At 42.4% G+C, this 72089-nt stretch overlaps 2 protein-coding genes across 2 annotated transcripts; both read left to right on the top strand.

Annotated features, from left to right (window-relative positions):
• The first annotated feature begins 57726 nt into the window (after positions 1–57726).
• LOC149401677 (uncharacterized) lies at positions 57727–58211 on the top strand. Its single transcript, XM_089610838.1, has 2 exons — positions 57727–58134; positions 58191–58211. The coding sequence occupies exons 1-2, from the start codon at positions 57727–57729 to the stop codon at positions 58209–58211; spliced, it is 429 nt and encodes a 142-aa protein (XP_089466964.1).
• A 4229-nt stretch (positions 58212–62440) lies between these two features.
• On the top strand, positions 62441–64601 carry LOC149401676 (uncharacterized). Its single transcript, XM_089610837.1, has 5 exons — positions 62441–62931; positions 63091–63188; positions 63267–63547; positions 64470–64475; positions 64593–64601. The coding sequence occupies exons 1-5, from the start codon at positions 62441–62443 to the stop codon at positions 64599–64601; spliced, it is 885 nt and encodes a 294-aa protein (XP_089466963.1).
• The last annotated feature ends 7488 nt before the right edge of the window (positions 64602–72089 follow it).

Below are 72089 nucleotides of genomic sequence, written 5' to 3'. Positions count from 1 at the left end.
AAAGACAGAGTAGAAGCTTGTGTGTGCGAATGAATACAACAGTCATTATTTATAGGCGAAGAAAGAATCATCTCTTGGACATGTGTTGATGAGCTCGTCCTCGTCACGTCACAGACTGGTCAAGTCTTAGATCCAGTCTTCTCGGCGAGGTTCCGGCTTGACTACGACTTCGTTCCTTGATTGGACCTACGCGGGCGATCTGTTCTCCTTTCCAGTAAGCTGGGCTTGGGCTTTTCGCTTAGAGCCGGACTGAATCACTTATTCGGCTTTGGCCGAACTAAAGCCTAATAAATAATGAAAGTTTATTTTTATACCTCCACATTTAGCCCCTAAATATTTCCAAAATATTCCGAATATTTTGAAAATATTTAGCGCAAAAAATTCAAACTGTCTTGAATTTAAAGAGGGAACTTGAATATTTTTTGAGACGTGGCTTCGCGTGAGGACGCGTTCCTTAACACGTGGCACGATATGATCGTATTTCAGAAGTCGGAGTCGAAGAGTCACTGCGTCTGTTGATATCATCGAAGATATCAAGAGAATATTCTTGATTTGATTTGATTTCATTCGAAATCATTAGATTTTCTCGAAATCGGTTAAATTTAAATGTGTATAAATAAGTGCGCTGAAGATGCACTTCCTTTTATTTATATTCTCGATATTCATAGTGAAAATGTAACTCTTCCTTTTTCTTACTTTCTTCGAACTCGAATTTTCTCTCTAAGTTCTTAAATTTGTTTAGACTTTGGCTTGTTTTCGTTCTCAGTTCGATTAGCGAACTCAAACAAGTTCATACTTTTTAGATACTTCGTTCCCTACAACTCTAGGTTAAGATGTCAAACTCGGGAGTTCGTCCGTCGGCGTCTCAACCTCTAGGAAATGAGGATATTCTTTTACCTTATGCCGTGAACTCTCTCGATTTGAGGGGAATTCGGGAGGAATACCAAATACCTCCAAAAATCCAAACCCTTCTTCCCCCTCCCGGAGCCACTGCCGATACCATTGTAGAGGGTTTCTGTTGTATATATGAAATTTGGTGAAAGAAGTGTGGGCTAAGATTTCCGATTCATCCGCTTCTGTTCGACTTCGTCGAGGCTCTCGGGCTGACCCTGCCTCAGATGTGTCCGAACTTCGTAAGGATGGTACTGGGTCTAATAGTTGTGGCCCAAGAACAAAAGGTCGTGGTAACACTGATGGATTTAGTCCGTCTTTGTGTTGTCAAGGCGAACTCGAAACAGGATCCGAAGTATTTCTATCTTTCGAAGGCCGCGGGCAGGGGAGTGATCTCGGGCATTCCTTCGAAGGATAAGTATTGGGGGAGGCGATACTTTTACTTCGCCGTTAACGAGCATTCTCTCGGAAGCCGAGCTCGATCTTTCTAGTCTAAATGGGCGAGTTCGCCGAGTATGCATAGATTAATCATCATATTTTTAACGTAGTTAGCGAAAACGTGCTAACTTTTCATTTTATTTATTTTTCAGGAAAGATCAGGGCACCCCCTCCAGGAGACGAGTTCGCCGATAAACTTTCTAAACTTTAGGAAGGTTCTGGTGATTGGTCGAGCTTCAAGCCGTACAGGTTTACCTCGGCCAAACTTGGGCCATATCCATCCGTATCCGAAGATTTCGAAGAAGGTTAGTTCGACAAAGATCGAGTTCGTCCTTTCTGTTTCTTATATATATATATATATATTTACTAAGTCCCCTTTTTTAGACGTGGGGGACAACATGAACACCCCAGTAAGTGCTCGTGAGGTGAGGAAGAACAAGAAGGGATGCGCTGTCTCGACTTCGACTAAGGTACCATCGGTGCACATTGCTCACCCTGACGTCGAAGTGACGGGGGTCAGGCTAATGTCCTCGATCCCGGTCATCCTGGTGAATTCGAGCGAAGTGCCCGAGATGGCCGAGACCACGGAGGTGGTCGTTTCGGGGGCCGAAGCCCCCCGAGTCCGCTGCTCCCGTGGTCGAGGGGGAGCGCACCGCTGAGGGCGTCGAGGTCACGACGGCACCTAAAAAAAGGAAGACGCTGGCGGGTCGAATTCCTGAGGGCAGAGCGCCCGAGGAAGGAGAGAAGAGGAAGAAGAAGAAGAAGAAGAAGAAGAAGAAGAAGAGGGACCAGGTCCTGGATCTTGTCAGAGGGGACGATGAAGAGCTCACCACCCCCGTGGCCGTAGTGGGCCTGGGCCGACAAGAAGAGTTTGTTGACAAAGGGAGCAGAGCCTCGTCGAAGTCGAGGAGTGGCGGCCGAGCCGACTCCGCCCCTCTGCATCCCAGAAGAAGAAGCATATCATCAATTTCCACTACGCGTAGGATCACATGTTGTGCGATGATATCTACTCTTCGATGGGATTCCTTCGTCAACTGGCGTGCCCCGATATGGGCCTCCCAAAGGTATCTGAGCTCGCCGAGGTGGACTGGTACATGATGATGACTTCGGCCATCACCGGGGTAAGCATTTTTTCGTATATTATTTTTTTTATAGTCGACCTGTTATACTTCGAGGTCGGACTGGGTATTTAGTTAGCTAAATTTTTTACGTTGTCGAGCTCTTAGAAATTATGGATAAATTTAAATTTTGGGATTATCTAGTAGTCAAGCTTACATGAATTTTATCATGTTTCAGCTTTCGACCCAACTGAACCAGGATGTGTTTCGTTATGAGAAATGCATCCACAATGCTAAGGCCAAGCAGAACCAGCTGGCCGAGGTTCAAAAGGGGATGGAGTCCCTTCAATCCGAGATCAAGGAGATGAACAACAAGTTCATCGTCCTTCAAGATGACCTCCTCGCGAAGGACACACTCTTGGAGAGGGCGAAGGATAAGATTGACCACTTCGCCGGTAAGGTTCAATTCCTATCTGTCGACCTCGATGATAAGAAGGAGAATATTAAGAGGTATGGGGTTCATGCTGATAGCCTAAGAAGGAAGAAGGAGAAGCTGGAGGACGACCTGGCTGCTCGGGACAAAGAGCTTAAAGATGCTCTCGAGGAGCTCGCCAGGACGAAGAGGGCGGCGAAGGCGGATTGGGACCGAGCTGTTCTCGCGGCAAAGAAGACAACTTCGCTGCGATACAGGGAGCACATTCTCAAGTATCGGGTTCAAAAGGAGAAGATGGACGAGGCCATCCTCGTCCTAAAAAAACTTGAGCAATGTCAGGGGAACAAGGAGCTTATATCGGAGGCCCTTAAGGGCGATATCTCGGATTGGGCCGGCGAGATGAAAGACACCAAGGATGACATCGCCCAGTACGAGGCGGACTATGCAGCCATCGCCATCCCCGAGGTCGAGGACATCCCATTCACTCCCTACTACGATCGATCTCCTGTTGACGCACATGCGATCAAAGTCAAGACCGCCGTCATTTATGAGCCGTCATTTTTAGCTGAATTATGCTTATTATTATTTCATGCTGTTTATTGCCGAATTTCGCTAAGTCTTTTAGCTCGCCAATTTTTTTAATGCATGAATGGTTATGGATTTGACTAAGTTATTCAGGTCGCCAAATCGATCTGATAAGTTTCATTTAGTGTCATTCAATCGGAGTCTTTAACAACTTAGGCTTACAAAATCTGTCATGTCTTTTAGATCACCGAGATCCAAAATGATTCCCTTAAGATAAAATGCCGAAGTCGTGTGACATTTTTTAAAGAATTCGCTAAGTCTTTTAGATAATCGGAAATCTAAAATGTTTCCCTTAGGCCGAAGTCTTAGAGATATTTCAGAATGCCCTAAATCTTTTAGGTCGTCGGAGATCTAAAATGTTTCCCTTAGGCAAAAATCATAGAGTGGCTTAAATTTTATTTAAAATCTGTCAAGTCTTTCGGATCGCCTGTGATCCGAAATGTTTCCCTTAAGATTTAAAAGCCGAAGTGAACAAATGAATTTTACCAAGATTTTACTAAGTCTTTTAGATCGTTGGAGGTCTATAAAGTTTTCCTTAACGCTCTTGGGCGAGGTCGAGCTAGTCGAAGTACAACCTATAATTCAAATATTTTACATAGATGACGTTGTGAGATGTCGCGTCTTGCGACAAGCGTCGTGAGGTATTTGCACTTCTGGCCTAGTCCGAGGTCAGGACTGTTGGCCGAGGTGCAAGCTCCGGAGCTCTGATTGTAGTGGTTTTTTAATTTACTTTTGACATTTCTAGTAAAAAATGAGGGTTCGAAATTCTAAGAGGTTGGAGACTGTGCGTTTGTAAAGAAAGGCTGCCTACGTACCCTTGTGTAGGGATCAAGTCAGACGTAGTTCAATTCTCACTAGGTTAGCAGTAGTATTTTTTAAAGTTTATCACGTTCCATGATCTCAAAACGGGGACTCCATTGAGCGTTTCGAGTTCATAGACCCTAGGGTGTGTGACTTTGGTGACCCTGTAAGGGCATTCCCAGTTCGCACCTAGTTTTTCGACGTTTGCCATGGCAATGTTTTGGAAGATTTTTCGGAGAGCTAGGTCTCCTACCACGAACTTTCTTGGATTGCAGTTCTTGTTATAGAATTTGGCGATAGACTGTTTGTATTGGGATAGTCGTGTTAATGCTAGCTCCCCTTTTTTGTCTATAAAGTCTAATGCGTCACATAATGATTGTTTGTTTTTTTGTTCATCTTTATGGGCGTGCATCGTTCTAAGAGTCTGCATCTGGTGTTTGATCGGGATGACTGACTCGACTCCATGTGTTAGGGAGGATGGGGTTTCCCCGGTCGGCCTCCTTCAGCTAGTCCGATAGGCCCAGAGTACACCTGAGAGCTCTTCTGCCCATCGTCCTTTCTTAGCCTTAAGACTTTTCTTGGTGGAGTTCACGATGGTCTTGTTTTCTGCTTCAGCGTGTCCGTTTCCCTGAGGATATCGTGGTGTCGAAATCTTTAGTTCAACGTTGTTGTTGTAGCAAAACATTCTTAGTCTTTTAGATATGAACTGTGAGCCATTGTCTACCACGATTTCGTGAGGTTTCCTGTTCCGACAGATTATATTTCGCCAGATGAAGTCCTCCACGTCGACGTCTTTTATTAAAACGAAGGTGCCTGCTTCAACCCATATTTAAATCTTAATTCGCCTGGGGCGGCTGGCATTGGTCCCATAATGTCCATAGACCCTTCATGAATGGGTATAGAGCCAAAATGGAGGAAAGCTCTTCTGGGGGTCTTTTTATGTTAGAGGTGTGTCGTTGGCACCGGTCGCAGCGACGCGAGTTTGCCTCACAATCGGAGAACATTGTGGGCCAAAAGTAGCCTTGTCGTTTTAATTTTTTATGGCGAGTGCTCTTCCACCTGCATGGCTTCCGCATTCTCCCTCGTGTACGTCTTCGAGGATTTGTTTAGACTCGGCCAATCCGACGCATCTGTTGTATGGTCCTGCAAAGCTTCTTTTGAACAGGCTTCCACTTATTATGCAAAATTTTGCACTTCACAATACGAGTTTGCGTTTGGCCATTTTTTGAGTCGGGGTTGTACCAGTGGTGATGTAGTGTATGATTTTGTCTCTCCAACCCCCCCTTCTATAGTTATTACTGCAGTAACGGTAGTTGTTGTCAATGGTGCCCACAAGAAGAGTTGTAGTCTTTACTTAAGTACATTTGATATAATAAAGTCTCACGAATACTCTTGCTTGTAATTGCTTATTTATTAATAAAAGTTGAAACGTTCATTCATTCTTCCTTGTCTGAAGCTTTATGATAAAACCTTAATCTTTAGTCCATAAACAAACCTAATAACATATGAAGAGACAAATGTAGATTTGCATGAACAAACTCTTCATAGTTTGCTTAAAACAATATATTCGCAATCTAAGGGTCAAATGACTATTGATCTCAGTACGATTGTTAGGAGAATCTATGATGTCTGGTTATGGGACATTGAGAGTTGAAGACTCTATAGTTCTTCTAGGTATCTTCTGAAGGTACTGAATTGACCACTGCACTTCTAGAGACAAGATAAAAACAAACAATTTAACCTTTTATGTCACGAAGTCACTACGTATGAATTGCATCATGGTTACCTCAATCCTGAAATGAGACATGTCATTTCATAGCTTACGTATTCTCATCTGAGAAAGTCAAAGTTCGAATTCACTATGTGATTCTTAACAGGACCTATTGGTGAAGTACTAAGTTATGGAATTCATGTACAAGATTGCTGAAATGCAATGTATATCACCTCATGCTTTGTTCCTTGGAATGTGAATAAATGAACTGGCCAATGTCCAAATTGAGTCATGACTCTTTTGGATGAAACAATGTGACTTGTTAGCTCCTCATCAATTTATTGTTTCTAACTTATTCACAAGCGACAAAGGAGTTGAGGAAATAACAACTAGAATGATAAAATGGTAATTTTGTACACTACTACAAATTTGGTTTTCTGATGCGCATGACTATCAGGTGAGACTAGTCGCACCTAAAAGTCGCATCTAAATGACTTTCGGGTGCGACTAGTCGCACCAGATTGTCAACCCGGAGTCCAAAAAATTTCGCTAAAATTGTTTTTGCTTTTGACTATCTAGTCGCACCTGATACTCAAAAAAACTATCCGGTGCGAAAAAAATTGTACCTGATAGTTTAAAATTTTAAGCGGGCCAATTCTCCCCCTCATTTTTTCATTCAGGATTGATATGGCATTCTGGGTTAACTTTTTTTAGATATTATCCGATGCGACTAGTCGCACCTGATAAATTGTTAGGTGCGACTAGTCGCATCTAATAGAAGTTTCGGGTGCGACAAAGTCGCACCTGAAATTTAGGTTTTCTATAAAATCAAATCCTCTGCACTTCGTCTTCCTCATTTCACTCCGCCGATTTCACAAAAAAAATGCTCTCTCGCGTTCTACAACTGTGCTCCGCCCTATCCACCACCTCCGCCGCGTTCCACGGCCTCCGCCATGCTCCGCCGCTTCTCTCTCTCTCTCTGCCACCAGGAAAAGAGGAAATAAAAACATAGCAAAGGAAACAAAAAGTTCGGCAACCACAACCGCTCAAGAACGTCCCCGGCCGCTTGAACCACCATCGCCTCTCCTTCATCTTCTCTTCTCCTTCTTGCTTGCGCTCGGCCAGCAGCTCCTCCACCAAGCCACGCTCGTTCCACCAGCCACAAGGAGAGGATCGCCGCGCGTCCTAGGACCTCCGCCGCGCTCTTCCGCGGTAGCTCCGCCGTCTTCTCCGCCTCTCCACCGGTATTTCTCTCTCTCACTCACTGAATTCGCTCTCTCTTAATTAAACTCAGTGTTTCTCTCCCTCTCTCTGCCTCGCTCACAGCCTTGTCGTCCCGTGCCTCCGGACCTCGCCGTGCGCTCAGCCCCGACCCCACTGCCGAGTTCCTGTCCTCCGAGTCCTAGACACCGAGTCGTTGTCCCCGAGTCCCAGCCTCCGAGCCGCTGTCCCTGAGTCCCCGACCGGCCGTCCTAGGTTGGTGTATATATTAGTTTTTTTTTTATAAATATATATTAGTTAGTTAGCTAGGTTAGTTAGGTTGATAAATATATATTAGAGTATAAATATATATTAGTGTATAAATATATATTAGTGTATATATTAGTTAGTTAGGTTAATGTATATATAATATGTTAGTTAATATGTTAGGTTAGTTAATATGCAGGTTAGTTAATGTGAAATATGTAAGTTAATATATGTTAATAATTGTAAATGTTAATTAGGTAGTTAGTAATTTAATTTTGATTAGTTTGTTTAATTTAATTTTGATTAGTTTATGTTAATTGTAATTGTAATAAATTGATAACATGTTAATGTTTAGTAATATGTTCAGGTTAGTGTTTTGTTTAAATTTAATTGTTTTGTTTTAATTAGTTTTGATTTATTGTAATTTATCAATTAGGAAGTGTAATTTGTCTAATAATTACATGAATATGTTGTTTAGTTTAAAATTAGTTAATGAAATTAAAATTGTAATTGTAATATGCTACTTTGAAATTGATTAGGAATTGTATTGATAATTTTACATGTTTAATAATTTAATTGGTTTAGGTTAAAATTAAGTTTTAATTGTGTTTTGTGACATGTTTTGATGTTTTGTGACATGTTTAGTATAAAATTAAGTTTAGATTAAAATTAAGTTCATGAATTTGTGATTAGTTTTGTTTGTTTGATTTAACATGAAATGTAATTGAACTTTAAATAAGAAAAATTGTTTGTGACATGTTTTGATAATTTGTGATATTTTGCTTATTTCGGTTTTTCATTTATAAAATGTTGGGACCGAACCACGGAGGTTCGATTTAGAGCTGAGCTAATTTGTAGGATAGTTCTGGATGGTTTGTATATGTTTTTAAATAATTTTCAGGTTTTTGGTTTGTTAGTATAATAGGGGAAACTCTGGTGAAATTTCGGTAGAGTTTCGAATCAATTAGAGGTGTCAGATGCAGGTGGAGATGAGTCTCCGCTACACCGTTCAGGAGCAGGTGGAGATGAGTCTCCGCTAGAGAGACCGGGTTCCCAAGGTCCAAAGAAAACAAGGGACCAACAACCGACTCTACTTCGGCAAAAGCAGCGCATGGGGTACCCGATGCGAAGGTTGTTAGGTGGGACCCAGTCAACCAAACCTTCTACCAAGATGTAAGGAAAACAATAAAAAAAAGGTAAGAGTATTCAACAACCGTGTCGGCGCTTTGGTGAAAGTCCATATCCCGGTCACAGTTCGTGATTGCAATATTCTTAGCGCACTTCATTCCGAGTACACTTTCGTGTACAAAGATGATGAGACCGAGGAGCTGCTTCCGGCGGATTGCTTTCGTCACCAGATTGACCAGACTATCATTCGCGATGCAAAGCGAATGAGGCGCAACCAAAAGTCTAGATTATCAGGGACTTTCTTAGGCAAATGTTGCGGGCAAATAAATGTCGCCAAGAAAGAAATCCCAAAAGGATATAAAAAAGATGATTGAGAGAAGGTGATAGAGGAGTTCGCAACTGGCGATTGGAAGGTAATGTATAATTAAAAAAAATTATGTTATCTTCTATGAAATCAAATTATAACGCAATTTAATATTTGCAGAAAAACTCTGATTGCAACATGGACAATTCAAAGAACAAGAAAACGAAGTCCACACAGGGGTCGATTTCTTTCTTGGCTCAACGACATTTGAACGTAAGTTTATTCTAATTTTGTAATATTTATTTTGCAATAAATACATTACTCATATTTTGATAAAAACTGCAGAGTAGGGAAGATGGGACTTTGGCCTCGGCATTAGACATGTGGGAGAAAAAACATCAAGATGATCAAGGCAACTGGACGACAGATTGGGCGAAACATGCATTTGTAAGTTACTTGTGTTAATTACTTAATAATCAATATTCGATAATCTTAATATTTTTTTAACATATGTTTGAAGGCGCGAATTAGGACTCAAGTCGAGGATATTCAGCGACAAGCAGCGGAGTAAGGCCAAACGTTTGACATAGACCAGGCGGAGCAGTACGCGATGGATACTGTTATCGGGCAACGTCAAGATTGGTATGTCGGGATAGGTCCCTCGATCCCTCGATCCTCGTATCTCTTGGCTCAGGCTCAGGACGAGAGCTCGTCATCAGGTTCGTCATCGAGGCGCGTTCCAGATCCAGTGGTTAGCGGGCTACAAGCAGCGTTGGCCGCACAACAGGTCGCAATGGAAGAGATGACGCGTGAGCAACGAGCTCAGATGGAGGCCTTTCAGCGACAGTTTTTTTCCTACACACAGCAGCATTCGTCTCCCATGCAGACATCCCCCCCGATGCTGCACCCTGGGACGATGCCGCCATCAGCTTCAATGCCGAATGTTCAGACGCCGCCATCCGCTTCAATGCCGAATGCTCAGACGCCGCCACCAGCTTCAATGCCGAATGCTCAGACGCTAGATTCGGTAGAGTTTCAGCGGCATCGTCCGAGCGGCAGCGCACTAGGACGCCAAGGCGCACGAGGAAGATCTGGCGGAAGAGGAGGTCGTGATTGAAGAATTGGAACCCTCCGAGTGAAAAAGGGGAACAAAAGGAATAGGTTGTAATTTTTTTAATTTATTGAACGTAAATTATCAAATTTTATATTGTTAATATTAGAATTTCTATTAAATGATTTATATAATTATTATTCTAATTAATATTATATAATTATTATTATTAAAATTATTTAATTAATTTAAGAAAAAAATATTGATTCTAATAGAATTGATTATATTAGAATCAGCATTTAAAAAAAAGCTAAAGATAATCATATGCGACTAGTCGCATCTGATTCATTCGCGCCAAAGGTTTCTGATGCGACTAGTCGCATCTGATTGTATTGTATCCCGCCAAAATATTAGGCGGGAATGAGTGACAGATGCGAGTAGTCGCATCTGATACTTTTCGCGCGAATGTTTCAGATGCGACTAGTCGCATCTGATACTATATATCCCGCCTTAATATATTATTTTGGAGTAAATTTAGGTGTGACTTTTGGTGTGACAAGTCGCACCTAAAATGTGGCACCTGATAGATGACTTTCAGGTGCGGAAAGTCGCACCTAAAATCATCAAGTGCGGACTTTCAGATGCGACAAAGTCAGGTGCGGAAAGTGTCATCAGGTGCGACTTTTGCACTTTCAGGTGCGAAAAAAGTAGCACTTGATGCTATATTATGTACTAGTGGTAAATCCCGAATAGCTTTTGATATTCATGAAGGGTAAACATAGATAATATTCAGTGGATCCACTCATTACAATTAAGTTGAATTCTTGAGTAAAAAATAAATTCATTTGAACCGAGAGATTCTCAGTGTCAACTCTTTAAATGAGTCAGTTGACATTAAGCTAAACTTGGAAAAGGTTTGTGAACTTTGGAGTCCTAAGTATTTTAGTTCAAGCTTTGTTCATTTGGATCCATGAGGCCACTATCACAAATCATATCGAGTAGGAATAGTTAAACTAGAAGCTAAGTCAAAACAAGAACGAGACAAGTTTTACGAAAATTGTCTAAAGGGTATTATTGTCTTTTTGACATAGGATGAAATGAATGTCAATAAATTTTTTGAAATTATCATCGGATGACAAATGATTTAAACCAGACGGCCATAATAAGTTATTTGGGCCTTGAGGATTAATTTCATTTCATGGAATTTTACTTGAAAATTCTTAATGGGATTTCTTATGTTGTCATGAACAAATGAAGAAAAATCTAGAAGCCCCTTCTAGATGTCTTGGACGTCCAACCCAAAGGAAAGAGAGATTAATTTTGTGCATTGATATATGAAGATACTTGCCAAACGAAAAAGAGGAAACAAATTTCCTCTAGCAGGAAAGTGAGGTGGGCGGCCAATACAAGGCAAGGGAGAAGCAAACAAAAGAGGAAACAAATCCAAGGCTTCTAGAAGCCTAGGTTGGCCGTGTGAATGAGGAAGGAAAGAGCAAAATTTTGCTCATGAATATGTGATATTCTATAGAAGAGGAAACTACCTTATTGAAGGTAATCTCTCCCCTATAAATAGAGGCCTCATTCTCATTGTTTTCTCATCCCACATAAGTTAGAGATTGAGAGCTTCTCTCTCTAGACCTTGTGGTGGCCTCCCCTCTCCCTTTCTCTCTCTAGTTTTCTTTCGTTTTTGTTTTGGAACCTAGGTCCACATTTGACCTAGTGTTTTAGCTCGTCGACTCTTAGACTTGTTCTTGAGTCGTCGTGTTTAAAAGTGCCCACACACTAATTCCTTTATTTCTCGAGTGATTATTGTGATAGAAACTTTCGTGATTGCTCGAGTTCCCGAGGAAAGAAGAGAGACGTGTTGCGAGGGGAGACGAGCGTTTCAACCTTCCAAAGGCTTCTCAACATTCAAGCTTCTCAAAGGTTAGTAAACAAATAATGCTCATTAATAGTTTTAATTTATATGTACTTGCTCTTTGTCTAGGTTAATAAAATCGTTTTACTTGTTTAAAAGAAAATTTTTAAATTCCGCCGCTTGCTCAAAGCGTTAAATATTTTCTTAACCCTAGATCAATTCCAACAAATGGTATCAGAGCTATGGTCAAAGATATGCATATACATGTAATTAAAATTATGAGCTTGAAAATCATTTTCGAAAGTTTACTAATTTTGTGGCAAGTTAGAATTGTTTTCTTAGTCTTTTTTAATTTATTGCTCATGCCTTTAAATTAAAAATCATGTGGATTTTCTATGACCTTGGGATGTTATTAAACACATTAGAATCAGTTATAAAAGTTTTTATATTTATAATGAAAACGTATTTTTAAAGTTTGACAAAATTTCGAGTAGTTTTGTGACTAGTTATGTTGTCTTGCTAGTTTCGTTTATTTACTCGTTTCGTTTTATGTTTGTTGTTATTTTCTTTTATACCTTGTTATTAGCATGTTAATAAAACACATATAAAAGCTTTAACAACTTCCTAAAACGTTTTGTTACACTCGATCCTTTTTCGCACTCAAAGTCCGAACTTTAATTATTTCAGTTTTCTTTGAGCTCGAGAAAAACCCGCAGTAAAAGTGTCATAACTCTCAGCTCAGAATTCTAAATTTAATGATTCTTAAATTAAATTAAAGGTTTGTTTGTCTTCTTTCCAATACAATTAGTTTTAGGTCAAAAGGACATCGGAGCCGGCAGTTATGGTGATCTTACTCCGAGGTGCGCGGCTGTTCCAAATGTCCAGTTTTTAGAATTATTGAATTCCGAATTTAGGACCCCACTACATGAGTTATAGAACTCTAATGAGAAAATTTCCTTGAGAAAAATTGTTTTTTATAAGATAATAAACATAATGTGAAAGATTAAAATGTTTTTATTTTTAAAAGTTTAATTGAAATTGAATTTTTACAAAACTAGTTTGAATTTTGAAAAACCGTTTTCACTTTTAAACTTGAAAAATATTTTGTCATCCAAATCAAATTAGTTTTCAAAACTATATCTATATCACATATGTTCAAAATATATATGCTCTTGAAAATTTGAGTGGGAGGTCTCCTCGTAGACAAGCCGAAAAAATAAAAGATGTGTAATCTCAAACTTTCAAGTGTTCGAGTGAGTTAAAGTTCACACTTCCCTCATGCACTTTCCCGAATAGAAAATAGGAAAATGTCCGAGTATGTACCTTGTGCCTTTATGCACTAACACTGCTCTTCCTTGAACATGAAGACCTAGGATTCCTTTCTAGAAGTCAAATCTATCGCTCTATAAATAGGAAATTTGTTTCCGAACTTATAAAGACGATGTGCCAACTCCAAAAACTAAGTGGGAGGGTTATACTTGTTGTTTGTAATCCACGATCCCCAACACTAATGAAAGAAGCAATTAATGTGAGACTAAGAGTCACTCTTGTGACCCTCTCTTCAATGGGAGTACTCTATGGTATTTTTGCTTCGATCATTGCTCAATGGGCTTCGTCCGAGAGTGAGGCGATGAAGACAAGGCCTCTTCTTGGAGGATTGTTTTTCAAAGTTGACCTTTTGGACTAAGTGGTTGGTTGCACACTTAGACTCAATCCCTAGTAATCCTCCCTTGAGGCTCTACAAAAAGATGTGAGTGATCAAACCAATTTAAAAGGTGGCTAGTCAAAATTGGTGTATCGACATCTTGGCTAAGCATTAATGATGTGTCTATTACTTACAAAAGGAGATTTTTGCGGCCTTCTCTTGAGGGAGTAGATTATCATTTTGTTTGTAACACCTTTGGATTTTATCAAATGTTAAAAACTTAAATCCTAAACCAAAGACTAATCATAAACTTGTTTCAACTCTTATAGGCAAGATGTCTCCCAACCATCTCTCAACCATCCTTTCCTCAAAACAAACTCGAAAACCGAAAACTACGTAACCTCGACATAATTCTTACTGTTGGAAAGCATAAATGGGTACTCACTACCCCGTGTCCTCCTCTAATGAATGATGATTCGACTCAAGAGAACAAAGACGGCTTCGCGGCCTGGCTTCGATCCGATAAGATTGTGAGGTGCTATATATTAGCATCTATGAACAATGTGTTGCAACAATAACATCGTGACATTGAGACTGCCACCGAGATGCTCTATAATCTCCATGAGAATTTTGGAAGGCAAGGGCGTCAAGCAAGGCAACAAGCAGTCCGATAGTTTATGAACTGTCGCATGAAGGCTAGGACTCCTATCAGGGACCATATGATGCTGATCATTAGTTACCTGAATGAGATGGAAATCCTAGGATCTGAGATTGACGACGAGACCAAAATAGATATGATCTTGGAAACTCTCCCCGAATCTTTTGATACCTTCAAGCTGAACTACTCCATGAACAAGCTAGAGTACACTTTTACCGAGCTTATAAAGGAGATTCACACTGCTGAAGGTCTCACTAAGAGAAAGAGGAATCAAGGAAAGGCACATGCTACTGAGCACAAAGCCTCCGCCTTTAGATCTAAAAAGAGACCTCACAAGGCCGAAAAGAAAAACTGTCCTGCCTGTCTCAAAGCATAGGAACATAGTATTGTACTAATTACCAAAGCATGCTTAGTAGTTGATAATGTATCAACGTGGATTCTTGACTCCCCTGCTACTAACCATATTTGTTGTTCCTTGACAGGTTTCAAGAAAACCAAAAGCTTAGAAGAAGGCGACTTCTATTTCAAATGGGGTGATGGGAGCCTGGTGTCTGCGAAGGCTGTGGGATCCGTGATGCTGTATTTCGAAGACCGCACTTTGAACTTGAATAATGTTTATTTTGTTCCTACCTTTGGGAAGAACTTAATATCCGTTGCTCGTCTTCTTGAGCAAGATTATTGTTTAAAGTTCATTAAGAATGGAATTCGTATTTCGTTTCCTGATAATTATTTTGTCACTAATGCATGTATGAAGAATGCTACTTTTTTACATTTATCCCACTCAACCTTCTCTTTAAGACACCGAAATAGATAATGATCTAGTTAGGGAGCCAAAGAGGATCAAACTGTCTGAATCCTCCGATCTAATAAAATCAACATATCTCTGGCACTTAAGACTTGGTCATATCAGTCTAGACAGGATTAAGAGACTTGTGAGGGACAGTCCACTCCAAGCCTCTGCAATAGGTTCACTACCTACTTGCGAATCTTGCATAGAAGGAAAAATGACTAAGCGACCTTTCTCCGATAAGGGTCAAAGAGCCACTGAGTTGCTTGAACTAGTACATTTTAATGTATGTGGTCCTCTCAGTCAACAGGCACGTGGTGGATATGAATACTTCGTTACATTCACCGACGATTACTCAAGATACAGTTTTTTCTACTTGCTCAAACACAAATCCGAGACCTTTAACGTATATAAGGTCTTTAGGGGTTTAGTGGAAAAGCAAACTGGCAAAGTGATCAAAACCATTCGATCTGATCGAGGAGGTGAGTATATGTCTGGAGAGTTCGATTACTTTCTTAAAGAAGAAGGAATCGCTTCTCAGCTTACCGCACCTGGCACATCTCAACAAAACGGAGTGTCAGAGAGAAGAAACCGAACTCTTATGGAGATGGTTAGATCAATGATGAGTTACTAGTCACTCCCTCTTTCCTTTTGGGGATATGCCCTCGAAACAGCCGCTTACATTCTGAACCAGGTTCCGTCTAAAATGGTTATGAACGATGGACTGGCCGTGAAGTAAATCTAGGCCGCATCAAAATTTGGGGTTGCCCTGCACACGTGCTGAGGCAAAAGACTAGAAAGTTGGCTAGTAGGTCAGAATTGTGTCTGTTCGTTGGATATCCAAAGGAAACCAAAGGTTTCACATTCTATAGTCGTGAGGACGATAAGAGTTTCGTTAGCACGAATGCTCGTTTCCTTGAGGAGGACTTTATGAAAGATGTAAAAGCTAGAAGCAAAATTGTGCTTGAAGAAAAGTTGGGTGAGGAAGCTTCTACCTCATCTGTAAGAACTGTTCATACCCCAACTGAAACACAACCCAACTTATCAGAATCTCATCATGTAGTACTTCGACATAGTGGGAGGGCTACTCAAAAGCCTGACATGGATGATCCTGTTTCCTATAGCCAAGCGATGGCTTGTTCTGAATCAAACCTTTAGCTTGACGCCATGAAAGTTGAAATGCACTCGATGTATGTCAACAAAGTCTGGAAACTTGTATACCTTCCTGAAGGGATTAAACCCGTAGGGTGTAAGTGGATATACAAGAAGAAAAAGGGTCCGGATGGGAACGTCGAGACGTTCAAAGCACGACTTGTGGCTAAGGGTTATACCCAACAAGAAGGGATTGACTATGAAGAAACCTTCTCGCTAGTCACGATGCTTAAATCCATCCGCATAATTCTATCCATAGTTGCAGCTCTCGAGTATGAGATCTGGCAAATGGATGTCAAGACTGCCTTCCTGAATGGCAATCTTGACTAGCGCATTTATATGGCTCAACCAGACGGTTTCGTGGAAGAAGGTCAAGAGACCAATGTTTGTGAGTTGCTTAAGTCCATTTATGGATTAAAGCAAGCATCTAGGTCATGGAATATTATATTCAATGAAACTTTGAAGAGCTTCGGCTTTGAGCAGTCAATAGATGAGCCGTGTGTTTACAAGTTAATACACGAATGTAAAGTTATGTTTCTGGTACTCTATGTCGATGATATATTACTCATAGGTAATGATGTGGGTAAGTTATCTGAGGTTAAGGTCTGGCTAGCAAAGCAATTTGATATGAAGGATCTAGGAGAAGCTGCGTACATTCTGGGGATCCAAATCTTTCGAGATCGGAAAAACCGGACTTTGTCGCTCTATCAAGCATCTTATATTGATAAGGTGATGGATCGATTCTCGATGTAGGACTCCAAGTAGGGCCAAACACCCTTTAGGCATAGAGTCTCATCTATGCTATGATTTGCACTAGAACTGATACCTGTTTCGCAGTTGGCGTAGTTAGCCGTTTTCAATCCAACCCTGGACCCGAGCAGTGGATTGATGTTAAGCATGTTTTCAAGTATCTTCGAAGAACTAGGAACTTGATACTTACATATTCAGGTACTGACCTGACTATGATGGGATATACCGACTCCGATTTTTAAGCGGATAAGGATTCTAGGAAATCCACTTCGGGATCTGTGTTCATCCTTAATGGTGGAACTGTTGTGTGGAGGAGTATTAAGCAATCTTGCATTGCTGACTCCACAATGGAAGCAGAATATGTGGCTGCTTGTGAAGCATCCAAGGAGGCTGTATGGCTTAAAAAATCCCTTAAGTATTTGGAAGTTGTTCCAAACGTCGACGAGCCCATGACCCTTTATTGTGATAATAGTGGGGCTGTCGCTAACTCAAAGAAACCTCGAAGCCATAAGCGCTCTAAATATATTGAGAGGAAATACCATTTGATTCGAGAGATCGTGCAGCGCGGAGACGTGGAGGTGAAGAAGATCTCAACGGTGGACAACCTAGCAAATCCATTCACAAAGGCCCTAGCGAACAAGGTCTTCGACCAGCATCGAGAGGGATTTGGCATGAAGGACTACACACATCTTCTTTGAGTCAAGTGGGAGTTTATTGTCAATGGTGGCCACAAAAAGAGTTGTAGTCTTTACTTATGTACATTTGATGTAATAAAGTCTCACAAACACTCTTGCTTGTAATTGCTTATTTATTAATAAAAGTTGAAACGTTCATTCATTCTTCCTTGTCTGAAGCTTTATGATAAAACCTTAGTCTTTAGTCCATAAATAAACCTAACAACACATGAAGAGACAAATGTAGATTTGCATGAACAAACCCTTCATGGTTTTCTTAAAAGAATATATTCGCAATTTAAGGATCAAATGACTATTGATCGCAATACAATTGTTAGGAGAATCTATGATATCTGGTTACGGGACATTGAGAGTTGGAGACTCTATAGTTCTTTTAGGTATCTTCCGAAGGTACTGAATTGACCAGTGCACTTCTAGAGACAAGATATAAACAAAACCATTCAACCTTTTATGTCTCGAAGTCACTACGTATGAATTGCATCATGCTTACCTCAATCCTGAAATGAGACATGTCATTTCATAGCTTACGTATTCTCATCTGAGAAAGTCAGAGTTCGGATTCACTATGTGATTCTTAACAGGACCTACTGGTAAAGTACTAAGTTATGAAGATGTCATGAGTAACTTTGTGAAGATCTCATAGATACGGAATTCATGTACAAGATTGCTGAAATGCAATGTATATCACCTCATGCTTTGTTCCTTGGAATGTGAAGAAATGAACTGGTCAGTGTCCAAATTGAGTCATGATTCTTTTAGATGAAACAATGAGACTTGTTAGCTCCTCGTCAATACATTGTTTCTAACTTATTCACAAGCGACAAATGAGTTAAGGAAATAACAGCTAGAAGGGTAAAATGGTAATTTTGTAAATCCCGACTAGCTAACGATATTCATAAAGGTTAAACATAGATAATATTTAGTGAATCTACTCATCACAATCAAGTTGAATTCTTGAGTAGAAAATAAATTCATTTGAACCGGGAGATTCTCAGTGTCAACTCTTTAGTGGAGTCAGTTGACATTAAGCTAAACTTGGAAAAGGTTTGTGAACTTTTGAGTCCAAGTATTTTAGCTCAAGCTTTGTTCATTTGGATCTATGAGGTCACTGTCACAAATCATATCGAGTAGGAATAGTTAAACTAGAAACTAAGTCAAAACAAGAACGAGACAAGTTTTACGAAAATTGTCTAAAGGGTATTATTGTCTTTTTGACATAGGTTGGCCGTGTGAATGAGGAAGCAAACAAAAGAGGAAACAAATCCAAGGCTTCTAGAAGCCTAGGTTGGCCGTGTGAATGAGGAAGGAAAGAGCGAAATTTTGCTCATGAATATGTGATGTTCTATAGAAGAGAAAACTACCTTATTGAAGGTAATCCCTCCCCTATAAATAGAGGCCTCATTCTCATTGTTTTCTCATCCCACATAAGTTAGAGATTGAGAGCTTCTCTCTCTAGACCTTGCGGTGGCCTCCTCTCTCCCTTTCTCTCTCTAGTTTTCTTTCGTTTTTGTTTTGGCACCTAGGTCCACATTTGACCTAGTGTTTTAGGTCTTCGACTCTTAGACTTGTTCTTGAGTCGTCGTGTTTAAAAGTTCCCACACACTAATTCCTTTCTTTCTCGAGTGATTATTGTGATAGAAACTTTCGTGATTGCTCGAGTTCCCGAGGAAAGAAGAGAGACGTGTTGCGAGGGGAGACGAACGTTTCAACCTTCCAAAGGCTTCTCAACGTTCAAGCTTCTCAAAGGTTAGTAAACAAATAATGCTCATTAATAGTTTTAATTTATATGTACTTGCTCTTTATCTAGGTTAGTAAAATCGTTTTACTTGATTAAAAGAAAATTTTTAAATTATGCCGCTTGCTCGAAGCGTTAAATCTTTTCTTAACCCTAGATCAATTCCAACAGTAGTAACTATAGAAGGTTGTTTGATTGTCTTGACTGGTATAATTATTTTCAGGTCTGGATCCGAAGTGGATGCTAACGCAGCAAGAACGTCTGCGGAGGTATTTTCACCCCAAGTGATTCGTGTCATAGTGAATTTTTTGAACTGCGATGTGAGGTGTTTTACAACCTTCAAATAGGCTTCAATTTGCTCGTCTCGTGTTTCGTATTCATCGGAATATTGACTTTCTATGACTTGCGAAGCGCAGAAAGCTTGGACTTGCTTTGCTCCGATGGCTATAACTAATCATATCCCTGATATTAACGCTTCATACTCGGCTTTGTTGTTAGATGCGACAAAGTCGAGTCTAAATGATTGTTCAATTATTTTGCCTTAGGGGGATGTTAGGTGGATTCCTACCGCTACCCCTGTTTTGATGACGCCACGTCTACTTTCAGTATCCAAGCGCCCTCGACTTCTGTATCAGCGGTATTTTCTCTAGGCAGTTCGACTAGGAAATTTGCCAAAACTTGTGATTTGGCGCATGTCCTAATTCGATACTCGATGTCGTATGCGCTTAGCTCCATACCCCATTTGGTTGGGACTATGCAGAAAGCTTCTAAGCGGCTGGGTTGTCATCACTATTATGGTGTGAGTTTGGAAGTATGGTTGGAGTTTCCGTGCAGTAAAAACGACGACCAATGCCAATTTTTCCATAGTAGGGTATCGTGTTTCTACTTCGACTACCGATTTACTTACGTAAAATATTGGTCGTTGGTCCCCTTGCTTTTCTCTGACGAGCACTCCACTAACTGCCGCTTAGGATTCAGCGACGTATAGGTAGAGTAGTACTTCCTCAATGGGGTTTGCAAGAGTAGGGGGTGTCGACAAGTATGTTTTTAATTCTTTAAATGCTTCTTCGCATTTTTCGTCCCATTCGAGCTTTTTATTTTCTTTAAGGAGTCGATAGAATGGGAGGCATTTGTCTGACTTGCCAATCTTTGCACCTTGCGCCAGTTGCGAGGTGAGGGCATTTCTCTTAGGGCATGCAATTGATCCGGTTTGCCTCGATTCCTCGCTGGGTCACTAAGTATCCGAGGAACTTGCCGGATGAGACTCCTTGGGTTGGGTTAAGCTTCATTTGGTACTTGTTGAGTACTTTGAAACATTCTTCCAGATGTTCAATGTGGTCGTTTTCCCTTAGGTATTTTACGAGCATATCGTCAATATACACTTCCATAGTTTTTCCTATTTTTTTGGCGAACACCTCGTTGAATAGCCTTTGATAAGTGGCGCCGACGTTTTTTAGTCCGAATGGCATGACCTTGTGGCAATATGTGCCTCGATCTGTTATGAATGCTATTTTTTCTTGGTCGTCGGGATGCATTAGGATTTGGTTATATCCTGAGAACGCATCCATGAACAATAGGATCTTGTGTCCCGCTGTTACCGCAGGGGGAAATTGTCTTTTGGGCATTCCTTGTTTAGATCAGTGAAGTCGATGCATACCCTCCATTTTCCGTTTTTCTTTTTGACGACGACGGTGTTAGCCAACCAATCTGGATATTTTACTTCACAGATGGAGCCTGCGCTAAGAGCCTGTCTACCTCGTCATTGACTACTCGCGCCCTATCAGATAAAACGTTTAATTCATAACTTGATAAAATAAATAACTCAAACGTAGCAATCGCATAAACAAGAATTTAAACTAAAAATACGATTGAAAGTAACTGCTGATGTCGATTTTGGGATCGTCAACAATCACAAATAAATATACGATATATTTGTTTTATTTAATAATAGGACTCATAAGACTTCGTATAAGAAACAAAAATAAAATTTCAATCTAATTTAAGAGAAATACTGATAAGAAATGTAAAATGAATAAGCTTTATTAATGATAAGCGTTTACAGGGGGGGCGAAGTGCCGAAGTCAAGAGGGCGAAATAAAAGACTAGAGAATTCGAATAAAAATGAATAATTGAGTCGAACCTTATGTGTGTCAAAATGAATACAAGAGTCGTTATTTATAGGCGAAGAAAGAATCATCTCTTGGACACGTGTTGATCAGCTCGTCCCATCCATGCCGCAGGTTTGCCAAGTCCTAGATCCGGTCTTCTCGGCGAAGTTCCAGCTTGACCACGACATCGCTCCTTGATCGAATCAACGCGGGCGATCTTTTCTCCTCAGTGAGCTGGGCTTTGGGCTTCTCGCTTAGAGCCGGGCTGAACAACTTATTGGGCCTTTACTGAACTAAAGCCCAATAAACAATAAAAATTTATTTATTATTATTTTTTAATACCCCCACGATTAGCCCCCAAATATTTCAGAAATATTTTGAATATTTTGAAAATATTTAGCATGAAGAATTCGAACTGTCTTGAATTTAAAGAAGGGAAAAAAATTGTGACACATGCGTAAAGACGCGCTCCTTAACACGTGGCGCGACGTGATTGTATTTCAGGAGTCAAAGTCAAAGAGTCGCGAGCGTCTTTTGATATCTTCGAAGATATCAAGAGAATATTTTTTATTTGATTTGATTTCATTCGAAATCATTAGATTTTCACGGAATTCAGTTAAACATAAAGGTGTATAAATAAGTGCGCCGAAGAGTTACTTCCTTTCATTTATATTCTCGTCATTTGCAGTAAAAAGGTAATTCTTTCTTTTCCTCTCCTACTTCAAACTCAACTTCTCTCTCTAAGTTCTTTAAATTTATTTAGACTTCGGCTATTTTTCGTTCTCAGTTCGACCAACGAACTCAAACAAGTTCATACCCTAAGACACTTCGTCCTTTAAAACTCTAGGTTTAGATGTCGAACTCAGGAGTTTGTCCGTCGGGGTCTGAACCTTTAGGAAACGAGGACATCCTTTGACCTTTTGTCGTGACTTCTATTGATTTGAGGGGAATAAGTGAGAAATATCAAATATCCCCATAAATCAAAACCCTTCTTCCCTCTTCTCGGATCCACTGCCGACACTATTGTAGAGGGTTTCTGTTGTATATACGAAATTTGGTTAGAAAAGTGCGGGCTGAGGTTTCCGATTCATTCACTTCTGTTCGACTTCGTCGAGGCTCTCGGGTTGACCCTGCCTCAGATGTGTCCAAAATTAGTTAAGGATGGTATTGGGTCTAATAGTTGTGGCCCATTAACAAAAGGTCGAGCTCGCATTGATGGATTTAGTCCATCTTTGTGTTGTCAAGGCGAACTCGAAGCATAATCCGAAGTGTTTCTACCTTTCGAAGGCCGCATGCAAGGTAGTGATCTCAGGCCTTCCTTCGATAGAAAAATATTGGGGGAGGCGATATTTCTACTTCTCCGTCAACAAGCATTCCCTCGGGAACCGAGCTCGTTCTTTCTCGTCAAAGTGGACGAGCTCTCCGAGAATGCTTTGATTCTTTTTTTATTATTATTTATTTTTAGCTAGCAAAGTATGCTAATGCTTCCTTTTCACTTTGCTTTTTAGGAACGATCAGGGCACCCTCTCAAGGAGAAGAGTTCGCTGAAAAACTTTTGAAGTTGCAGGAGGGTAGTGGAGACTGGTCGAGCTTTACATCGTACAGGTTACTTCGGCCAAACTTTGGCCATACCCACCAGCTGTCGTAGAGGAAGATCTTGAAGAAGGTTAGTTCATCATAGATCGAGTTCGTTTTTCTTTCTGTCATATATATGTATTTTCGTTATTTTTTTCTAAGTCCTTTTTTAGACGTAGGGGACAATATGAACACCCCGGTTAGCGCTCGTGAGGCGAGAAAAGAACAAGAAGGGGGTGCTGCCTCCACTTCGACTTCGGCACCGTCGGTGCTCGCTACTGACCTCGAGGTCGAAGTGACCAGGGTCCGACTAACGTCCTCGATCCCAATCATCCCGGTGCCTTCAGACGAGGTGCCCGAAGCCCCCGAGTCCACTGCTCCCGAGTCCGCTACTCCCGAGATCGAGGAGGGGCGCACAGCTGAGGATGCCAAGGTCGTGGCAGCACCTAAAAAAAGGAAAATGCCGGCGGGTCGAGTTCCTGAGGGTGGAGCGCCGGAGGAAGGAGAGAAGAGGAAGATTATGAAGAAGAAGAAGAAGAAGAAGAAGAAGAAGAAGAAGAAGAAGAAGAAGAAGAAGAAGAAGAGGGACCAAGTCCCGGACCTTGCCGGAGGGAGCGAGAAGGAGCCCATCGCCGAAGCACCCACGGCCATAGTGGCCGGGGCCGACAAGGGCAAGGCAGTTGCCGAAGGGAGCAGGGCCTCCTCGAAGTCGAAGAGTGGCGGCCCAGCTGAAACCGCCCCGACTTCATCCCGCAAGAAAAAGCATGTCGTCAATTTTCACTACGCACAAGACCACATGTTCTACGACGATATTTATTCTTCGGCGGGGTTTCTTCGTCAACTGACCTGGTCCGACATGGCGCTCCCAAAGGTGCCCGAGCTCGCCGAATCGGACTGGTACCGGATGATGGCTTCGGCCATTACTAGGGTAAGCACTTCTCCCGCCCCTTTTTTTTAGTGTAGACCTGTTGTACTTGGTAAAATTCTTGTTAGGAAATTTATCAAGTAGTTGAACCGAATATTTAGTTAGTTTTTATGTTGTTGAACTCTTGCACTTGTCGAAACTTTGTCGTGATTTTCTAGTGATCAAGCTAATTAAACGTGTATTTTATTTCAGTTGTCGACCTAACTGAACCGTGGCGTATTTCGTTATGAGAAATGCTTGCATGATGCTAAGGTCGAGCAGGAAAAGCTGGCCGAGGTTCAGAAGGGGACGGAGTCCCTTCAAGCTGAGCTTCTGGAGATGAATGACAAGATCGCCACACTTCAAGACGATCTTCTTACCAAGGACACCCTGCTGGATAGGGCGAAGCAGAGGAGCGATGAAATCTACGACAAGGCCCATTGCCTGTCCGTGGACCTGGACGACAAGAAGGCTAAGATATAAAAGTGGGGCGCCTATGCGGATGGCTTGAAGAGGGAAAATGAGAAGTTGGCGGTCAACCTGACGGATCGGGACAAAGAGCTGAAGGACGCTCTCGAGGAGCTCGCTAGGACGAAGAGGACGACGAAGGCGGACTGAGATCGGGTTGTGTATACAGCGAAGAAGGCGACTTCGCTGCGGTACATGGAGTACATTCTCAAGTATCGAGCTCAGAATGAGAAGACGGACGAGGCCATCCTTGTCCTAAAAAAGCTTGAGCAGTGCCGGGAGAACAGGGAGTTGATCTCGGAGGCCCTGAAGGGCGAGATCTCAGACTGGGCGGGTGAAATGAAGGACACTGAGGATGACATTGCCCAGTACGAGGCCGACTACGCAGCCATCACCATCCCCGAGGTCGAGGATGTCCCTTTCACTCCTTACTCGGATCGATCTCATGCCGACGCCCCCGCGACCGAAGTCGAGACTACTGTCATTGATGAGAACAGCTCAATGCTTGGTCAGACTGACGAGGTCCTCAACTCGATTCCAGAGGAGAATGAGAATGCAGTGGTGTTCACACCTACTCCCGAGCGAAGTGACGCCGAGGTCGAGCCCCAAGCCTAAGCCTTTCTCCATCATGAAGTCTATTATCATTTTTGTTTTGTTTTAAAATTATTTTTTTTAAGGGCCCGTTTGTTTTAGGCGAAGTTTTTTTAAATATTTTTAAGACAATTATAGGGGGCTTCGGTACCCGTATTTCATTTGAATTCTTGTTATTATTAATTTATGCAATTTATTTCTAAATTTTGGCAAAGTCTTTTAGCTCGCCAAACTCTTTTATGAATGCATGAATATTTATTGATTTGTCTAAGTCATTCAGGTTGTCCAATTGATCTGAGAGTTTTCACTTAGTATTATTTAATCGAAGTCTTTAACAATTTAGACTTGCAAAATCTGTTAAGTCTTTTAGATCGCCGAGATCCAAAATATTTCCCTTAGGATTTTATGCCGAAGTCTTCTAAAACTTTTTAAAGAACTCGCTAAGTCTTTTAGATCATCTGAAATCTAAAATGTTTCCCTTAGGCCGAAGTCTTAGAGAAGTCTTTTCAGATCGCCGGTGATCCGAAACGTTTCCCTTAAGATTTGAAGCCGAAGTAAACAAATGAATTTTACCAAGATTTTGCTAAGTCTTTTAGATCGTCGGAGGTCTAAAAAGTTTCCCTTAAAGTTCTTGGGCGAGGTCGAGCTTGTCGGGGTGCGACCTCTAACTTGGATGTTTTATAGAGATGACGTTGTGAGATGTCAAATCTTGCCACAGGTGTCGTGAGGTATTTGCACTGCTGGCCTAGTCCGAGATCGGGACTGTAAGCCGAGGTGCGAGCTCCGAAGCTCTTATTTTTTTATTTCCTTTCGACGTCTCTTGTCAAAATGAGGGTTAGGAATTCTAAGAGGTTGGAGACTGTGCCTCTATAAAGAAAGGCTGTCTACGTACTCTTGTGTAGGGATCAAGTCAGACGTAGTTCAATTCTCACTAGGTTAGCAGTAGTAAGAGTCTGCACATAGTGTTCGATCAAGATGATTGACTCGACTCCATGTGTTAGGGAAAATGAGGTTTCCCCGGTCGGGCTCCGTGGGCTAGTCCGATAGGACCAGAGCATGCCTGGTAGTTCTTTTGCCCATCGTCCTTTTTTAACCGTCAGCCTTTTCTTGATGGAGTTCACGATGGTCTTGTTTGTTGCTTCAGCATGTCCGTTTCCCTGAGGATATTGTGGTGTCGACATCCTTAGTTCAATGTTGTTGTTGTAGCAAAACTTCCATAGTCATTTAGATATGAATTGTGAGCCATTGTCTTCCACGATTTCGTGAGGTGTCCCATATCGACAGATTATATTTTGTCAGATTAAGGCCTCCACGTCAACATCTTTTACTAAGATGAATGCGCCTGCTTCCACCCATTTGGAAAAGTAATCTGTCAAGATTAAGAGAAATCTTAGTCCGCCTGGGGTGGCTGGCATTGGTCCCACAATGTCCATAGACTACTTCATGAATGGGTACGGAGCCGAAATAGAGGACTACTCTTCTGCAAGTCGTTTTTGTATAGGGGCGTGTCGTTGGCACCAGTCACAGTGACACGAGTGTGCCTCACAATCGGCTAACATTGTGGGCCAAAAGTAGCCTTATCATTTTATTTTTATGGCGAGTGCTATCCCACCTGCATGGTTTCCGCATTCCCCATCGTGTACGTCTTCGAGGATTTGTTTAGACTCAGCCAATCCGACGCATCTGAGGTATGGTCCTGCGAAGCTTCTTTTGAACAGGCTTCCGCTTATAATGCAAAATCTTGCACTTTATAGTACGAGCTTGCGTTTGGCCATTTTTTCAGTCGGGGCTGTACCAGTGGTGATGTAATGTATGATTTCATCTCTCCAATCCCCCATTCTATAGTTATTACTGCCATAACGGTAATAGCTGTAGAAGGTTGCTGGATTGTCTCGACTGGTATAATTCTTTTCAAGTCTGGATCCGAAGTGGATGCCAATGCGGCTAAAGCGTCTGCGGATGTATTTTCACCCCAAGGGATTCGTGTCAGAGTGAATTGTTTGAACTGTGCTGTGAGGTCTTTTACGACCTTCAGATAGGCTTCCATTTGCTCGTTTCGCGTTTCGTATTCACCGAAATATTTATTAGCTACGAGTTGCGAATCGCAGAAAGCTTGGACTTGCTTTGCTCCGAGGCTGTGACTAATCGTATCCCGTCTATTAAAGTTTTGTATTTGGCTTCATTGTTAGACGCGACGAAGTCAAGTCTAAATGATTGTTCAATTATTTTTCCGTGGGGGGATGTTAGGTGGATTCCTACCTCTGCCCCATGTTTTGATGACGCCCCGTCTACCTTCAGTATCCAAACGCCCTCAATTTTCGCATCGGAGGGATTTTCTCTAGGGAGTTCGACTAGGATATCAGCCAAAACTTCTGATTTGGCGCATGTCTTAATCCGATACTCGATGTCGTATTCGCTTAGTTCCACGGCCCATTTGGTTAGTCTCCCCGACTGGTTGGGACTATGTAGAAAGCTTCTAAGCGGTTGTCATCACTATTATGGTGTGATATTGGAAATATGGTCGGAGTTTCCGTGCAGCGGAAACGACGGCCAATGCCAATTTTTTCATAATAGGGTATCGTGTTTCTGCGTCGACTAATAATTTACTTACATAAAATATTGGTCGTTGGTCCCCTTGCTCTTCTCTGACGAGCACTCCGCTAACTGCCGCTTAGGATACAACGACGTATAGGTAGAGTAGTACTTCCTCAATGGGTTTTGCAAGAGTAGGGGGTGTCGACAAGTATGTTTTTAATTCTTTAAATGCTTCTTCGCATTTTTCGTCCCATTCGAGCTTTTTATTTCCTTTAAGGAGTCGATAAAATGAGAGGCATTTATCCGTAGATCAAGAAATGAAACGATTGAGAGCGGCGATCCGGCCTGTCAATCTTTGCACCTCGCGCCTGTTGCGAGGTAAGGGCATTTCTCTTAGGGCATGTAATTGATCCGGATTTGCCTCGATTCCTCGCTGGGTCACTAAGTACCCAAGGAACTTACCGGATGAGACTCCGAATGAACATTTGGTTGAGTTAAGCTTCATTTGATACTTGTTGAGTACTTTGAAACATTCTTCCAGATGTTCAATGTGGTCGTATTCCCTTGGAGATTTTACGAGCATATCGTCGATATACACCTGCATAGTTTTTTTCTATTTTGTTGGCGAATATTTCGTTGACTACCCTTTGATAAGTGGCGCCAGCGTTTTTTAGTCCGAATGGCATGACCTTGTAGCAGTATGTGCATCGGTCTATTATGAATGCCATTTTTTCTTGGTCGTCGCGATGCATCAAAATTTGATTATATCCTGAGAACGCGTCCATGAATGACTGGATTTTATGTCCTGATGTTGCCTCGACTAGTCTGTCGATGTGTGGCATGGGAAAACTGTCTTTTAGGCGTGCCTTGTTTAGATCGGTGAAATCGATACATACCCTCTATTTTCCATTTTTCTTTTTGACTACTTCACGGATGGAGCCTGCAGCTAGGAGCTTGTCTACTTCGTCATTGACTACTCGCGCCCTATCGAAGCCGAGCTTGCGTCTTTTTTGTTTTACGGGCTTGAAACTAGGATGAACGTTTAGCAGGTGAGATGTAACGTCGATGCTAATTCCTGGCATATCTTTCGTCATCCAAGCGAATGTGGATTTGTTTAATTTTAGAAAACAAATCAATTCCCGCCGTATATTCCCTTTGAGCTCGGCTCTGATCCCTACACATTTGGCGGGATCAAGTCCATCGAGCTGCACTTGCACTGTCATTTCGGTACTTGGGGAGTCTGACTCTTCAGTTTTCGGGTCTTCTCCATGAGTCGTCTCAATGTTCATTAATTGCTATTGTTTCTCACCGGATGTCTCAGTTTTTATTTTATGGCTTGTGAGGTAGGAACTACGAGCAGTTGCTTGGTTCCCTCTGATCTCCCTTACCCCTCCAAGTGTAGGAAAATGGATGCACTGATGGAATGTTGAAGGCACTGCTGTCATCATGTGTATCCATGGTCTTTTCAATATAATGTTATAGGGGGAGGGACATTCCAAAACCTGGAACTCTACTATTTTTTTTTATTCCTTCCGTCTTTACGGGTAGCTTAATGGTTCCTATCGAATGAGTGGTTACTCCGTTGAAGCATGTGAGTTGGGTTTATTCCCTTTCGATCTCTGACTCTTCTATCTACATTCTCATTAGGGTGTCCTTGAAGATAAGATCCACAGAACTTCCTCCGTCGATCAAGACTCTGGCGACTTCACGGTTGGACACGTCGATCGTGATAACGAGCGCGTCGTCGTGTGGGTCTGTTGCCCCGGGGGCTTTGCTTTCCGTGAATAAGATTTGGACGTCTTGTTCTACTCCTGGCCGGGTGGTCTTATTCATCAGCCATCACTGATGAGCTTTGATCGAGTTTACCGAGTTGCTACAAAATTTTGAGCCACCCATTATGAAGTCTACTCGATGTTTAATTACGGTTGGCGGGGAGTCGGGTTCCCCTTCTTCTGTTGGCCTTGACCTTTTAGGTAGGGGACCTAAGTCAACATTCTTTAGTTCCCCTTTTGCGTATTTTTCAGCCAAGACTTTACGCGTAGTCTCACAATTTAACGTCGCATGGCCATTAGTTTGATGGAATTCGCAATACGCGTTCGGATCCCTCGTCCATTTTTTTGTTTGGGGTCATCCCTCCTTGCTTTCATCTCTGATGTTAAAAGAAAAACCAGGAGGAATGTGTTGCTTCCTAGCTTGTGGTTCCAGCGTCTTGGGGACTGATCTTTCGAGGGTTATTTCCACCGTTTCCAGGTCGTACCCAGGTGTTCGAGTGTGGTTTCTTTTTAACCATATGTTGTTTGGCCAAAGAGGCCAGTTCCTCCTCTGCTCTAGCATAGTTTGTGGCCCTATGAATGGCGTCTTCTAAGGTGGGTGGTCGGTTGACGGTCGTCCCTAGTCTGAATCTCGATTCGTGCCATAGTCCGTTCTTCAGAGCGGTCATGGCAGATTTAGGGTCGACGTTTGATATTTTTTACAATACCTCCTTGTAACGGACCATGAAGTCCTTCAAAGGTTCACTTTCTTTTTGTTGGACCCCTCACAGGTCTACCATCGTCAGGTCGTCATCGACGAACATCGAATAATGTTTCAGGAATGCTGCAGAAAGTTTCGCGAAATTATCAATGGAGTTGGGATCTAATCTGAAAAACCACTCTAAAGCAGATCTATATAGGCTTTCTGCGAACAATTGGCAGTAACCTGCTTCTCGCTCTCTCTCTCTCTCTCTCTGTTAGCATGACTCGTCCCATAGCTATTCTAAAAGACAGAATATAGGACTTTGGGTTTGAGGTGCCGTTGTAGCGTGGGAGGCGAACTTTCCCGGCATCGCCAATGAACATGTCGGTTATGTTTTTAGCGAACAGAGTCCTTCTTGTTTCGGTGACGAGTCGGTCTATTTCAGGGGCCGAACTGGTCGCACTATGGAACTTTGAATGGACAGCCCTCAGTTAGGCTGCCAAAGACTCTTTAAATTTTTCAAATTCAGTCATGATGGGTTCGTCATTCTGAGAACAACGAAGTCCCGTGCACAGTGTTGTGATGGTTGTGACTTCGACGGAGTAGTTGTAGTCTGATTCAGTTCACCGAGGATTTGGGCGCCGAATGTTTGCGAGGTCACCGAGGAACGAGGTCTGGAGTTCACTAGGAAGGACCCGAAGGACGCTCCTGCCGGCAGGGGCAGGGGCAGCCCGATCGGGTCATTTCGAGCCTCCGAAGTGATCTCATATGAAGTCCCGCCGAGCTGGAAGCTCGGACAAGGGGTCTGGTCTAACCCTCGGGAGACCAGAATCTCGGTAAAGTCCAGTTGGATGCCTGGAGGGAGAGTTCGGCCCGTCTGTACAGCTGACGCCGCGTTCCGGACCGACTAAGAGGCAATCATTTTTCCAGATTCAGATTGCGGATCCGAAGTGTTTAGAGGGGTCGTAAGGTAGTCCAACCTAGCGTTGGAGACCAAAGTAGATATGATCTTGGAAACTCTCCTCGAAACATTTGATACCTTCAAGTTGAATTACTCCATGAACAAGCTAGAGTACACTGTTACCGAGCTCATGAAGGAACTTCAAACCGCTCAGGCACTCACTAAGAAAAAGAGGGCTCTAGGAGAGGTACATGCTACTGCCTCCACCTCTGAATCTAAGAAGAGACCTCGCAAGGCTGAGAAGAAGAACCAACCTAAGGTTCAAACGAAGAAGAAGGCGCCAAAGGCTCCGAAGGTGGATAAGTCTAACGACAAATGCCACCACTGCACTGAGCCTGGTCACTGGCGTAGGAACTGTCCTGCCTACCTCAAAATCAAAGTAAAAGGTATTGTACTTATTACTGAAGCTTGTTTAGTAGTTGATAATGTATCATCGTGGATTATTGACTCCGCTGCTACTAACCATATTTGCTGCTCCTTAACTGGTTTTAGGAAAAGCAAAAGCTTAGAGGATGACGACTTCTGCTTCAAGTGGGGTGATGGGAGCGTGGTGTCTGCGAAGGCTATGGGATACGTGACACTATCTTTTGAAGATCGCACTTTAAATTTGAATAATGTTTATTAAGTTCCTTCCTTTGGGAAAAATTTAATATCTGTTGCTCAACTTTTAGAGCAACATTATTATTTAAAGTTTATAAAGAATGGAATTCGTATTTCTTTTTCTAATTCTTTTGTCACTAATGCATGTATGAAGAATGGTCTTTTTTACATTTATCCCACTCAACCTTCCATCTTAGACACCAAAATAGATAATGATCTAATTAGGGAGCCAAAGAGGATCAAACTTTCTGAATCCTCCGATCTAACAAAATCAACATACCTATGGCACTTAAGACTTGGTCATATCAGTCTAGATAGGATTAAGAGACTTGTGAGGGACGGTCCACTCCAAGCCTCTGCAATAGGTTCACTACCTACTTGTGAATCTTGCATAGAAGGAAAAATGACTAAGCGACCTTTCTCCGATAAAGGTCGAAGAGCCACTGAGTTGCTGGAACTAATACATTCTGATGTATGTGGTCCGCTCAGCCAACAGGCACGTGGGGGATACGAATACTTTGTTACCTTCACCGATGATTACTCGCGATATGGTTTTGTCTATTTGCTCAAGCACAAATCCGAGACTTTTAACGTATTTAAGGTCTTTAGGGCTTTAGTGGAAAAGCAAACTGTCAAAGTGATCAAAACACTTCGATCTGATCGAGGTGGTGAGTATATGTCTGGAGAGTTCGATGACTTTCTTAAAGAAGAAGGTATCGCTTCTCAGCTTACCGCACCTGGCACACCTCAACAAAACGGAGTGTCAGAGAGAAGGAACCGAACTCTTATGGAAATGGTTAGATCAATGATGAGTTACTCATCACTCCCTCTTTCCTTTTGGGGATATGCCCTCAAAACAGCCGCTTACATTCTGAACCAAGTTTCGTCCAAAACGGTTCCTGGTACTCTTTATGAACGATGGACTGGCCGTAAAGTAAATCTGGGTCACATCCGAATTTGGGGTTGCCCTGCACACGTGCTAAGGCAAAAGACTAGCAAGTTGGCTAGTAGGTCAGAATTGTGCTTGTTTGTGGGATATCCAAAGGAAACCAAGGGTTTCATCTTCTATAGTCCCGAGGACGATAAGACTTTCGTTAGCACGAATGCTCGTTTCCTTGAGGAGGACTTTATGAAAGATGCAAAACCTAGAATCAAAATTGTGCTTGAAGAAAAGTTGGGTGAGGAAGCTTCTACCTCATCTGTAAGAACTGTTCTTACCCCAACTGAAACACATTCTAACTCATCAGAATCTCGTCAAGTAGTACTTCGACGTAGTGGGAGGGCTACTCAAAAGCCTGACAGGTACATGTCCTATGGAGACTCTCTTGTAGCCGTCTCTGACATGGATGATCCTGTTTCCTATAGCCAAGCGATGGCTTTTTCTGAATCAAACCTTTGGCTTGACGCCATGAAAGTTGAAATGCACTCGATGTATGTCAACAAAGTCTGGAAACTTGTAGACCTTCCTGAAGGGATTAAACCCGTAGGGTGTAAGTGGATATACAAGAAGAAAATGGGTCCTGATGGGAACGTCGAGACGTTCAAAGCACGACTTATGGCGAAGGGTTATACCCAACAAGAAGGGATTGACTATGAAGAAACCTTCTCGCCAGTCGCGATGCTTAAATCCATCCGCATACTCCTATCCATAGCTGCAGCTCTTTACTATGAGATCTGGCAAATGGATGTCAAGACAGCCTTTCTGAATGGCAATCTTGACGAGCGCATTTACATGGCTCAACCAGACAGTTTCGTGGATAAAGGTCAAGAGACCAAGGTTTGTGAGTTGCTTAAATCCATTTATGGACTACAGCAAGCATCTAGGTCATGGAATATTAGATTCGATGAAACTGTAAAGAGCTTCGGCTTTGAACAGTCAATAGATGAGCCTTGTGTTTACAAGTTAATACACGAAGGCAAAGTTGTGTTTCTGGTACTATATGTCAATGATATACTACTCATTGGTAATGACGTGGGTAAGTTATCTGAGGTTAAGGTCCGGCTATCAAAGCAATTCGACATGAAGGATCTAGGAGAAGCCGCGTACATTCTGGGGATCCAAATCTTTTGAGATAGGAAAAACCGGACCTTGTCGCTCTCTCAAGCATCTTATATTGATAAGGTGATGGATCGCTTCTCGATGCAAGACTCCAAGAAGGGCCAAACACCCTTTAGGCATGGAGTTTCACTCTCTAAGGACCAGTCTCCCAAGACTACACAAGAGATTGAAGACATGAGGAAAATTCCTTACGCCTCTGCCATAGGAAGCCTCATGTATGCTATGCTTTGCACTAGACCTGACATCTGTTTCACCGTTGGCGTAGTTAGCCGTTTCAATCCAACCCTGGACCCGAGCACTGGATTGCTGTTAAGCATGCTCTCAAGTATCTTCGAAGAACTAGGAACTTGATGCTTACATATTCAGGTACTGACCTGACTATGACGGGATATACCGACTCCGATTTTCAAGCGGATAAGGATTCCAGGAAATCCACTTCGGGATCTGTGTTCATCCTTAATGGTGGAGCTGTTGTGTGGAGGAGTATTAAGCAATCTTGCATTGCTGACTCCACAATGGAAGCAGAATATGTGGCTGCTTGTGAAGCATCCAAAGAGGCTGTATGGCTTAGAAAATTCCTTAAGTATTTGGAAGTTGTTTCAAACGTAGACGAGCCCATGACCCTTTATTGTGATAATAGTGGGGCTGTCGCTAACTCAAAGGAACCTCAAAGCCATAAGCGCTCCAAGCATATTGAGAGGAAATACCATTTGATTCGAGAGATCGTGCAGCGCGGAGACGTGGAAGTGAAGAAGATCTCAACGGTGGACAACCTAGCAGATCCATTCACAAAGGCCCTAGCGAACAAGGTCTTCGACCAGCATCGAGAGGGATTAGGCATGAAGGACTACACACATCTTCTTTGAGTCAAGTGGGAGTTTGTTGTCAATGGTGTCCACAAGAAGAGTAGTAACGTTCATTCATTCTTCCGTGTCTGTTTGAAGCTTTATGATAAAACATTAGTCTTTAGTCCATAAACAAACTAAATAACTTACGAAGAGACAAATGTAGATTTGCATGAACAAACTCTACGTAGTTTGCTTAAAACGATATATTCGCAATCTAAGGGTCAAAGGACTATTGACCTCAGTACGATTGTTAGAAGAATCTATGATGTCTGGTTATGAGGCATTGAGAGTTGGAGACTCTATAGTTCTTCTAGGTATCTTCCGAAGGTACTGAATTGACCAGTGCACTTCTAGAGACATGATTAGAACAAATCATTTAACCTCTTATGTCTCGAAGTCACTACGTATGAATTGCATCGTGCTTACCTTAATCCTAAAATGAGACATGTCATTTCACACCTTAGTATTCTCATTTGACATTAAGCTAAACTTGAAAAAATTTTGTGAACTTTTGAGTCCAAGTATTTAGCTCAAGCTTTGTTCATTTGGATCCATGAGGTCACTGTCACGAATCACATCGAATAGGAATAGTTAAACTGTAGCTAAGTCAAAACAAGAACGAAAATTATCAAAATGGTATTTTTGTCTTTTGAGACATAGGATGAAATGAATGTCAATAAATTTTTTGACAAGTTCATTTGATGAGTTAATGTCACTCGGCCATATTAAAATAATTGGGCCTTGTGGATTAATTTCATTTCATAAGAATTTTATTGAAAATTCTTAATGGGCCTTTCTCATGTTGTCATGAACAAATGAAGAAGCTTCTAGAAGCTCCTTCTAGAATGAGTTTGGGCGCCCAACATACCCATAGGTAGAGAGAATATTGTGTGCATAAATGTATCAAGATACTTGCCAAAAGAAAAAGAGGAAACAAATTTCCTCTATGAGGAAACAAGGAGAATCGGCCAAGGCAACCAAGAAGGGAACCAAAAGAGGAAACTAATCCCTTGGGGATTAGCATGAGGTGGGCGCATATTTGGATGGGAATGGGTAATAAAAGATTGCTCATAAAGGCTTGGAAAATAAGAGGAAACTACTTCTTTGCAAGGCCAACCCCTCTCCTATAAATAGGACCCTCATTCCTCTCATTCTTTTCATTCCACATAAGTTAGAGATTGAGAGCCTTTCTCTCTAGACCTTGTGGCCGCCCCTCTCCTCTCTCTCTCTAGTCAATTTCGTTTTATTGTTTTGGCACCTAGGTCCTCATTTGACCTAGAGTTTAGCTCTGCGACTTCAAGACTCGTTCTTAAGTCGTAGTGTTTAAAAGTGCCCACTCATTAATTCATTTTATTTCGAGTGATTTAGTGATAGAAACTTTCGTGGTTGCTCGAGGTGCCGAGGAAAGAAAGAGAGACGTGTTGCGAGGGAGACGAGCGTTGCAACTTTCCAAAAGCTTCTCAAAGTTCAAGCTTCAAGAAAGGTTAGTAAACTTCTATGCTCATAATAGTTTTTATTTACATGTGCTTGCACTTTGTCTAGGTTAGTAAAAAACTGTTTTACTTGAAAAAGAAATTTTTTATAATTCCGCCGCTTAACGAAGCGTTAAACTTTTTCTTAAACCCTAGATCAATTCCAACAGATTTTGGGATCGTCAACAATCACAAATAAATATACGATATATTTGTTTTATTTAATAATAGGTCTAAGAAGACTTCGTATAAGAAACAAAAACAAAATCTCAATCTAATTTAAGAGAAATACTTATAAGAAATGTAAAAGGAATAAGTTTTATTAGTGATAAGCGTTTACAGAGGGGGCGAAGTGCCGAAGTCAAGAGGGCAAAATAAAAGACTTGAGATTTCAAATAAAAATGAATAATTGAGTCGAAGCTTATGTGTGCAAAAATGAATACAACGGTCGTTATTTATAGGCGAAGAAAGAATCATCTCTTTGACACGTGTTGATCAGCTCGTCCAATCCATGTCGCAAGTTTGCCAAGTCTTAGATCCGGTCATCTCGACGAGGTTTTACCACGACTTTGCTCCTTGATCGGATCAACGCAGGCGATCTGTTCTCCTCAGTGAGCTGGGCTTTGGGCTTCTTGCGTAGAGCCTAGCTGAACCACTTATTAGGCCTTTACAAAACTAAAGCCCAATAAACAATAAAAAATTATTTATTATTATTTTTTTATACCCCCCATAAATAAAATCGTAACATTTTTCAAAATTGAAATGATCTTAAAATGTGTAACTTAAAACCATAAAAATAAAACCTTGGGTTTGATTATTTAAAACTGAAAGCTAAGTGGAAGTCTTTTATTTTCGTGAATGGGAGCCATAACTCAATCCTCTCGCTATCGTCGCCGCTGGTCCACCATTCTCATTTGTTCGAAAATTGTTTACCTACAACACGGACGGATATATATAGAATGAGCTAACGCTCAGCGAGAATAACTATAACTCACAAAACATAAGCAGATATACATAGAATGAGCTAGCTTCAGCGAACATAACTATAACTCACAAAGCACAAGCAAATATACATAGAATGAGCTAACTTCAGCGAGCATAACTATAACTCACAAAACATAAATAATAAAATGTATGAACCGGTTTTTAGTGTTTTAAGCTAAACCGTGACATAAGATACCCTATTATAAGTCTATCATATTTTAATTCGGGGGTCCCCTAGAGTAGTCATATCAATTTTCAATGCACACTTTGGATACGAAGATATGGGGTTGTAAGGTCCCATTCTTCGCTCCATCATATAAACTTATAACATATGAGAAATTTCCCCATTTGGGCCAATAAGTCGGTTCGAGAAATTCTCGGTAAGACCTCCATAGCTCAAGGTGGTACGACTCTCTTACTTATCTTTTCACTTGATTATTTTCGTTACATACATGAATGACATATAAAATAAACATACATAATAAGCATATATGATAACATAACTAGAAATAAGAACATGTTATAAATATTCTAATTTACAATGTATCATCACATAACACAGCACATCATATCATATCATCAATTCAACATATCATAACATTTCACATACTAAACTCTCATATCGTATCGTATCATAACATATCACATAACAAGACTAACAGACATGTCCAAAAAAATAGACATACCTAAACAAACATATCCAAACAAATCACACAAATAAAAACACATGCTCTATCTAATTCAGATCATATAGTCAAAGTATCTATTTTCGAACGAATCCGTGTTGCAGTGAGATTATTCTCACATTCGTTTCGGAAAGTACGGCCGTTGGTCGTGGACGGCTTGGAAAAACTAGACGGCTCGGAAAAGCTAAGCGGCTTGGAACCTATCCATGGAAAATATTTTTAGGGATCAGCGTAGAAACGGATTTCAAGACATACTTTAGATACTGGGAATTTTCATAAACGACATTCAATGTGAAATTACTAAAATATCATTGGCTACTAGGGTTCCGGGGGAAAAATAAAACTCTGTAAAAAAAGGGTAACTATAAAACCTAAATTTGAGCACTTTTTGTAAAGGCATACGGCCAAAAACATCTTTTAACTATTTCTTAAAAATAAAACAAGTATAATATCTTACTTTAAAAACTTGTGAAAAACTAGTCTGCAGACCGATCGTAAAATAATCAGAAAATATTACATATAGCATGAAAATATTTTTTGATTACTTTTTTTTTTAAAATAAGACATGTAAAATTGGCGTTGCCAAAGAGAATCAACGCAAAATAATAATTTTTGAATTCACAGTAAACGTTTTAAAGTCTGAAAATCGGAAATAGGCCAGACCAGCGAATCAGGTCTGCGCACTGATTTGAAAATAATCAGAATTCTCTTTGTTTCATAAAAATATTTTTCGATTAAGGATTTAGATAGAAGACATTTAAACCTAACTTTTCCAAAATGAATCGATGCAAAATAATGATTTTTGAAACCACAGAAAGCGTTTTAAGAAATTATTTTTTATTGAATCTGAACCAGATAGAAGAAATACATACAATTTTTTCAATGACTGAGTTGTCTATCTAGGGCTAAGAATTTTTAAAGAAAAAGAGAAAACGGAAGAGAGAGGACTGAGAGAAAGTGTTAAAAAAAAGGATTGGATGTTATATATAGGACTTGATTAAACCCTAAAAGCTCAATCCCTAAAAGTCCAAACCTAATCATACTTCAACTCTTAATATATTATTTATTGCTTTTATTATATACATATCCTATATATAGAATTACGTACATGTTAATAACCTTGATAGTTATATATATATATTCTCACATACATATATAGATAAACGGTTATATATAGATATATATATATATATATAATATTTTATTACGTAAAAAAAAGAAACTTTACAAACATATATAAAAAATACTAATATATCTCTTTTATATATATATATATATATTCATGAAAGTGGAATATAATTCTACGTTTATCATATAATTTATATACAAATATATATATATATATATATGTATATATGTATACTCCTATTTGATTATATATATGACATATATAAAAAAAACACATCAATAAAAAAAAGTCTTAAATCTTAATCTATAAAATTCTTAACGTTCTCTACAATCTACAATGTTAAATTTTTGGGTTTCACAAAAATAGACTCTTTTTTTTTTATCAAGTATTAGAAGAGACTAATAGTAGGATAGTTTTTTTAAAAAAACATTCAATGGAACTTTTACCTCCAATCTCTCCTGCTATTGTGTTAATACTTAATACTTCTATTTAATTTTATGAATAGGAAATAATATGCAGGAAAACTAATAATTAGCAGGCATGGTAGTCTCAACCACAATTAAATATAAATATTGTATATATATGAATGTTTTAGCAGGGATAATAGTACATCACATGACAAACACAATACCATATATTATTAATTACCATGATTTTTTATATAAAAAATGACCATGCTTTTCTTTACCCATGCAATGTGATTTTTGTCTCATCACAGTTATTTGATGGTCAAAGCCTTAGTTTCATTGCATTATGTCCTTATATTTTAGAAATTGTATGCAATAGATTAATATAAAAAATAGAAAACTCAAATAGATAAATACACAAAAAAAATAATAAACATACATAAAAAAAACAGAGATCACTGATCACCGCCATATCTATAACATAGAAAATAAACACCACCTCTACTCCTACTTTCATCCTCAGCCGTCACGTAACGTCGTCATGCGACGACACGTGGCAGCTTTAATTTTTTTTCGGCTTTTAATTTTTTTTCCTCTCTCATCAATATATTGTGTATAATTTTTTTATGCATATCATAATCATAATTACTAATTAATACTATATTATACTATATCAATAACATTTGAGTATATGTTATATATTCTTGGAAAGACTATGTGGTACTAATATTACACGTAGATTTTATATGTTATTGTTTGATATATAATAAACTTTTGCAATTTAACATAACAATATATATTATTAATATAAATATAAGAAACTTTTCTTACTTTCTATTTCTTTATATATTTTTTTTAATTTCTTTTATCAAAATTTAACTTCAACTTTTATTTACCTAAAAATTTTTGTCAACAATACCTCTAAGAAATCTGACAGATAGGAAAAAATGTAATATTTTGAAAAACTTTGAATCATAAAAGAGTTTCTTTCTACCTTTTGTTACTTAAAAAAAAACTAAAAGGCGCCATGTGTCGCCGCGTGGCGAAGCCACGTGGCGGCCTCTGGATAAAAGTGAAAGAAAGGATTTCGTTATTATCTATGTTATAGAAATTTGGATAAATTTATCTAAAAATTAATGTGGATAAATTGCCAAATATAAATATAAATAGGGGGAGTAAGGCTCATTCAGTTTCTTAGGGCTATGCGTGCATTTAAAATTGAAATCGTTAAGAATTTGGTTTAATAACGTTAAATTTTGTAATGGTAAAATATTGAGATATCAACAATTTTCTGTAATATTAATATGGTATTTTGTTCTCCTACATATACCTTCTTAATATAATTGAATTTACAATATTCGAATCCACAAAAAAATTGGTCTCCTATTTATATCTTTATAATATAATTAATTTTACAATATTTGAAATTATAAAAAAGTGATTAAAAGTTCAAGAGAAAAAAAAATACAGAGTGAAGAAAATAAAGTTCTATTTGAAGATGTGCGTCTTGAGCTAACAATTTTTCGGTTTATCTTTCTTTTAATTATTATTTTTATTAATTTTTGTTTTCCATTTGTTTTAAAATTTACTTTATATAAAAATTGTTCGTCCAAATTTGTTTTCTTAATTTTTATCAACATATTAATATTTAGTAAAAAGTTATAGTTAGTCGAAGAAAATACCCATCTGGGAATATGAAAAATAAAAAAAGATTAAAAAAAGAAACTTAAAAAACTAAAAAAAATTATGTTAAAACGCTAAAAAAGAGCAATTAAAGAACGTATTTACCTAATGATAATTTTTTTGTTACTAATTTGATATTATTCTGGAAAAAAAGATCCTGTAAAAAAAAAATTAAAGCCGCCACGTGTACTAATTTTATATTATTCTGATTGTGATTACTAATGTTATAGATTGCAAATAAGGCCGTATCAGAGTATGTGGTTGATATTATGTCAAAGTTGAGCACAAAGGTGAGATTACTTCTAGCATCAACAAACCAAAATTCAAGCTGATTAATATCAGAATATCATAGATATTGTTGGAATGAGTAGATTGAAAGATCATGGATACTAGTAAAAAAAAGTTATCTTACATGATACAGGTGGTCCACGAGATATGCTATATATAGAAGTTATGACATTGGCTCAACAATTTAGAAAGCCGGATGTCTTAACCATGACATACGACCCGAATTGGTGAGAGAAGAGCAAGCAACGATTATGTAATGTAGAATCATAAAAGCATTTTTCTTACCTTTTGTAATTTTGTTACTCATTACTTATCTTTAAATAGTTTTATATATTCTTTCTTTTTCTCTTTGATATTTATTTCCCTTCACCTTATATGTGTCTCCATATTTCATTAAAAGCGAACGCAAGTTTTATTTACCCATGAAAGTCTAAACAATGTACAAAGTAATTTTTTTACATTTTATTACTATTCAGGATTTTTAAGGGTTTTTTCTTAATTGCTGGTTTCTATAGTGCCCATTGTTTAAGAAGCTTGATAACACAAGTTAACATCTACAAATTTTACTTGTTATTATCATTTATAATATCCTAAAATCATTCGTACGTAGCGTATTGCTAAAACTAGTACAAACTAATATTTAGAGAGAGAATGAGAGAGGTATTAAAACGTGGCACTTCCAAAATTTCCACTCTATCAATAAATAGATAAAATAAATACAATTACCACCTAAAATACGTTAAGACGTGGCTTTACCTCATCACTTTGCTTCGCTCTTTTATTTTTAAACTAGTTCTGAGGCCGTGCCCGTGGCATGGCATATATGCAATATGATCATTGAGCATTCTATTTGTTTTCTTTCTTCATGTGTGTTATGTTATGAAATGAGATAGTAGTAGATAATTGGTCCAACAAAAAAAGTAGCAGATAAGTTTATTTACATAAGCAAAGGGAGATAGAGTTTGTAGGAGCATAATAATTTACAATGGTAGATATGTTTATAAAATGGAAATAGATTTTTTTTTATTATTTTTTTGAGCAAAGAGTAAGCTACTTAGTAGTAGTATTGTTTACCAAAAAAAAAAGATAAAAAAACACATATAGGTAGTGCTTTTTTTTAGCAAAGAGTAAGCTACTTAGTGGTGTTGTTACTCTGTTTTTCGTTTCTTGCTCATATGTGCTCATCAAGTGCATTTGTATGTTGGAGAAGTGGCTTGGATTTTTTTCTGTAGTCTGTGCTTCATTCGATAGTATACTTGGTGTCGCTTCAGCGGCTTGAACATTTTTTGGGTTGTTGGAGGTGTAGTTGAAGGCGCAGGCATAGGTGTTGTGAAGATAACCACAAAATTTGGGGAGTTTGAATATGAGCTATCAACTTTTGTGGTTTTCAAGTAAATATAGACTTCTTTTTCAGACGATATGTTGATAAGCGCTTGCAGATGTCTTTGCTCGTGATTCTGCGGATCATAAGAAGTTAGCTAAAATAATCTGTTGATATAAAGGAGATATATTTGAGAGGTAAAGTATTGTACCTTAGAGGTTAAGTTCATGAGATCCGTAGTTGAACATTTGAATAGGTTTTCTGCGTTGTCGCCAAAAACAATTGCATCTAAAGTTCCACTGGTATCGTCAATGTTTACTTGTATTCTTGGCCTGAAATAGGAAAATATGATTGTATTGCGACTATAGAAAATATGAAGTTTAAAAAAATGTGATTAGAGATAAGAAGGTTGAGAAGGCATTACCAAGGTACTGCTTTGACTTCTATGTTGTCGCACGAAAATGAACAACTATTAAAAACCTCGGGCGGTTCGATCCAAGGCCGGACCAAGTGATCGCACCCGGGCCAAGAGTGTGAACTCGATAGTCTCAAGCTAGGGTTTTCTCCGATCAACCCGGCCTCTCGGGAGAGGTAGGGGGTGAGGAGGAGGAGTGACCGTGCCTTGGTTGTCGGCTGCCTACGTACCCGTGCGTGGGATCAGGTCAGAACGTAGTTCAAGCGTGTAGGACGTAGTATGAGGCGCGGAGCCTTGGTGGATAGGCGTGCTCAACGAAGGAGACGAGGCGCGGAGGAGTCCTCGGCGACGTCTCAGAACTTCGGAGATCGCGTATGCGAGAGAGAATGTGTGTTTTCTCTCTTTTGGAGACGTTGAAGACTCTAAGTCCAGAGTTCCTTGTTGTGGCGGAGATTCCGGACGCGTAGGCGATTCCTAGTCGGAAATGCCTGACGCGTAGGCGATTTCTTGTCAGAAATGGCGGACGCGTCTAGGGTGCTAGACGCGTAGGCGATTTTCAGTAGAAAACCATTAGAGCTCTCGTGGGCTCAAGATTAATCGCTCGATCAAGAGAGGCGGCACTCGGGAGTCCCCGGAAAGTGCTTCAGAATCTCCGAGAGCGAGAAATCGTGGAGAATCCGCTTCAGGCCAAGGATGGCATCTAGAGAAGCGGAGAGAAGTCTCAAGTTCCTTGACAAAGAATGGGATGGATTTCCCCTCAATGAGAGGGGGTATTTATAGGTGTTTGGGGGCCTTAGAAGGCTTCTTTTTCGTCCATGTGGGACTAGGAACGCATGTGGCATCAAGCGGAGGCGCACGGCGCGCGCGGCGCACAAAGAGGGGCGCACAACGCGCGGCGCGCAGGTCATCTGGCGCGGCGCGCGGGTGCGCGGCGCATGCAGCGCGCGGCGCGGGCGCGTCGTGGCGCGGCGCGCGCCTGCCTGGCGCGGCGCGCTGTCTTGATGGCGCGGCGCGCTGCTTGTTGCGCGGCTGGCCGGCGCAGCTTGCTGTGCGTGCGGCGAATGGCTCGTCTTGCCGGACTCTTGCGGGCCTTTAGGGGTCTTCGAATACCATTCTTACCATGCGAAATATGAAGGGTTCTACTCGACGAGAGTGGCTCGACTCGAAGAACAACTCAAGGCTCGACTTGAGGAACTACTCGAGGCTCGACTCGAGGAGAACGACTCGAGGCTCGACTCGAGGAACAACTCAAGGCTTGACTCGAGGAACAACTCAAGGCTTGACTCGAGGAGCGACCCGAGGCTCGACTCGAGGAACGTGATGATTTGGCACGAGGACTTGTCAGTCGACTCGTGACAGAAGGCTTGCCGCTCTTCAGGACCTCCGGCCTGACCATCGGCCCTTTGAACGGCGTGTCTTCTTGGCGTCTCGGGTTTTCCGAAAACGACCGACAACATTAGCCCCCCAAGTTTATCGCTCGGGAGGCCCCGGGCGGTGAACTTTTAGTTGTTTCCGCCGGGTGTTTGAGGAAAATTTATCTCCCAGGGCTTCGGGGCTTCGCTGTCGCGAAGCTTTTGTGAACATAGAGAATATTCTTGCGAATGCTAGTGCTCTCTCTCGCTTTTCCGTTTCTCTCGACACGAGTGTGTGATCGACACGTGGAGGAGGATCCAAGCGGATATGAGACGTAGCTCGACGTGGGCGAGGCAGACGCATTTGCGTCCATCGCTCTAGCCCCGGAGCAAAGGGGACATGCGTGGGCAAGCGGGACACGCATTTGCGTAGAGGCGGCCCGGCGTGTCGCGGCTCGTTGATTTTTTGGCGAAGTCATGCCCAAGTCTTTCTTCGATGGCATTTTTCTTGATAATATCATCAATCCGGAGTCCATGGGACTCGACGGTGACTAGCAGGGCGACGATTGTGTAATTGTGACTTATTAGGGGAAGATCATGGCTTCCGTCTCGGCCAGCTTGGAAGGCGACTGCACTTTTGCATTTTGCAAAGGCGTGCTCATTCCGAGGTCTCGAAGACGGAGGTTGATGCTGCGGGCTGATGCTTCGAGAAGACGGAGTGGCACCTGGCGGAAGGCTCTGCCGCACCGGAGGGCTTCGACTGCTCGGGGCTAAACGCTAAAAGTTTTACCACGCATCAAGCATAAGTCGGTCTCACGGGGCATCCGCCATTCCTACCTTGGTGACGCTTCTTCGTCTGCGTTCGCAAGATCGGCCCTTATTCCCCAGGCGCGAGCGCGGGTCTCTTCTTTGGCTAACCTGTTATTCAGGTTGCTCTAGCCGTTTGTTCGAGGAGCGGGACTCGACTCGAGGAGCGAAGCTCGCCTCGAGGAGACTGACTCAAGGCTCGACTCGAGGAGCGAAGCTCGACTCGAGGAGACACAATCAAGTCTCAACTCGAGGAGCAAAGCTCAACTCGGGGAGCCGACTCAAGTCTCAACTCGAGGGGCCAGGCTCGACTCAGGGAGCCGACTCAAGTCTCGACTCGAGGGGCTAGGCTCGACTCAAGGAGATTGGCTGCACTTTAAGGAATATGACTCTACTCGAGGAGCGATGCTCGACTCGAGGAGTATGACTCGATTCGAGGGGCAAGACTCAACTCGGGGAGAATGACTTGATGAGTGATGCTCGACTCGAGGGGGATGACTCAAGGAGAGTGACTCGACTCGAGGAGCATGGCTCGACTCGAGGAGGGTGTGACTGGACTTGAGGAGGATGTCTTGACTTGAGGAGCAGTGCTCGACTCAAGGAGAATGATTTGACTCAAGGAGCAAGACTCGACTCAAGGAGCGTGACTCGACTCGAGGAGCAAAGCTCGACTCGAGGAGAATGGCTCGACTTGAGGAGCAAAGTTCGACTCGAGGAGAATGACTCGACTCGAGCGAGGAGTGAACCTCAACTCGAGGAGACTGACTCGACTCGAGGAGCGAAGCTCGACTCGAGGAGGATGGTTCGATTTGAGGAGCAAGGCTGGACTCGAGGAGAATGACTCAACTCGAGGAGCGAGGCTCGACTCAAGGGGAATGACTCGTCTCGAGGAGCGAAGCTCGACTCGAGGAGAATGGCTCGATTTGAGGAGCAAGGCTCGACTCGAGGAGAATGACTCAACTCGAGGAGCGAGGCTCGACTCAAGGGGAATGACTCGTCTCGAGGAGCGAAGCTCGACTCGAGGAGAATGACTCGACTCGAGGAGCAAAGCTCGACTCGAGGAGAATGGCTCGACTCGAGGAGCAAAGTTTGACTTGAGGAGAATGACTCGACTCGAGCGAGGAGTGGAGCTCAACTCGAGGAGACTGACTTGACTCGAGGAGCGAAGCTCGACTCGAGGAGGATGGTTCGATTTGAGGAGCAAGGCTCGACTCGAGGAGAATGACTCAACTCGAGGAGCGAGGCTCGACTCAAGGGGAATGACTCGTCTCGAGGATCGAAGCTCGACTCGAGGAGAAAGACTCGACTCGAGGAGCAAAGCTCGACTCGAGGAGCAAAGTTCGACTCGAGGAGAATGACTCGACTCGAGCGAGGAGTGAAGCTCAACTCGAGGAGACTGACTCGACTCGAGGAGCGAAGCTCGACTCGAGGATGATGACCTGACTCGAGGAGCGAAGCTTGACTCGAGGAGGATGACTCGACTCAAGGAGCGAAGGTCGACTTCGAGGAGAATGACTCGACTCAAGGAGCAAAGCTCGACTCGAGGAGGATGATTCGACTCGTGGAGCGAAGCTCGACTCGAGGAGAATGACGTGTCTCGAGGAGCAAAGCTCGACTCGAGGAGAATGGCTCGACTCGATGAGCGAAGTTCGACTCGAGGAGAATGGTTCAACTTGAGGAGCGAGGCTCGACTCAAGGGGAATGACTTGACTCGAGGAGCGAAATTCAACTCGATGAGAATGACTCGACTCAAGGAGCGAAGCTCGACTCGAGGAGGATGACTCGACTCGTGGAGCGAAGCTCGACTCGAGGAGAATGACTTGTCTCGAGGAGCAAAGCTCGACTCGAGGATATAGGCTCGACTCGAGGAGCGAAGTTCGACTCGAGGAGAATGGTTCAACTTGAGGAGCGAGGCTCGACTCACGGGGAATGACTTGACTCGAGGAGCGAAGCTCAACTCGATGAGACTGACTCGTCTCGAGAAGCGAAGCTCGACTCGAGGAGGATGACTCGACTCGAGGAGCAAGGCTCGACTCGAGGAGCGAAGTTCGACTCGAGGAGAATGATTCAACTTGAGGAGCGAGGCTCGACTCAAGGGGAATGACTTGACTCGAGGAGCGAAGCTCAACTCGAGGAGACTGACTCGACTCGAGAAGCGAAACTCGACTCGAGGAGGATGACTCGACTCGAGGAGCAAGGCTCGACTCGAGGAGACTCGACTCGAGGAGCGAAGTTCGACTCGAGGAGAATGATTCAACTTGAGGAGCGAGGCTCGACTCAAGGGGAATGACTTGACTCGAGGAGCGAAGCTCAACTCGAGGAGACTGACTCGACTCGAGGAGACTGACTCGACTCGAGGAGCGAAGCTCGACTCGAGGAGGATGACTCGACTCAAGGAGCGAAGCTCGACTCGAGGAGAATGACTTGTCTCGAGGAGCAAAGCTCGACTCGAGGAGAATGGCTCGACTTAAGGAGCGATGCTCGACTCGAGGAGAATGACTCAACTTGAGGAGCAAGGCTCGACTCGAGGAGCGAAGTTCGACTCGAGGAGAGTGGTTCAACTTGAGGAGCGAGGCTCGACTTAAGGGGAATGACTTGACTCGAGGAGCGAAGCTCAACTCGAGGAGACTGACTCGACTCGAGAAGCGAAGCTCGACTCGAGGAGGATGACTCGACTCGAGGAGCGAAGCCTTAGCTAGTTCACGCCGAGCGGGGTTCTTGCTCAGAGGCGGGGTTCGCGAGTTTTTGTGAGCAGCTTCAATTAACTCGCATGGAACAGGGATTCTCCCAAGGTGAGCGTGATCGTGTTTATTTGGCGATGGCGAAGATGGCATGAACTGCGCCTCGTACGGTGATTCAGGTGCGTTGCGATTTAGTCATCATATGCAACGCCTCGTGGCGACTCAGAGCGTGTTGTGAGAGATGGTTTTGTGCGTCGTTTAGGTGTCTTAGGCACATCGCAAGGGATGGCCAAGATGCGCCATGCAGGCTTCTTAGGTGTGCCGTATAGGCGTTTTAGATGAGCCATGTAGGCATTTTGGTTGCGCCATGTAGGCGTTTTAGATGCACTATGTAGGCGTTTTGAGTTACGCCCTGTATGCGTCTTGGGCTGCGCCATGTAGGCGTCTTACGTGCGCCATGTAGGCGTCTTAAGCGCGCCATGTAGGCGTCTTATAGGTTGCGCCTTTACGCGTCTTACGTGCGCCATGTAGGCGTCTTAGGTTGCGCCATGTAGGCGTCTTACGGGTTGTTCCTTTACGCGTCTTACGTGCGCCATGTAGGCGTCTTAGGTTGCGCCATGTAGGCGTCTTACGGGTTGCGCCTTTACGCGTCTTACGTGCGCCATGTAGGCTTCTTAGGTTGCGCCATGTAGGCGTCTTACGGGTTGCGCCTTTACGCGACTTACGTGCGCCATGTAGGCGTCTTAGGTTGCGCCATGTAGGCGTCTTATGGGCTGCGCCTTTACGCGACTTACGTGCGCCATGTAGGCGTCTTACGTGATGCGCCTTTACGCGACTTACGTGCGCCATGTAGGCGTCTTAGGTTGCGCCATGTAGGCGTCTTACGTGCTGCGCCTTTACGCGACTTACGTGCGCCATGTAGGCGTCTTAGGTTGCGCCATGTAGGCGTCTTACGGGCTGCGCCTTTACGCGACTTACGTGCGCCATGTAGGCGTCTTAGGTTGCGCCATGTAGGCGTCTTACGTGTTGCGCCTTTACGCGACTTACGTGCGCCATGTAGGCGTCTTAGGTTGCGCCATGTAGGCGTCTTACGGGCTGCGCCTTTACGCGTCTTACGTGCGCCATGTAGGCGTCTTAGGTGCGCCATGTAGGCGTCTTGGGTTGCGTCGTGTAGGCGTCTTACGGGTTGTGCTTTTACGCGTCTTACGTGCGCCATGTAGGCGTCTTAGGTGCATCGCGAGGGACGGCTTTAGCCTGCATCTCGGGGATGTCTTACAGCGCACCGCGGGGGCGTCTTAGCCTGCATCGCGGGGATGTCTTACGGCGCGCCGCGGAGGCGTCTTAGCCTGCACCGCGGGGATGTCTTACGGCGCGCCGCGGAGGCGTTTTAGCCTGCATCGCGGGGATGTCTTACGGCGCGCCGCGAAGGCGTCTTAGCCTGCATCGCAGGGATGTCTTACAGCGCGCCGCGGAGGCGTCTTAGCCGGCATCTCTGGGATGGCTTATGGCGCGCCGCGGAAGCGTCTTAGCCTGCATCTCTGGGATGGCTTATGGCGCGCCGCGGAGTCGTCTTCAGCCTGCATCTCTTTGATGTCTTATGGCGCGCCGCGGAGGCGTCTTCAGCCTGCATCTCGTGGATGTCTTACGGCGCGCCGCGAAGGCGCCTTGGTTGAACGCTCGTTCCCGTTTGTGTTCGGGTGTTTTGTCTTGGTGGAGCGTGCTTTCTTTTTACGGAGCGTGCTTTCTTGAGGATTTTGAGTGTACTTACCATTGCCTATGTCACTAGCCCCCCGAGTTTTGAGTTTACAAGTGTAATCTTTGATGATTGAAAATCTTTGATAAAGCGGGTTTTGAAAGAAAAACATCGAACTTTAATATTGCAAAAATTTGAAATCCTAAAACATTGGCTCGTAGGCCTTATTGAATGTTGGAAAGCAAAGAAATAAAATGGGGGGAGTGCTGGCTAGTGGTAGTAGTCTCTCAAGTTTTCCGCATTCCACAGGCAACGGATCAGTGTCCGTGTATTTGATGTAGCGTGTCTCGTCATGTATGACTTGGTAGACTTTGTGGGGTCCCTCCCTGTTTGGGATGAAGACGTCGGCGCCTTGCACTTGAGTGTCATGCAGAGGTCTTCGTGGATTTCGCGGAGGACCTTGGTCGACTCAACGCTATCACTGATTCGGGAGATCGTGTTAACCGTCTTTCTAGCGGTTTTTCCATCGATTCCTTGGATGTAGCATGTTCTGGCTTGGGATTGATCTCCAGCCATGGTGCCGATTCCATCCTCGGTGGGGAACTTCACCAGTAGGTGGTATGTTGAAGTGATTGCCCTAATTAGTTGGTTCAACGTGTGTCGCCCAACGATTACGTTGTAGGGGGACTCTTGGTCGACCACTAGGAATGGGACCATGTGAACGACGTCAATGCCTCCGGGAGTTCCGAAGGTGACCGGTAGATCGATGATGCCTTCGGTCATGACTCTCTCCCCAGTGAACCCGAATAAAGGTGTTTGGGTCGGAGTTGGGCGTAGCCCCCCGAGCTTCATGCACTCTAAGGTGGACTTGAATATTATGTCGGCAGCACTGCCGTTGTCGATGAGAACTCTTTTCACCAAGTTGTTAGCCACTTGGGCTTTGAGAACTATCGCGTCATTGTGCGGATGCACAACTCGCTTGGTAAATCGTCTAGTGAGACACGGACGGAGGCTCTTCGTGCGTAAAGTTTAAGGCTCGATTCGAGGAGCGAAGCCCGATTCGAGGAGAGTGACTTGTCTCGAGAAGCATGGCTCGACTCGAGGAGAACGACTCGACTCGAGGAGCGAGGCTCAACTCGAGGAGAATGACTCGACTCGAGGGGCGAAGCTCGACTCGAAGAGAATGACTCGTCTCGAGGAGCAAGGCTCGACTCGAGGAGAATGACTTGACTCGAGGAGCGATGCTCGACTCGAGGAGAATGACTCGACTCGAGGAGCGATGCTCGACTCGAGGAGAATGACTCGACTCGAGGAGCAAGGCTCGACTCGAGGAGGATGACTCGACTCGAGGAGCGATGCTCGACTCGAGGAGAATGACTCGACTCGAGGAGCAAGGCTCGACTCAAGGAGAATGACTTATCTCGAGGAGCGAAGCTCGACTCGAGGAGAATGACTCGACTCGAGGAGCGATGCTCGACTCGAGGAGTGTGACTCGTCTCGAAGAGCAAGGCTTGACTCGAGGAGTGTGACTTGTCTCGAGGAGCGAGGCTCGACACGAGGAGAATGACTCGACTCGAAGAGCAAGGCTCGACTCGAGGAGAATGACTTGTCTCGAGGAGCGAAGCTCGACTCGAGGAGAATGACTCGACCCGAGGAGAATGACCTGTCTCGAGGAGTGTGACCCGACTCGGGGAGCAAGCTCGATTCGAGGAGAATGACTCGTCTCGAGGAGCGATGCTCGACTCGAGGAGAATGACTCGACTCGAGGAGCAAGGCTCGACTCGAGGAGAATGACTTGACCCGAGGAGCGATGCTCGACTTGAGGAGAATGACTCGACTCGAGGAGCGATGCTCGACTCGAGGAGAATGACTCGACTCGAGGAGCAAGGCTCGACTCGAGGAGGATGACTCGACTCGAGGAGCGATGCTCGACTCGAGGAGAATGACTCGACTCGAGGAGCAAGGCTCGACTCGAGGAGGATGACTCGACTCGAGGAGCGATGCTCGACTCGAGGAGAATGACTTATCTCGAGGAGCGAAGCTCGACTCGAGGAGTGTGACTCGTCTCGAAGAGCAAGGCTCGACTCGAGGAGTATGACTCGACTCGAGGAGCGATGCTCGACTTGACCTTGCAGCCAGTCAGTTGCGGTACCACGCGTTCTTCGCCTTTAGTTGGCGAATACTCTCCTCCAGCTCCACGATGCGGTTGTCCCTGCTATCAGGAGATGGAGATGGTGAGCGGGTCGAGCTCTCTTCGTGGAGCGACTCTTCGTCACCATGCGCTCGGGAGCGCAAGAAGTATTTCTTGGTCGCGGTGATGTTTTCGGGGTTGTTCACGCCCTCAGAACGTACGGGTGGTTGAGTACTCATCTTTTCTCAAGTTCGAGAAAGTTGAGTTTGTAGAAGAAAAGAAGAAGATGAACAGAAGGGATTTCGGGCTGAACAGGTCGGGAAGTCCCCTCCTTCTAGCGCCAAAATGTTGTCGCACGAAAATGAACAACTATTAAAAACCTCGGGCGGTTCGATCCAAGGCCGGACCAAGTGATCGCACCCGGGCCAAGAGTGTGAACTCGATAGTCTCGAGCTAGGGTTTTCTCCGATGAACCCGCCTCTCGGGAGAGGTAGGGGGTGAGGAAGAGGAGTGACCGTGCCTTGGTTGTCGGTTGCCTACGTACCCGTGCGTGGGATCAGGTTAGAACGTAGTTCAAGCGTGTAGGACGCAGTATGAGGCGCGGAGCCTTGGTGGATAGGCGTGCTCAACGAAGGAGACGAGGCGCGGAGGAGTCCTCGGCGACGTCTCAGAACTTCGGAGATCGCGTATGCGAGAGAGAATGTGTGTTTTCTCTCTTTTGGAGACGTGGAAGACTCTAAGTCAAGAGTTCCTTGTTGTGGCGGAGATTCCAGACGCGTAGGCGATTCCTAGTCGGAAATGCCGGACGCGTAGGCGATTTCTTGTCAGAAATGGCGGACGCGTCTAGGGTGCTAGACGCGTAGGCGATTTTCAGTAGAAAACCATTAGAGCTCTCGTGGGCTCAAGATTAATCGCTCGATCAAGAGAGGCGGCACTCGGGAGTCCCCGGAAAGTGCTTCAGAATCTCCGAGAGCGAGAAATCGTGGAGAATCCGCTTCAGGCCAAGGATGGCATCTAGAGAAGCGGAGAGAAGTCTCAAGTTCCTTGAGAAAGAATGGGATGGATTTCCCCTCAATGAGAGGGGGTATTTATAGGTGTTTGGGGGCCTTAGAAGGCTTCTTTTTCGTCCATGTGGGACTAGGAACGCATGTGGCATCAAGCGGAGGCGCACGGCGCGCGCGGCGCACAAAGAGCGGTGCACAACGCGCGGCGCGCAGGTCATCTGGCGCGGCGCGCGGGTGCGCGGCGCATGCAGCGCGCGGCGCGGGCGCGTCGTGGCGCGGGCGCGTCGTGGCGCGGCGCGGGCGCGTCGTGGCGCGGCGCGGGCGCGTCGTGGCGCGGCGCGGGCGCGTCGTGGCGCGGTGCGCTGTCTTGATGGCGCGGCGCGCTGCTTGTTGCGCGGCTGGCCGGCGCAGCTTGCTGTGCGTGCGGCGAATGGCTTGTCTTGCCGGACTCTTGCGGGCCTTTAGGGGTCTTCGAATACCATTCTTGCCATGCGAAATATGAAGGTTTCTACTCGACGAGAGTGGCTCGACTCGAGGAACAACTCAAGGCTCGACTTGAGGAACGACTCGAGGCTCGACTCGAGGAGAACGACTCGAGGAACAACTCAAGGCTTGACTCGAGGAACAACTGAAGGCTCGACTCGAGGAGCGACCCGAGGCTCGACTCGAGGAACGTGAGGATTTGGCACGAGGACTTGTCAGTCGACTCGTGACAGAAGGCTTGCCGCTCTTCAGGACCTCCGGTCTGACCATCGGCCCTTTGAACGGCGTGTCTTCTTGGCGTCTCGGGTTTTGCGAAAACGACCGACAACATTCTATACTATCACAGAAAGGGCATTCAAATGTGATGCCTATAGCTATTCCTGTGACTTTGTGACATTTGTTACACGCTGGATACCATAATTTTTTATGAAAGTCGACAACTTTGATTTTTCCTTTCACCCAGAATGTTGTTCGCTGTGTAAGAGTACTTTAGTATCATTTTTTTTATCATATAGTGAATGCATAAGAAATAGAGATTTACTGTAATTGTCATGTCTCTGATGTCCTTGATAAGAACTATTTGATCAGATTTTGGTGGATGTAGAGGTATTGCCGAACATGTATAGTTCTTTGTGTTTATGATGCTATCGATGCTTGATGTATTTTCTGTAGCCATGCTTATTGTTGAATTTAATGATGCAAGTGTATTAGCAGGAAGAGTATAATTATAACTACATATTTTTTTAAAAAAAGGCTATGTTGGTTATGTTTACCATTTCCGCAGTGAATTGGTGCTTTGAAACTATGGGTCAATAATGAAGCAGCTAGAAGGTTTAATTTGTAGATTCACATTGCCTACAAAAAAAATGACATGATATTCGATGAGTAAATAGTAAACAAATGAATTTAGTGTCAGATTTATTATGGAGTATTGATTTCATAAGTAGTTACTGTTATGAGAGACGACCCGCAATTGTAGGCCAACCACGATAGGTTTTCTATGAATTATGCTTGAAATGATCATACAATCGGTATCGACTAACGCATCCCATACCGTCAGTACAAGCGTTTGAAATATGTAAATATTGGTTAATTATGTTTTATTTGATATTTTGGACTGTAGACCATAATATGAGTAGTGAAGAATAGTTTACTTTTCATTCATGAGAACCATCTCTTGGATTTTTCCGCTTTCTGGAGATCTAATGGATTGGATTTTTTTTTTATTGGACGAATATCGATGATGATCGCCAATATATCTGTGGAGAAGAGCTAAAAATTAGTAACGAGAAGTATAATAAACAATTAAAGCTGATAGTGGCAAATTATTATTGAGATCGATGTTTTTGTCCATACGAGTTTGCAGATCAGGAAACGGGGTAAACTTGAGCTTCAATAATGTTGTTGCTCTCCTCGTCGATTTCTTGAATGGTTGTTCGGGCGTTTAAGATCCACTGCAATTCACCATCTTGTGTTCGGTATTCGGGTTTCGCTTCTTTTACGGTTGCATTAGAAATCAAATATGTTTTAGTGATTTGGAGTCCGTTTTGAAAGGCGTTTATGACATCTGAACCAAAGATGATTGCACAAACTTTGTTTCCCTACGTAGTAAGAATTGGGTTACTTAAGTTGATGATGAGATGAAATGATATGAATACTTGAACATACCTCTGGATCAATTAGTATGAGAGTCTGGTATTTTGTCGGAGTGCGAGCTGTGAGAGGTAAAGTTTTTTCTGCGAAAACGATCTTTGCAGTCCAATTGGTTTGGCCTTCACCTATTTCGGGTATTAGTTTGTACCTATATATATATATATATATATATATATATATATATATATATATATGTAGTATGAGTAAGTATTAGTTGATCACCAACAACAAACTCTTAAGATTCAAAAGGGTAATACATGTGTTATGCCGTCGTTTTAACAATGTAAAAACGACACCCCGAGAGCAAAAAATGACATCCCTCAAAATAAAATCCCGAAACTTGACTCGCAAAATAAAAGGGTAAATTTCATATATACATATTTACATACATAAATACAAATATATATATATATATATACACACACACATTAGAAAAGACACATGTATGCATAATATATATATATATATATGTATATATATAATATATATAAAAATGCATACGTAGATAATATTCATGCATGCATAACACATGTATACCCAAAAATGGGTATTCAAGAAATTAAATGCAAAAGTGGACATATACGGAATAAACAACTCAAACAAACACCACTAAAAGAACCTCCGAGAAGCTCTAACCATCGGCATGGTTCAATGTGGGCACCATCGGCGTCCTAAAGCCTTTGGCATAGCAAGACTATCGGCGAATAGAAGAATCATTGAACTATCGACGGCCATACTATCGACGTCCTAAAATCTTCGACAAAGTAAGATTATCGGCGAAGACAAGAATCTTTAAACTATCGGCGAAGACAAGAATCTTTAAACCATCGGCGAACTTCATGACTGAGACTATCGGCATAAAACCATCGGCGTTAGACCATCGACAAAGTTCAAGATCAAACTATCGGCGAGCCTACGAGACCTTCGGCATGAACTCGGACTATCGGCACGCGAGACCTTCAGCGAGATAAACCATCGTCATCGGCATGATACCATCGTCCAAATACTATCGGCATAGCAAGAATGGCCAAGTACAACCATCGGCCATGGACTTGGGCCACGACCAAAAGTGGCTTCTTTGGTCTAAATTGTCCTCTACGCCCATTCACACTCCAAAATGAAAAGCTATAAATACCCATCTACCATTCATTCACAAGTAAGTTTTCCAAACTTAGAAAACCTCTACTTCACTCCCGATCCACTATATTTTTCTCTCTCGACACTCGAGACAAGATAAGCCCCCCACCTCGACTAATGTTGAGCGTCGGAGCGCGCGCCAGGAGAAACCCCTCCGCGTCCCTCTAGTTCACGTTTCTTATCTTTTCAGGCGAAAAACGCGAAGAGTCCGAAGATTGCGAAGAACACGAAGGACTCGACGAACACGAAGAACGTGAAGAACTCAGCGAATCTAAAAATCGCGAAGAACCCGAAAAACACTAGGAACTCGACGGACTCGAAGGACTCGTTGAACCCGAAGAATGCGAAGGCGAACTAATCACAATGTGACGAGAAACCGGAAACCTCTTTCCGACGAGACAAAGACTACGAGATGAGAAGATTTCACCACACCCAACCTACGTGCGGCCATAGGGTCCGGCCCTAGACCGAACCACGGACGGTTCTAAGTGTTGACCCAAAAACGGCGTTAACGACATGCAAGTACGAACTCAATTAAATACTTAATAAAGAATTGTATGAATTATATAAAATTTAATGCATCATATGTATATTGAACCATAATTGACACAGGGCTACGGCTAGATCATATATAATAGTAGGAGATGGTAGAAATAAAGAAGTTTAAAATAAATAAAAAAAAAACCAAAAAATGAAAAAGATAATAGAATCAACTATTTAGCTTAGAAATAGTTACATTAGTTAATTATGTCCTTTAAGTAATCATACGTATATGTTCCTATTATTTTTTAAGCAGGAAATGTGCATGCAACTAAATCTAGGAGTATTAAAGTGATTCACGTTCGACTAAGTATGGTTGCTAATAACACCTAAGCAATAAAGAGAATTTATAACTCAGGGTTTTGTTGTTTTTATTTTTTTCTGTCAATTATTGGTGGAAGTGTAGGGGTTTATCGATCTAACCTTGAAATATCCATTGTTGTTTTTTTTAAGATGAAGAAGATAAATGTGCATAAATGGGAGTATGAAGATGTGGTTATCTATTCAAAATCAAAGGAATTGGAGATAAAGTTAATTTTATTAAGTAAAGAGATAGATAGACATGTGGCATTTTAAAGACATGTGTCAATAGTTTAAATAAATTTGGTGTCTAACAGAGTATTAGTAATGGTGAATGCACTTATAGTAGCTATTGAGATGTTGATCTATTATATAAATAATTAATGGACGTCAACTATATGTACCTATGACTTCTAGTGTTGTAAAACAGTTACATATATATTAAATTTATTTATTTGAAAAGTTAAAGTTATCTATCCACTTACTCACATCAAAGTTAAGGAAACGAATTCGGAATTTTTTCTTATATATATGAAAGTGGCCACGTGAGATCACATGTAATGTGAATGGAGTAGGAAAATAATCAGTGAAAATAAGGACAAAAATTTCTTAGTGGGAAACATGATGCAGATGCTTATGTATACGACATTGTCACTAACTATACCAGTTGGCATTCATTTTAGACCATAAATGTTATAAGTTGTGTTAATGCAAAAGCGACTAAGATGCAAGGGAAAAGTTGTTTTACATTTCCTGAAAGACTACCTATTTGTTCGTTTACTAGGTTTAGCACGCAGTCATAAAGAAGCTCTACCAAGGATTGCCAGGTATTTGGTACTAACTTTCCTTTTTTACTAACTAAATGAATCAGAAGTAAGACCAAACTGAGAGTTATAAGCATAAAGAAAGATGAATTTGTCGTCGAAAACAATGTCTACGGAAACACATGCTTATTTACAGCCTACAGAAAAGAAAACTGTTTGGTGAGCTGAAATCTGTCCATATCTAAATTTTTGATTTCACAATTATTGTTTGAAGCCATGAATTGAGCTGCACCACAAAAAAAAACTCTCAGCGCTTTCTCTCTAGAGGTTTTGTCTGAGCTTTTCGCCGAGCCTCCTTCTTCTTCTTGAAGTATGGAGGATTTGTGCGACAAATGGTCTGAGATGGGCATCGGAGAGGAAGAGGACGGGGATGTGTTGGTTATTGAAGAGGAGGAACTGGCGAGCACGGCGGTTGACCTCTCCGACTGTCTTCTTGGGAGGCTGCTCCGACAGAAAGCCTTCAACCGAGGAGCGTTGAAGTCGGTCATGGCCACGATCTGGAGAACGAATGGAAAGCTCGAAATCAGCGACCACCAGGATGGAATTCTCTGCTTCCGGTTCGAGAATAGGGCCGATAAGAAGCGGGTCTGGGAATCGGGGCCTTGGACGTTTGACAAATCCCTCTTGGTGTTGAATGACCCGGAGATTGAAATGGACAAGGACGATGAATTCCGGCATGTGGACTTCTGGGTTCAGATCCACGGAATCCCTTTCAAGTTTCGGTCGGCGAGAATGGGTGAGCTCGTCGGAGGAAAAATAGGAAGGGCTACCAAAGTCGACAAGGACAAGGAGGGTAGAATCTGTGGGGACTTTATTCGGGTCCGTGTCGCGGTGGACATAGGCAAACCTCTGATGACGGGAATATTTCTAAAACTTGGGACGGAGGAGGGGAAGGTCTGGGTGACTTTCCGATATGAAAAACTCGGAGACTTTTGTTTCGTGTGTGGAAGGCTCGGGCACTGTGCCTCTGACTACCACGAGAGAGAAGAGCCCGGAGTGGGGGGAAAACCAAGTATGGGGCTGGGATGAGAGGAGAGCCCCCTCACAAATCGAATAGTGGTACCTGGAGGTTCAAAGGTGGGGGAGCTAACAGGGAAGCTGGATGGTCTGGGCCAATGCCCTGCTCTGCGAGTACTCACCGGGACTCGACCAAAGCTACACAAGAGGAGTCAGGGGAGAGAGGGGAGAACCAGAGACGTGGGAAGGAGAAAGAGACAGCAACGCGAGTGGAGGGCGACGCTCACCAGTACGAGAGGGGAAATCACTCGCCGCCGAGGGAAACAGAGACTGGCCTGGTTGCGACTCCGACCAAGGCGCCGACAAGGAAAAATGAACCTCCTAAGGATTCGGAGACCAAACCGGGAGAGACATCGTGTGAGGCCATGGAAACTGAGATGCCGACGGAGGAGAACCACCGCGACAACTCTGGTCCATCGTCAGTTAGGGTTGACGCGCGTGGATCTCAGACGAGGAATGAAGTCAACTCCTCGGCCACTGGGTTTCATTGCCTGTCTGGGGTAGGCAAAACCTACCCAAAAAAAAGGAGAGAGTTGGGACCGTTTCGGGGAGAGGATGTGACAACGGCTCTCTGGAGCAGATACCCAGTTTTGATAAAAAAGAAAGCTACAGAGACCGTGAATCCTGGGATAGTTGGTGAAGGACCTTTTACTGATCCTGCTGAGGACCTGGTGGGTATTTCGAGTAAGGTGGGACCCACGGTCCTTGGGGCAGAAGAGGACCCGGTCAAAGAGGGAGGGAAAGACCCTGGTGGGCTTACTGGAGCTCTTAAGCCCATTGGCTTGGAAGGCCCTGCTCCTGACTCGGCTGAGAAACCTGCTGGGCCTCTTAGGAAAAGCTCCAAAGGCTCGTCTGGACCTCCTCTTCAACCGGGACTGGACCCTATTGGGGCTCCCCAACAAAAGGGCCAGGATTCCCCTGGGAGTTATGCTGCCAAGAGGACGTCTTGCGACATCAAGAAAAGGCCCGTTGGGCGCAAATCGGGTCCTGGACGGGACGTGGGAGCTGAGAAGAACATGGGGGCAACCGGCGACTGTGAAGACGGGTCGGGGAAGAGGAAATCGAGCGAGAGGGTCAGAATTGGGAACGTGAAGAAGATGGCACGCATGTTTGAAGCCGGTGGAGGTGAGACCAGTGAGGGAGGCCACACCGACGGGAACAAGGCGAGCTCTACTTCCACTCGTCGGGCGATCCAGGTAAGTCATTCTAATCCTTTCTCCTTTTCTTTGCAGAGGGACGGATGGGAGGTGCAGGGGTCTAGAGATTTGGTTTTGGGAACTAACAACTTAGGAGCTTCTGAGGTTTCAGATTCGACTAAGGACGATTTGTATGAGAGAGCGGCGCCCCTCAAGAACGAGGGCCGCCGAGCGCAATGATAGGTCTTATTTGGAACGTCCAGGGGTTGGGAAACCTCGGGACGAAGGGAGCCCTTAGGTCCCACGTTCTTGACTACAAGCCGGATTTTCTGTTCCTTTCGGAGACTAGGCTTAGGAAAGACGGGGCCGAGAGGGTGAGGACTATGCTTGGCTTCGAGGGGTGTGTTACAGTGGAGCGTCTTGGTAGGAGTGGAGGCTTGATATTACTTTGGAAATCGCCGGTGAAGTTTCTACTTGGGACGATGTCTAGGTTTCATATTGAGGGTGACTTTGTTAACGAGGATGGCAGAGTGTGGAGGTTCGTGGGGATCTATGGTGACCCTGTGACCTCACAGAGGAAACATACGTGGGAGCTTCTGCGTCGGCTACGTGGAAATTACAGGGGGCCCTGGCTGGTTGGAGGGGACATGAATGAGATGGCTACGAACGCGGAGATCAGGGGGGGTCGTGACAAGGGTCCAGGTCAGCTCGCGGCCTTTCGGGAGATGATTTTGGATTGTGACATCCAAGACTTGGGTTTTGAGGGGGACTGTTTCACGTGGCGAAGAGGTGGGGTGGAGGAACGTCTGGATAGATGTCTTGCAAGCCACGACTGGTGGGATCTCTTTCCACATGCTAGAGTTCAGCACCTCAGATTATGGAATTCGGATCACAGGCCTCTGTTGTTGCGTACGGAGAGTTCAGGGACCACGCGCCAGGTCGGGAGATTGAGGAGGTTCTTCTTTGAGGAGGCCTGGTGTGGGGAGCCTGGTTGCGATGAAGTGGTTCGGAGGACTTGGGAGAGGGACAGAGGAGGGGATCGGAGTAGGTCGTTGGTGGATACGATCAGGCAGTGTAGAGAGGGCCTGGCCCGTTGGGGATACGAGAAGAACAGAGGGATGAAGGACCGGATTGAGAAACAAAAAGCCGTCGTAGAGTTGGTGGGTAGATCAGGTCCGGATTTCCGTATGGACATCTTCCGGTGTGAGGAGCGACAGTTGAATGCCTTGTTGGAAAAGGAAGAGCAGTTTTGGAGACAGAGAAGCATGCTCTCCTGGATGAAGTGCGGGGATAGGAACACGAAGTTTTTTCACCGCAAGGCTACGACGAGGAAAAAGAGGAACACTATTAAAGGCATGTTCGATGAGAGAGAGGTTTGGCGCAGTAGCGGGGCGGAAGTCGCAGGAGTGATCTCCAGATACTTTGAGGACATCTTCACCTCTGCGAGGCCATCTCAGCAGGACATTGAGGCAGTGGTCGGCTGCGTCCAGCCCAGGATTACGGAGGAGATGAACTCAGAGCTTGATCGACCATTTGAGTCGGCAGAGGTAAAGAATGCTCTCTTCTCGATGGATACTATCAAGGCCCCGGGTAAGGATGGCTTCCCGGCGATCTTCTACCAGAAGTATTGGGATGTAGTAGGGGAGTCTGTCTCGGAGTTCTGCCTGGGGATCCTTAATGATAGGAAGGAAGTGAGAAGCATCAATGACACTATCATCACCCTTATCCCTAAGATTGAGGACCCTAGGAGGGTGAATGAGTTTCGGCCCATCAGTCTGTGTAATGTCGTCTACAAGATCGTTGCTAAGTGTCTGGTGAATCGCCTTAAAGGTACTATGCATGCAGCTATTTCTGATAATCAGAGTGCCTTCGTGGGAGGTAGGCTTATCTTCGACAACGTCATGGTTGGTTTCGAGGCTTTACACACTATGAAGAGAGGCAGGTTTGGGAATGGGAGGTGGGCGTCCCTAAAACTAGACATGGCAAAGGCATACGACCGGGTTGAGTGGACCTACTTGGAGGCAGTGATGATGAAGCTTGGGTACTCGGCCCAATGGGTTGAAAAAGTGATGAGATGCGTCTCCTCGGTTCATTTTCCCTTCAACATCAATGGGAACACCAGGGGTCACGTGGTTCCGCACAGAGGCCTACGCCAAGGTGACCCACTTTCTCCTTTCCTCTTCCTCTTTTGTTCAGAGGGCCTCTCGAGCCTTTTCAGAGCTGGAGAGCGGTCGGGAGCGATTAGTGGGGCCCGCTTTGGGAGTCTTCGTGTGTCTCATCTCCTTTTTGCGGATGACAGTTTGATGTTCTTTAAGGCCTGCCCTGAGGAGTGTGTGAATGTGAAGGAGACCCTTTGGTTGTACTCTGAGGCTTCGGATCAGTTGATCAATCTCCAAAAATCTGACGTCTGCTTTGGTAGAGATGTGGACACGGAGGAGGAGGAATCCCTTGCCTAGATTCTCGGAGTTCGGAGGACGGATTACCATAAACGATACTTAGGCCTTCCTGCATTCACAGGGCGTAAAAAGAAAGAGCTCTTCCAATATGTGAGAGAACGGATTTGGAAAAAGATTGCGAGTTGGAACGGCCTCTTCTTCTCACAAGCTGACAGAGAAACGCTTATTAAGTCCATTCTTCAGGCTATTCCGTGCTATGTGGCCACATGCCTTAGGCTCCCAAAGGCTCTGATCTCGGAGATCCACTCGGCTATTGCTAAGTTCTGGTGGGGTAGCGGTAACGGGGTGAGAAAGACCCACTGGTGTGCTTGGGAGGTCCTCGTTAAAAATAAGGTGGAGGGTGGAATGGGCTTTAGAGACTTGGAGAAGTTCAACCAAGCGCTGATCGCGAAAAATGTTTGGAGATTCCTCAGATACCCTGACAGTTTGGTGGGCAAGGTTTTCAGAGAGAGTTACTACCCATATGGAGACATCTTGTCCGGCCACTGCGGGTCGAACAGTTCCTTTATGTGGCGCAGTCTGGTTTGAGGAAGAGAGATCATCCTGGCTGGCACGAGATGGAGTATTGGGGATGGTGAGTCTGTTATGGTCATGGGGGATAAGTGGATCCCCAGACCCAGATCCTTCACTTGGATTGACCCCCCTATGATTCCCCCTGATATGAGAGTTGCTGAGCTGATGAGGATGGACGGTAATTGGGACGAGATGCTCATCCGCGCTATGTTTGTGGAGGAAGATGCCAGGGCTATTCTGTGTATCCCGTGCGGTGGAGAAGGGGTCCCCGATAGACGTCGTTGGCACTACACAGAGGATGGAGAGTACACGGTCAAGAGTGGGTATCGGGTGGCTATGGATTCCATATCTGAAGCCAGCTCGTCTAACCAGTCTTTGATGGAGGAATGGTGGAGAAAACTATGGAAGCTTAAAGTTCCTCCTAAGGTGAAACTCTTTATCTGGATAGTGTGTAAGGGACAGATTCCGACTTGCTCACTCCTGGTTAAGAGGAAGGTTATCACCGACGATCGGTGTCCTATATGTGAAGGTAAGGTGGAGACTGCTCATCATGCCATTTGGAGTTACAGGTAGAGTCGGAAGGTTTGGAAAGAGGCTGGTTTCGGGGGGATCCTTCCGCCGCAAGGGGAGAGCGAGGCCTTTGACACCATTCTCCGAGCGGCGGACTCTCTAGAGGTTAGTAAATTCGAATACTATGTCACCATCATTTGGGAATTGTGGAATCACAGGAACAACGTCGTCTCGGGGAAGAAAGCTTGGAATCAGACAGAGCTTGTCCAATGGACCGGGAGTTTCCTCGAAGAGTTTAGAGACGCGAATAAGAAAGGTATTTGAGGCCGAGATAAGAGGACGACCAAGCCTAGGTGGATCCCTCCGACGCAAGGAACAATCTCGGTGAATGTAGATGCTGCGCTAGATCGGGACCAGGGAGGGTTCGGTGTGGGGTGCATTGCTCGTGACCACACCGGAAGGGTGTTAGCCTCGCAAACGCTTTCCCAAGCTCGGGGATTTTCCCCCCAGCTTGCGGAGGCGGTTGCGGTCCTCCAAGGCGTAGTTTTGGCTAGTAGCATCGACGGGTCGAGATTGGAGCTTCATTCGGATTGCGCGGAGGTGGTCAAGGCGGTGGCCGGCGGAGGGAGCCCCACGACTGAGCTCGGAACGATCTTACACCACATCAAGAGAGAGGTAAGTAATTTGATCGAGTTTAAAATTTTTTATATACCTCGCCTATTTAATACTGCGGCTCATAATTTAGCCCATTTTGTTGTACTTCAAAACTCGAACTCGATATGGATGGGGCATGTCCCTCCTTGCTCGGAAGAGGCTATTAGGGCCGATGATAGGGAGTTGCGTTCGCGCGCCCCGGATTCTTGTTTGAGTTGTTGTTCCGGTGGCATGGTTTGTTTGTGTTCTTTTATATCCCTTGTAACCACGGTTTTCCTCCGCCATACGTGAGGGCTTTAATGAAAGCTCCGTGGCACCGACCACGTTTGTCAAAAAAAAAAAAAAAAAAATTGAGCTGCACCACTGATAAGAGTCAAAAGTATCTGTAAGCCTTTAATAAGAGAGAATAAGACAAGTTCAATTATTGTAGAAAGCAGTTTTAACTTTCTACAATAACAGTTAACGTAAAGCTGTGATGCAAAATATTCAAATTCATTCAGTAATGTATTGCTAAAACAATAAAATATTACCTGTAAATGGAGTGTTGTTTATTTTACAAGTCTGCTGTTTCGTCAAAAAGTGTAATACGAGCTTGTTTTCTTGGTTATTTTGCATTCCTAGAAAAGAAAGAAACTTTTGGTGAGAGTGAGTGAGAGTGACAACTTTACTGGAAAATAAAAATTAAAGTAAGACAATATGGCGATAACTATTCTGCTTGACACTTTAAATAAATTCTAAGAGTAGTATATCTATTACCTTGGCTGAAGCAGCAAATTTCTATTTTGTTCTAAACGATTAGCCAAGAACAGAATCTCGTCATAGACTACATTTTTGGTGCGACAATTTAACGAACGGTCCGAATCCGGTTTCAGAATAACTTTTATACAATCTAATGACCGAGTCCGAGATAATGCAACATATAATTGTCTGTGTGAAAAAACAGACTCCGGTAAGTACAATCCGACAAAATTCAATGTTTGGCCTTGCGATTTATTTATCGTCATAGCAAAGAAAGGTCAAACTGGAAATTGTATTCTTTTAAAAGTAACAAGACAACTATCTGCAGGAGGAATAAAAGGTATCCTTGGAAGAAAAACTGGTTTCCCTGTTTCTTCACCGACGAATATTTTGGCGTGTATGACACTTCGGTCAAACTGTTTGCAGATTAACCTTGTACCATTGAATAACCCTTCTGCAGAATTTATTTTTCTGAGCAAAATAATAGGGCAGTTTTTTTTTCAATACTAATTCATGAGGTGGTGTTCCATTAGGTACCAACGTATTGAGAAAATCTTCCGAAAAAGGCTGACCCATTTTTTCTATCAGTTCATCAAAGCTGTAGTACTTGATTGTGTCCCCGAGGAATTTTCCATCACCAATTTATTTATTTGGTCTACGTGATCATTTTTCGGCGTCAAGATAACACGATTTGCCATGTATTGTTGATCATTAGCAAATCCTGTTAAATCTAGGAAAACTTCATCTGTAAAATTACTCAAAGATGTTACATCATCAACATACGGTCTGATCATCGTAGCCGGTAATAAGACGTTTCCAAAACAATCGCTTTCCTCAGATTTGTTTTCAATCCGGAGTAAATAATCAGAAAATCCTAGATCCAGTCTTGCTCTCATATTTTCTACCAAATTTATTTTGATAAAAGAATTCCACAAGTAAGAATGAAAAAAGACTTGCTTTGATGATTTTTTTCTTTGCTACCCTTTTGAAAGACTGGCAGCACTTGTCGAAAATCCCCACCAAAAACCACAACTTTTCCGCCAAATGGAAGTTTTGTATTGTTCACATCTTGTAGCATTCGATCAACTGCTTCAATTGCATGGTGATGCGTCATAGGAGCTTCATCCCAAATTATCAATTTGGACATCTGAAATAGCTTAGCTAGCACAGATTGTTTACTAACATTGCACGCAGAGTTTTCATCAACTTCTAATGGTATTCTAAATCTAGAATGTGCAATGCGTCCTCCAGGTAAGATACTTGCTACTACACCAGAAGACGCGGTTTCCAAAGCAATAAACATCTGTGATCTGACCGCATAAAATCTTTAAATGATGTCGCACCATTAACATGATACAGCAGTAAGCATAAGTAATACCGCTCTCCTTCCGTTGGACTGGCTGCAACAATTCTTCCAACAGCAGCAAACTTTTTTCTTTCAAACCAAAACTTTTCTTTTTGATTCCATACATAATGTTCTGGAATATGTTTATACAATAATGCCCGAGCTTTTGCATCAGCAGAGTTCAGCACAAAATATTCTGTGAGCATCGTCTTATTCATCATCTCGTCATCAATTACAGCGGCGAGATTATCGTGATCACAAAAAATGACAAGGTTGTCATTAGGCAAGTGTAATTGTAAACAGATTGCATGTGGATAAATTTCACTCAAGACAAAATCAAAGATTCTCCATATTGCTTCAGGGGGTAAAACCCATTTGCCAGACTGATAGTTGTCAATTTCATTGATGATTTCGGATGGAGAAGGATCACCAATAGCAAAACAAACTCGATCATGACCTTTGTAGACGTACTTGTAGAGATACTTAACAGCTTTCATACTACAAAAAATTTCCACATTGATATGGCAATCAAACTTTGCCAATAAATATAGATTATAAGGTACAACCCATCTGTTGTCTAATAAATGACCGCGTACTTTAACTGTCTGTTGGTTGTTGCACTGCTGATACTTTGGGTATGAATCATTAGAATTCTGCGTTTCGGAACAAAAAGCCTTCGGGTATTCATTTTTACACTTTCCACTTTTTTCATGCAAACATTTTTTTGGTTCAAGACACCACATGGTCCATGCATTATATGCTTTGCAACGAGAGAATGTAGCTCTTGCTGTTCATCTTTATCCGGGATTTCAGCCGACACCATCTGATCATATGTTTCAGGATTAACCAATTTTGCATGTGGTTTCAGGATAAGCAGAAAATGAGCATGCAGAAGACCTCTTTTTTGGAATTCAATGACATATATATAAGCAGCAATAGGCCCAAAAATTCTTCGTTTGATTAGATCATCCTTCAATTCTTTTAGTTTCGCTCTGAATATGCGAGCGATTAAATCAGGCCTATCGTGTGCCAAATCACAGCTATGCAGTTCAACCTTCTCTGAATATGCGAGAGATTAAATCAGGCCTATCGTGTGCCAAATCACAGCTATGCAATTCAACCTTGATTCCTTGTAAATTTGGATTACATGTAACAGTCAAGAATATATCCGGTTTTCCAAATCTTTGCACCAATGTCATAGCATCCATATATTTTTTTTTCATATCTCTGGGGCCTCCAGTAAACGAAGCGGGCAAGATAATTCTACGACCAACTGAGGCACCTTTTGTTTGGCCTTCATGAACACTATCCACAATGCCTTGGTAAAGTTCAGCACGAATTCGATCTTGACAATAACAAAAGTAGTCCAGTCTAGATGCCTCAATCTTAACATACATATCGACTACATACTGTTGTAATAATCGACCAGCATGTAAGAGTATCGAATCATGTGATGGCCTTAGTTGTAACTTGTAACAATAATATTCACGATAAGAGACCGAATCTTTTTTGGTGTTATGCAATGCTGCAAAAAAACGAATATAATTAGGAAACATGTATACATATACAATTCTTAGTATGTGTACATGCACATGAAAGACAATTATGTGTGCAAAGTGCAACCCTGTTGTTTCCTTTGAAATAAGATCATTGACGGAATGAATTCGGTCTACATTAATTGATTCTTCATTTGAAGACATATTCATGCGCCGTTGAGTTGTAACTTTCTTAATGCCTTGATGCCAACCAATATCTCCGTGAGGAAATAAAATGGGATATTGTAGAGGATCATAACAACCGAAGTAATAGTTGATGCAGTGTGTTTGACCAGAATGAGCAGACACAATTATATCATGTATATGCATGCTGGTCATTATTTTGGTCGTCATCGTCGAGCAATATAGCAGCAACTTGAGATGCAATTGGTGCATTGTATGTTCGTTGATCAAGCCCATCGTCACAGCGTATCTGTATCTTACGATCAATTAAATTGGGAACATCTTTAAGGCTGCGAAAGAATTGACAATATGGATTGACTTGCAACAATTCTGTGAGTTTGGAGAGAATTGTAGAAGTCATCTCTTTTAAAAACCTAAAACGATTTTCCATTTCATGCTCTGTGTCATAGAAATAGAGCTAAAAAAAAGTTGGTGAATTTGCCGTCGAAGGAATCAGCTATTGGATTTTATGATAAACTTGACCCTGAACTCTGAAACTATACATCCCCCTGTTCATAGCACACATTTCTTTGTCATATTTAACGCCAAGTGATGTAAAAGAGAAACTGATGTTGTATATCCTAACATAATGCTTAAATTCTTGTGACTCTTGTGTGCGTGAAATAAATAGGTCATATAATTGTTCTGGGACGGTGTTCACTTTTAAAACAATTTTGCCACCCGAGCAACATGATAGTACACTTTCGAATTGAAACAGAACAGCCCCGCAATGATGGCACAGATAAGGATCTTTAAGCCTGTGAGGTTGTGTAGGGATAGACTTGAAATCAATGGGTTTATTTCATAATTTTCTAGTACGCGGTGCGGAAGTCATTGGCAAATGTATAATATCAACTGAAAAATATTAAAGTGGATAGAATTTTAATAAAAAAAATTAATCATGAATACAAAAATAATTATACTACAATAGCAAGATATGTTATACAACAGGGATAGCCTATGAGGTTGTGTAGGGATAGACTTAAAATCAATGGATTTATTTTGCAATTTTCTAGTACGCGGTGCGGAAGTAATTGGTGAAGGCATAATATCAATATTAGTTGGAAAATGTAAAAGTGGGTAAAAGTTAAATAAAAAATTAGTCATGAATAAAAAAAATTATGCTACAATAGCAAGATATGTTATACCACAGAATCAGTATTTTTTCAACAACTATTAATCTGGAATTTGAATTTATACAACAGAAGTTGACAAAACATGCGAAAGGAGAAAATAGTGAACAACACATGACTTACAAACATGATCAGGGGACATTAACAAAGCCTGGATTTCAACAGTTTGAATATGGTTAGAAGTCGTAGATGAAGATGGTATATCGTTATTGGTACTTGTACAGCTTGAAGTAAATTGAAGTAAGTCAAGTCAAACACTCAAAGACCATTTATAGAATAATGAATTAAATAAAGAATAAACTGCAAAAAACTATCTCATCAGTAAAACTTTAAAGTCAACCAAATAAAGGTGTTGCCATGTTGTGGATGAAAATGGTATATCATTGAGATAATTAATATCCTTACAATCTAGACGAAACAACAAGAACAAAGCTACACTGTGTAAGCCAAAATACACCATTAATATGACACCATTCCACAATTTTTTTTTAAGTCAAACATTGTATATGACACATCTTTCTAGCATAATATATCATATGGGCAAAAGTTCAGGTCGAACAGAGTCAATATGTCCATCGTTGATGTTATTATAAAAGTTAATGTCTTCACGGCCTAAACAAAACAACATTTTTTAGATTAAACAGCTGTAATAGGTAAATTAAAAAATTAAATTGTTGCGTAATTTGGATTTTACACTTTTTTGCTGCATGAGGCTCTGTTACTTTCACTTGAACAATGTATAGAATTTTCCGAAGCTTTTCTTTTATCATAATCTAGTCTGCGTAACATTTCGAAGTGCTGACTGACATGGATTTCTAAACGTAGCGTAAAAATCGTATACAGATTCTCTCCTTATCGTATCTAATAAATAACGTCTCTTTCTGCGGGCACAAAAGGCATGATGCCTTTCGTTGCAATTGATGTTGCACAATGGGAATATGAGTCAGATCAGAAGAAGAGTTTGTAAACATAGTAAAAGTGCAAATATTTGGATTAATCAAAGATGAGCTAAAAAGAGCAGTATAAGCATTAGTACAGTTTGTTTGAGGTGGATAAATCAGCCATATACGAGATCAGAGCAAAACCGATACAACTGTGCACAAGTTTACTTAAGCTTTCCGTTCCTATAAACCAAAAACCAAATCACCTACAAAGAATTCTACAAAATTGTTGCATGTTTATATTCAAAATTCTTAAGAACATATTTTTTGCTTTATGAGAAATATATAAACCAAAAAAACAAAATTCACCAATACACATGAGATAGCGAATGAATTTTTTAAGAGGAAAAAGAATACTGACCAGTATGAACACGGTAAAGTTTGTATTAAAAAAAAATATGGAAACACAAGAGAACATGGTTCACTGATGTCCTTTTCGGGAGCGATATGCACCAAGTAGTAGGTATGATAGCGTTTAAAAGAACATGCTCAACTCCGCTACAAACAGCCAGCAAACAAAATATGAAATCAAGAAGCCGGCCTGTCTCTATATCATCTAATAAAATCTAAAACGACATTCAATTTTACATATAAGTAATTCCACATTCGAACAAGAGAACAAAAACTTTTGATAACTGGAAAAACGGGAACCAATACAAACCTTAGAGGGTAAACCCGGTCGGCGGAAGAATAAGAAGCAATTAAACGTCACCGCTAAGAGGGTTTAAACGAAAATAATTCCATAACTTACAAACAAACAAACGAAAATAAACAAACAAACGGAAATCCTAATCCAAGAGAAAAAGCCCCAATTTATTATTCTGAAACAAGGATTCGTTTACCTTGAACAAAGTCCAGCGACTCTGAATCCTTTCCAGCGAGATTTGATCGATCTTCGTTGTGCTTTCTCTCGCGCTTTCTCTTCATCGTCGAACCTTCCAGTCTATCTCTATGTCCTGCTGAATATCTTTGTCTCTGTTTCGCCCTCTCACTCTCGCTGTCTCTCTCTCTCTCACTCAATCCCTCTCGCACATACAAAGCAAGAAAAGGAAAAAGAAAGAACAATCTGAAAAGGGGAAACGGAAAAACCAAACGCTCAGCAAATAACAAAGACATACTGATGCATTAACTGTTTCAGCTCACTAAAAAGAACTTAGAATGTGCCACGTTGCGATTGAGGAGAGTGACGAAACGTTTTTTTGGCTTAAAATTTTTTGGTCTTTTAATGAGAGTAAGTAGATATAGTAAGGTAGGGACAAATGGACTGTTTGCTTTTAAATTGTAAAACATGCCAATCAATATCAACATGAAAATTGAGAACATGTTTGACAAATTAATAGGAATGTTTTTACCCATGTTGTAACTAACTTGCTTAAAATTGTGTTCAATGTGACACCTCAATCTCTTCTCCACTATCGGAAACTGAAAACAAAGCAATTGCCTGATTAATTAATTTATGAAAAAATTATTAATTAGTCGAAAAAACATAATTCAGACTATATTGATTTTAGAGTTACATAATTGAGTTAATAACTTTGTACACCCATATGGAAGGAAAAAAAAAAAGTTGTACAAAATAACGTAAATTCAAAAACTATTTTTTAAAAATAAATAAATAAATAAATAACTCACATATTTTGACGTACCTTTACATTTATGATCATGAATAAAAAATTTCATGTAGAGAAATAGATTTATTAGTACCAAATATTTGTTTGCTTGCATAATAGATTTGTATGATGTCATTTATCTTCTTCAACTCTAACTAAAGTTATGGACTATTACATATTCTAAAAAAATAATATTTTATAATTGAGTTTGATCTCACTTAAACTAAAATAGTGGTTGATTTAATATTTTATTAATTGCTTATGAGAAAAATGAAAAGCATCGGTGCCAAAAGTGACTACAATGCCATAATCATTACTATACACATAAGCATAAAAAATGATGTGGCAATTACACATAAGCAACAAAGCAACTTTGGTTGCTTGCATTGGAGTTGCTCTTACATGACGATCTTAAAATACTTCATACATAGTACTAGCTTGTACAATGACTGAAATCCGTTGTGCAAATATTGTAAAAGTAAAAAGTATGGTATTGATGTGCACATCCGTTTTAGTCCGGTTTAAAATTAGTAAAAAAAAATTTAAATCGAATCGGTTTAAACAGTTTAAAAAATAAATAAATTAGATCAGACCAAATAAAAAAAAAAGACCAGACCAAACCGATTAAAATGGTCCGATCTGGTTTAAACCATTTCGGACCGTTTAGACAGTTTTAGACTGGACCGTTTTAGACCATTAGACTGTTTTAAATCGGATTGTTTATTTTAACCTATTTTTATTTATATTTTTCTTAAATAGTAACCGATCCGGTTCACTTTTTGACCATTTTGGACCGTTTTAGACCGGATTGTTTTAAACCATACCATTTTAAACATTTTGTTTTTAATACTAACCGGTCCGGTCCAGTCTAAATCGCGGTTTAAAATTATTAGACCAGACCGGATCGGTGAAATTTTGAACCGTTTAAAACCGGACCAACGTCTACAAACCAACGGTCCAGTCCGATTTACGGTTTTATAGATTTTTTTGCACCGCCGTATGGTTTATCAAAAACTTGATGACTTGGTTGCAGTGAGCATTGTCATCACTGCGGCTGTTGTGGAACTACGTCATAAGA

Source organism: Urtica dioica, chromosome 4 (genome assembly GCF_054948205.1).
Source record: "Urtica dioica subsp. dioica isolate 48M chromosome 4, U.dioica_male_clone48M_v1_H2, whole genome shotgun sequence".
NCBI lineage: Eukaryota > Viridiplantae > Streptophyta > Magnoliopsida > Rosales > Urticaceae > Urtica > Urtica dioica.
The sequence above is the reverse complement of the archived record's forward strand: the minus strand, read 5'-3'. Positions and strand labels throughout refer to the sequence as shown.

Bases quoted from the DNA above. Each gene is read 5' to 3' on its own strand.
- LOC149401677 (XM_089610838.1), top strand. From the start codon at position 57,727: ATGGCCACGATCTGGAGAACGAATGGAAAGCTCGAAATCAGCGACCAC. The intron at 58,135-58,190 runs GTCTGGGTGACT...CGTGTGTGGAAG, and splicing joins TTGGGACGGAGGAGGGGAAG to GCTCGGGCACTGTGCCTCTG.
- LOC149401676 (XM_089610837.1), top strand. From the start codon at position 62,441: ATGGGGGATAAGTGGATCCCCAGACCCAGATCCTTCACTTGGATTGAC. The intron at 62,932-63,090 runs GTAGAGTCGGAA...GTGGAATCACAG, and splicing joins CATGCCATTTGGAGTTACAG to GAACAACGTCGTCTCGGGGA. The intron at 63,189-63,266 runs GTATTTGAGGCC...CGGTGAATGTAG, and splicing joins TAGAGACGCGAATAAGAAAG to ATGCTGCGCTAGATCGGGAC.